A 71,844-nucleotide genomic window follows, 5' to 3' on the forward strand; every position below is an offset into this window, starting at 1 on the left:
GGCCGATCCAGTGATTGGTGATCGGAGGGTGATGAGGGTCAACTCCTCTGGCTGAGGCATCAGGCCTGGGCGGGGGGCTGAGCCAGGGATTGGGGGGATATGATGGTCCCCTTGCCCAGGCCTGAAGCCTGGGTCAGAGGCGTCAGGCTTGGGCGGGGGGTGGAGCAAGCGATCAGAGGGAGATGGGGGTCCCTTGCCCATCCATGATTCCTGGGCCAGAGGCCTCAGGCCTGGGCGGGGGCCAGAGCCAGTGATCAGGGGGAGATGGGGGTCCCCTGTCCAAGCCTGACACCTCTGGTGGAGGCGTCAGGCCTGGGCAAGGGGCCGATCAGGCGATCGGAGGGTGATGGGGGGCTACACCTCTGGCTGAGGCATCAGGCCTGGGCAAGGGGCAGAGCCAGCAATCGGAAGGGTCTGGGGGTCCCCTGCCCAGGCCTGACGCCTGGGCCAGAGGCATCAGGCCTGGGCTGGGGGCAGAACCAGTGATGGGGGGAAATGAGGTTCTCCTCCCCAGGCCTGACGCCTCTGTCAGAGGCGTCAGGCCTGGGCAAGGGGCCAATCCTGCGATTGGAGGGTGATGGGGGTCAACGCCTGAGGGCTCCCAGTATGTGAGAGGGGGCAGGCTGGGCTGAGGTACCCTCCCCCCCCCCCCACCCAGTGCACGAATTTCGTGCACCAGGCCCCTAGTATATATATAAAAGGCTAATATGCAAAGTGTCCCTTCAGGAATTCAACAAGGAGAACAGGAGTTTGATAGCTCGCTATAACATGTGCTGACCACCAGGGGTGGCGCAGAACACGGTGGGCAACCAGCAGTGGCAGCAGGGAGCTGAGGGAGCAAGGGAAGGAGGAGGTGGGGAAGCAGGGAGGCAGGGAGGCAGGAGGAACCGCGAGGTGGTGGTGCATGGGTGGCAAGGGAAGGAGGGGGGGGAGGGGGGTAACCACATGGTGGCGACACACAGGGAAGCGAGGGAACCTAATCAGCCCTGATCACTAGGCAGGCCTAGGGATCCTACCCATGCACGAATTTTGTGCACTGGGCCTCTAGTTTTGTTATATTGCCTTTCAATCTTATCCATATATATTTTTAATACAACTAAAATCATCCATATATAGATTATTCTGCAGTTTTCACTTAACATCTACACTAATAAAAGAGAAAAATGGTAATTGGCGTACGACGATACCCTTTTCATTGGCTAATCAGGGCTATATGCAGATTAACTGCCAACTAAGATTGGCAGTTAACTGCCAACAAGATGGCGGTTAATTTGCATATGTAGGCACAATGCAGGGAGGCGAAAGGGAAAGCAGGAAGAAGCCCCCTGCCACTGACAGTGATCGGAAACCCAGGGGGGAGCTAAGAGCTGGGGGGCAGGGCAAAGGAGGCCCTGGGGCCGCCTTTGCCCTGCCCCCCAGCCATGATCGGAGAATCAGGCGCCTTTGCCGCCCTGGCCAGTGATAGCAGGAAGTAGGGGTGGAGCCAGCGATCGGAGCTGGGCACGGTTGAAGCTGGCAGTCCCGGGAGCTAGGGGTCCCTTGCCTGGGCCTAAAGCGGAGCCCACGATCGCGGGGCCGCTGCAGCTGCGGGTCCCCGCTGCCCGAGCCGGACGCCTAGGCCAGAGGCGTTAGGCCTGGGCAGGGGCGGAGCCTGCAACCACGGGGAGCTGGGGGTCCCCTGCCCAGGCCTGACACCTCTGCCGGAGGCCTCAGGCCTGGTCAAGGGGCCGATCCGGTGATTGGTGATCGGAGGGTGATGAGGGTCAACTCCTCTGGCCGAGGCATCAGGCCTGGGTGGGGGGCAGAGCTGGGGATTGGGGGGATATGATGGTCCCCTTGCCCAGGCCTGAAGCCTGGGTCAGAGGCGTCAGGCTTGGGCGGGGGGTGGAGCAAGCGATCAGAGGGAGATGGGGGTCCCCTGCCCAGGCATGATTCCTGGGGGCCAGAGCCAGTGATCGGGGGGAGATGGGGGTCCCCTGTCCAAGCCTGACACCTCTGGCGGAGGCATCAGGCCCGGGCAAGGGGCCGATCCTGCGATTGGAGGGTGATGGGGGTCAACGCCTGAGGGCTCCCAGTATGTGAGAGGGGGCAGGCTGGGCTGAGGGACACTCCCCCCCCCCCCCCCCACACACACACCCAGTGCACGAATTTCGTGCACCGGGACCCTAGTAGTATCATAATTTTCTGTGTTGTTAAATATTGCTAAAATTATAAATTTTACAGTCCACACAATGAACAGTTGGTGAGATGTATAGCAATGTGTCAAACAGGTAATGTATTTATGGGTGTGTTTGCTATTTTCAATGTTCATGATTAAAAATAAAATTTTTGCACCTCTTCTACACATTTGAATCCAGTGACCTTTAAACCATTTTATTAGGTATCACTGCTTCTGTTTTAAGGTATAATAAATAATTCAACAAACATAAAGAGAGTCTAAAATTTTTTTTAATTGAAAATAATTAAATTTTTGGAAACATAATATGGATAAATGAAAAGACTGCTACAGTTAAAGACTAACTGCTTTAAAGGGGCACATATTTTTTAAACCATGCTTTTCTAATATTCTCTGAGAAGCTGATGCTACTCACAACAGTAATTTTAGTATTGAAGAAAATGCCTGAACTTGTATGGGTGGCTGCTGTGATTTTGCCTGATAAATGAGATCTCTGGCCGGTTGTTGTCTTTTTGCAATGGAGAAGCGTTGTCTAGAATAACTTGAGAGCTGACGGGTCTTGTTCACATTTGTAGCACCTCAGCAGGTGGAGTCATTTTGATTGTCAGAATCAACAGTTAGTGCTGTATAAAATAGACAGTTGTTACAACTATGTCATTAGATTACAATACAAAGATGGTTAGTTGAGAAATGCTCATCTGTACGTTAAGCTGTCTTTATAGCCCAAATACAGTAGAAAATAAGTAAAACACCTAGATCATTCAAATCAATGTACTTGATAAAGAGAGTAAAGAATACATCTTTTTGAAAATTGTCTTCCTTTGATTTTAAAAAGTATCAATACTTGATTCTATTTTAAACTCATATTAGAAAATTGATCAAAACTTCAGTTTTAATATCAGAATCTATGAACGCCATCATTATTTATTTTTATTCAGTTTAGTGGCTGGTCATCAGTGTTAGTATCAGCCATTGTCTAAAGACAAATACTTTTAAAAAACTAGTGGGACTAACATAGGTTAAGACAGCAACTAGATAACTGTGATCTGTTTCCTAAAGGTATTAATAAAAAAAATCATTTAGAACCTTGCCTCTGATTCCCAATCTATCCCTCCTAAACATTAATAAAAATTGACATATGACTTTTCAATCACACTTTAGTGATAGAATGAGAGAACGTGCTCATGATCTGACTTATGGTTAATTAACTAGAATAGGGAGCAATTGTCCCTCTCTATCCCATAATTATGCTTTATATCAAAGCCTACACCATCTTCAAGAAACAATTTTATCTTATTGGTTAAGAATTACTAGCTGCATTGTTTCATTCACTGCTAGTAAGAGATACCCTTATCACAAAAGGCTGTAACTTACCCACTAACAGACAGTTCTTTTCTTATTTCACTTGAAAGCACAGGTTCAGAATGAAAAAAGGATTTCAACCACCAGGTGGATTCTGCCATTTCAGGTAACCCTATCAAATAAAATACATATTATTTCCTTATCAACAAAATTTTTATATATATTTTTTATTGATTTTAGACAGAGAGGAAAGGAGAGGGAGAGAGATAGAAATATCAATAAGAGAGTCATTGATGGGCTGCCTCCTGCACACCCCCTACTGGGGATTGAGCCCACAACCCGGGTGTGTGCCCTTGTCAGGAATTGAACCCAGGACCCTTCAGTCCTCAGTCCAACGCTATATCCATTGAGCCAAACTGGCTAGGACCTTATCAAAATTTTGAGAGATTAAAAACAGAAAAATAATGAGAGTGATGCTGATAAGGAATAAACTAAGTACCTTGAAGGGGTTTGTCTTCATCTATGAAATTAACAGAGTCAGAGCTAACTGAAGAAATACTGGCCTCTACAAAAGAAACAATAATGAATGAACAAATACATAACAAGCAAACAAATACATATTTATCTCTAAACTCTCAAGTAGTATGGTTTGAAATTATTTACTTCTAGCTCATACATTTAAGAATTTAAAAATTAAGTAAATTATCAATCAATTACAAAGTCTTCCAGAATAATAAGGCTTATTACATTTTTTACTAATATGGTATATTCCTTTCAGTGTTGAACATTCTCTTTCCACAGATATAAATATAGAATTTAAAATGTTTTATAAGTGCTATAAAATTTAAAATTTTAGGAAATATAAAATCAAGAATGAATGTTATTTTATTGCATTAGAAATATTACATGTGTATATATTTAAATAGCATACAAAGGCTATCATATTTAGAAACAAAGGAGTTATTTTATAAAAAAATAAACAGTATTTGCATTTGAAACATATAAGTCTTTTAAAATATCAGAATATAAAAATAACTTCTGTGGCTGTAATAACAAAAAGTAAATGGGCATAGCTTAATCTTGTAAAAAGGATAAATCAATAGATGTTTCCAACACAGAGTTAAAAGCATCTTGAAATAAGAGTGTGTTTTTTTACATGTTGCTGGCATCTTTTCAATAAATGATGTTTTTTATTAAATATATTTTTATTGATTTCAGAGAGGAGGAGAGAGTGAGAGAGAGAGAGAGAGAAACATCAGTGATGAGAGAGAATCATTGATTGGCTGCCTCCTGCACGCCCCCTGCTGGGGATCGAACGCACAACCCAGGCATGTGCCCTTGACTGGAATCGAACCTGGGACCCCTCAGTCCACAGGCTGATGCTCTATCCATTGAGCCAAACCAGCCAGGGTGATACGTTGGTTTTAAAGTAATCATTTTATTTAAGGAAATTTCTGAATTTAAGAAGCTACAATTTTCTATTGAGCTATCAATACAGATGGATAAAAATAAAACTGCCATGATAGATGCTAACCTATTATCCATGGCAGCAAAGTAGAAATTAGAAAATCCACGAAGCATAGTTATGATATCCCTTCTTTTCTAAAAAATGAATATTTTAAAAAAATTATCGGTTTTTAAAGTATTGAAATTAAACATTATTTTGAAATATAAGCTGACCACTTATTTATGTGTTAGTGGCCTTATCGATACCATATAACATAGTTAAAGAAATGCGCCTTCCTTGATAATACTGATTTGGAGAAGTCTCCAATGAATTCTATTCCTATGTCCTTCACTGTCACATCAGTCTTCCTTCACCTTAAAATGACCAGGATACAAGACGTGGGTTACTAATGCCCTTCAGACATCAGTTCATACCATATTCTCTAGGGGTCCTCTAGTGATGATATTACTTACTTCGATAATACTGATTTTTGGCCAGAAGGCAACCAACTGAAGGTACCGATGCCATTGCTATCCCCGTGAGCAAGCGTCAGACACTATGTATGCGCAGCAGTCTGAGTAACAGAGACAGGGAAAGAGAGGTTGACATCAATAACATTCTTTTTTCTTTTTTCCACATGAATATTTTTTGCAAAACAACTTAATACCATGTGATAAATATCTGATTAAAAAAATGGAAAGTTCACACAAAATTATAATCAAATATACTGTAATAAAAAATGTAATCAGTGCAGGTATTTATTGGGAAAAGTAAGAGAAAAGTTTGCATCCAACTACAAACAATGCCCACAACTAATTTTGTCTGAAATAAACCTAACCTGAAGGTAAAAGAAAAAATACGAACACAGCCATGATATAGTCACTTACCTATTTCTTTTATCCAATTTATTCTTTTAAAATAGATGTGATTCTAAAGTTTTCTCAGAAAATGCATAATTTAAAACAATTTGTAGTGATCCATGATAGACTGTGTTGCCCCAGAAGGCTCTGGGGCATTGTGCAGTGTCTGGGACCCCTGAGCACACCTTATATTTAGAAGGGTGAAACCTGAGCTGTGGGTGAAGAGAGGCAAGGTGGGCACACAGCCAGCCAGAGGCAGCGTGGGGAAGCTCTCCTCCTGTTTGCTCTTGATCATGTCAATGTGCCAAGTGGGGCTGCCTGCAGCATGGACAGACTTGGCTCAGACATTGTTTTGCACTTGCCCTCTGTCAGGTCACAGCAATGATTGCTGCTTTCCATAGGGAAGGGGGTAGTAGCCACATATCCTCTCAGCGTTAGATACAATCACACATTCTGCTGGGCTCCATGTGGGGCACCCCAGGCAGGCTGCAGGCCAGCGGGGGGATTGGGCATGCCCACAAACACATGATGCAAGACAGAGCCACAGGATCACAGAAAATGGTGAAGAACATGAAACACGGAAGTCTTTGTGGGAAGGGACATGTACTGTAGAACTTGATGGACCATGAGTTAAGAATTCCAGTGGGGATGATACAAGAAACGGCCATCATGGGTATAGGGAAATTGCATGGCTTTATCACACATCAATGTTACTTATTGATACAAAAGCTAATGTTCCAATTTTACTAATTTCCTTATATAAACTATTCTGCCATTTTATAGACTTAGTTTACCTGTGGATCAAATATGGCTCCTCTTTACAATTGCTCTTTCAGTTTATTTGGTGGCTCAGTTTCACCAAGCTTAAATTAATACTGGTAATGCAGCATTACTATAAAATTACCCATGTCAGCTAGTTCAAATTTATTCAAAACATTTCTTTCAGTATGCCATTACACATCTACTCCACCTGGTATGGCTCCTTTATGTTGCCAGTGTTATTTACTTCTGCCTTTTATTTTCTTAATTAGTTTAGCAGGAGTTCCCCCCTCCCCACCCTCCCTATTAAATTCTTTTTAAGAACTAGTTAGTCCTTTCTTTTGTTTCTTGAGTGTATGTTTCATTATTTTCTGTCTTGATTTTATTCTTCCTTTTACTTACTTTAGAGTTATTCTTACCGTTATTTGTTTTAAAATAATCTGTAACTGCCATTATGACATCTCTTAAACATTTGTATTATTTAGGCATGCTTTTCTTTTTCAAAATGTATAAATGTTTGAACTATCTTTTCATTGATAATTAACAAATTAATTAATTGTTCTGTGTTGTTAAGAGAGAATATTTAATTTTGATTCATTCTTTGAAATAGTTTTTTTAAATGGATGTTAGTACACTTAAACCAGGGAAAAGCCCCTAGACTAAAAATCTACCTCTTTAAGAAAGAGACTGGTCACTCTAGTCTGGTAATTAATAGAGTTTATTAAGGAAAGCTTACATCTGAGGCATGTCTTGGGCAGCTACAAGATGAAATGGATCCCCACACCGCTTGGCAGGCACCAGAGAATTATACTGTGTAAAGGGTCATTGGGGTGGTAGTCATGGGTATGCGTACGTGAATGCTATCAGGTATGGAAAGTACTTTACGTGCTTGCCCAGGTCAGGACAATAACCTATTCCAGGAACCAGCACACAGCAGGAGGCAAAGAGTGGTTTTGATTTCTGTCAGGATGACCATCAAGGATGATCAGACAATCTCTAAGGGGTTTGCAGAAAGCAACCTCATTCTGTCCCGGGTTCAGCTCCTGGGACAGACAATGGTCACATCCTCCTCAATGGCTTTCTGTATATCTTCTACTATAATAAAAGCATAATATGCTCATTAGACTGGATGTCCTTCCAGACGTCCTTCCGAACGAAGCCGGGGCTGCGAGGGAAGCCCGGGTCCCAGGTGCCAGAGGGAAGCCGGTGCCGGCAGCCGGGGGAAGGAAGGCCTACTCTTCCACGAATTTTATGCATTGGGCCTCTAGTTTGAGAATAATAAATATTCTTTTATTTATTACATACAATCATTATGTGGGTCCATTAGATCTTATTACTTAATTTTGTTAAATAATGTTACTGCTTAATCCACCAGTTTCTAGTGTGATTGTATCATCTAATTCTATTAATTTTTATCTTATATTTGAAGCTATGTGTGTACAAATAATGATTGTAATACCTTCTCTGTACGTTTTTATCAGCATTAACACTTTTGCCCTAGATTCTAATAGATTTAATATTAATATTGGTGCACAAGTTTTTTTTTTAAAGCACTGACATGGTATACAATTTTGCATCTCTTTATTTATAATTCACTGTATTATTTCATTTTAGAAATTACTTATAAGTACCCTTATCTGTATTATATTTCCTAATGTTACTTGCAAACACACACTTTTTAAAAATATGGGTTTAATCCATTAGCATTTACTGGAATTAATCATATATTTGAATTTTTTCTATCATCTTATTTTGTGGTTTCAATGTAACCACATTTCTTTTTATGTAGACCTTTCTCCTCCCTTCTAGAAATAATATATTGTATTTTCTTCTTTTAGTTTTTTTATTCTTTGGGTATTTTTATTACCATAGATACTCAACTTTAAGTCTTTTAATAAATCTATTCTGCAGTTGTACTGGATTTGCCTAAGTATAGAATTTGCTTTATTAATCCTGTATTATACTCAGAATGTACATTTCACCCACAGGTTCATCTTCCTTTTCACTTTGGAGAATTCTCAGTTATTTTTCCTTCAAATGTTGCTCTTACACAGTATTAATTAGATCTTCCTACACTAATTCATTACAAACACACATTTATATCAGTTGGTACAAACAGTGAATGTGCTTACACATTGGCAGATTAGTTGAAGAGGTTAATGTTTACCTGATTGTTTTCTGATTTATGTTTTCTATTCAATATCTAACTGTTAGAATCGGTTACAACCACATCTTTAGTTTCTTTTGTCCTAGAATTGAGTTATGCTAACATTTCTGTTTGATTATAACAAGAAGAGAGTGAATGCTCAGCTGTGATGACATACTTCAAGCCATCATGGGAGATGGAGCTATCTATCATTCACGTGTCTCATCAGACAAGTTGCAAGATGCTCCCAAAGGACACCTCATTACCTGTATGCACGGAGCTTCAAGAGAGAACATTAGACTGAAGGCCTGAGTACTCAGTAAAACCAACTGCAACTTTTATGGCAGGTGATCTCTTTATCACAGATAAGATACTGTTACTCTTTTTAATTTTACCGACATTGAATGAAATAGTAAATACATATCAGGTTGCTGTTTTGTAGAGCATGGAAATTCATGGCAAGAAAAATGGTTAAGCTCGAGATAATTCATTATGACCTTGTATTGTCATAGACAATTTGCCGATGGAGCAGTATAAGAAGATGAATTTCTTACTGTCCTGGAAGGCTTAAACTGTCTAGATCTAATTTCAATCTATAGTTATAAATACAAGATGTCAGGTATTTGTTTTTTTTTTTTTTTGACATCCAGTTTAAGATTTATTAGTTTGTTTGGGCTGTTCTTTTTTTTTTTTTTTTTAATTAAATCTTTATTGTTCAGATTATTACATTTGTTCCTTTTTTTTTCCCCCCATAACTCCCCTCCTCCCAGTTCCCGCCCCACCCTCCGCCCTCACTCCCCACCCACTGTCCTCATCCATAGGTGCACGATTTTTGTCCAGTCTCTTCCCACATCTCCCACACCCCTTTCCCCCCCAAGAATAGTCAGTCCATTCCCTTTCTATGTCCCTGATTCTATTATAATCAACAGTTCATTCTGTTCATCAGATTATTTATTCACTTGATTCTTAGATTCACTTGTTGATAGATGCATATTTGTTGTTCATAATTTGTATCTTTACCTTTTTCTTCCTCTTCCTCTTCTTAAAGGATACCTTTCAGCATTTCATATAATCCTGGTTTGGTGGTGATGAACTCCTTTAGCTTTTCCTTATCTGTGAAGCTCTTTATCTGACCTTCAATTCTGAATGATAGCTTTGCTGGATAAAGTAATCTTGGTTGTAGGTTCTTGGTATTCATCACTTTGAATATTTCTTGCCACTCCCTTCTGGCCTGCAAAGTTTCTGTTGAGAAATCAGCTGACAGTCGTATGGGTATTCCCTTGTAGGTAACTGAGTTTCTTTCTCTTGCTGTTTTTAAGATTCTCTCTTTATCTTTTGCTCTTGGCATTTTAATTATGATGTGTCTTGGTGTGGTCCTCTTTGGATTCCTTTTGTTTGGGGTTCTCTGCGCTTCTTGGACCTGTAAGTCCATTTCTTTCACCAGGTGGGGGAAGTTTTCTGTCATTATTTCTTCAAATAGGTTTTCAATATCTTGCTCTCTCTCATCTTCTGGCACCCCTATAATTCTGATGTTGGTACGCTTGAAGCTGTCCCAGAGGCTCCTTACACTATCCTCGCATTTTTGGATTCTTTTTTCATTTTGCTTTTCCGGTTGGATGTTTTTTGCTTCCTCGCATTTCAGATCATTGACTTGATTCTTGCGCTCCTCTGGTCTGCTGTCGGGCGTCTGTATAATATTCGTTATTTCAGTCTGTGTGTGCTTAATTTCTAGTTGGTTCCCCAATATAAGATCGAGGGTCTTATTAGTTTTCGTGTAGATCTCATTAAGTTTATCAGCAGCTTCTAAACAGTTCTTGAGAGACCTTAAAAGTGTGGTTCTGAACTCTATTTCTTCCATTGACAATTTTGTCCTGTTTCTTTGTCTCCGCATTTTGTTATGCTTCCTTGGTGCACCCCCTAGTGGTCTTTGTTCGCAGTCTTATAGATAAATCTTGATTGTTGTAGCTAATTCCAGGGAGGGTTTGACCTCCAGGCCAAGTGGCTATGAGAATCAGCTGTGTCAGCAGTGAGAGAACTTCTGTCCTCTAGGGAGGTGCTAATCTAGCCTTTGCCTGAGGCTATCCAGCAAATGCCTTTGCCTGAGGCTATCCGGCAAATGCCTCTGTGCAGGGCTTGGGCAGGGCGGGTCCCACAGGATCAACAGGGTGGGCCGGAGAGAGCAGTTATGGCGGCTCTCAGTCCTGTCCCCAGGGGCTCTGCCTCTCTGAGTCCCAGCACCCGCTGCAAAGCTGGGAGAGAAAGCTGCACTCGCTCTGACCGAAGCCAGACAGTCCCACTTCTCCGGTTTGAGTCTGGGTCCCTAAAGACCCGCCCGGATCTGGTTCTCAGAGTCTGCGACTCCCTCCCGATTGAAAACGCCAACCGCGCCCTCCGCCGCCAGCCCGCTCCGCGCACTCCGCACCTCAGAATTTGACTTCAGCACTGCGCCTCCTCTGAGTGTCCGTATGCGTTTCTCTTTCCTCCTAGTTGTAGGACTTCCACTCAGCCAGCGTTCCTGTGGTTCTGGGTGAAGTCCCTTCCGTTTTTTGGTTTCACTTTTGAAGTAGTTTTTCAAAGCAGCAAACTCCGGCGTTAACCTATGCCGCCATCTTGGTTCTCCTCCAAGATGTCAGGTATTTGAAATATGTAGTAATATCCAGACCAGTAAAAGTATCATGTTAAGTATCGATTGGTCACCTGTAGTAACTAACACTGCAAATGAACATGTGTACCAGGTGCTTTTAAAGGCATGGCAGTCTGCATTAAACCACTTTCATTTAATAATTGTTTTAGGTAAAATTACCAATGAATATCTCTGTGCCTCTACATCCAATATATAACATGGGAATAATAATATCTTACTTTATTTGGGATCCAATCCAGTCCCAAAATATATAATTCAATTGCTTGTTTAAGTTTTAAATTTCTTTGGGTTACAAATACGCTATTAGTCAATTGTCGTGGTTGTATACAACAGAAACCAATTCCCTCTAGAAGGAGAGAGAAGAGTGGACAGACAATTCATAAAATCAGTAGGAAACATAGCTCGATCTGAAAAGCAAAATCATCCAATGAGACCCCAAGAGCCTATGTGCGGTTGTCTGTTCAGTCACTTGAGTGGTGATTGGGGGGAGGTGCAGTCAAACTGAGCTTCCCTGTGGCACAAGGAGCTGAAATTGCCACAACCTCACATTCCAGGAGCTGGGCTACTGGCTTCCCGGGACAATTCCTCTAAAAAGTGGGTACCCCAAATATAGTCTGCCTTTAAAAACAAACCAGCTTCTTATTGATTTTAGAGAGGTGGGGGGGGGGCAGGTGGTGGGGGGGAAAGAAACGTCTGTGCTGCTTCTTGCACACCCCCCACCGGGGATTAAGCCTGTAATCCAGGCATGTGCTCTGACCAGGAATTGAACCAGAGACCACTCGGTGCATGGGTGAGGCTCAACCAACTGAGCCACCCCAGCCAGGGCTACCTCGCCTTCTAACATGCAGTCTGTTTAGTCCTCCACTGCGAAAGTTGTATCTCCCTATCAGGAGGGAGAATCGTAAGAATGAAGTATTACAGCACATTTGCCAGAAAAGCCTGCCCTGTGTGCCTCCTGGGGGGATAATGGGAATCTGGGGTTTAGAGTGTCTTCTCTTGTTGAACTCTGGCTCATAAGCTTTCCCAATAAATCCTGTGTTTCAACAGATACTATGAAGTACTGTGCTTGCCATCCTGAAAGCTGCTGCACTTCTGGGGAGCTACCCAAAAGGAACCAGAGTTAGAATACGGCAGGAACCAAGTACACTCGAGCAGGTAGGCACCTACTCAGGACACACCCAGGGAGAATATGAGGAAGATGCTGCTGTCAGCTATGACCGATCCTCCAGTCCAGAGCTCCCAGTGAAACCGATCTCTTCGGCTAACCCTCGGTCAGCTTATATGTAGCCACATAGTTAGAGGGCACTTCCTTGTAGCAACTATTGCTAATTGTTCTTCAGGATCAATTCTTTCCTTTTCTTTTGAATTCGGTGAGCAGATTCCATTCAACCAGAGACTACATGTCTCAGCCTCCCTTCTAGCTAGGGATTGGTGAGGGCCAGTGAAATGTGTGAAGTATGTGGTTCATCTTTAAGGTCATGTATATTTAAAGACCAATCCACTTGCCTGAACTTCCTGCCAGAGGTAAGTGGTCAAAGCTCATGGGTGGGACAGCTGTTCTTACATAAGAATGAAATAAAGTTCTCTTTTGAGACATTGTGTTCTAGTCTGGTTACACAGCCTAGCCTGCACTCTGACCATGAAAATCACTCTGACTTCCATAATGAGGGGTGCAAATTGCGGGATCCCCCAAAGAAAATGGATCCCCAGATGCTGGATTGCTAGGAGCAAAAGCTGATGTCACCGTCATGTTCCAGTGTCCTGATTTCTGACATGTACCTTTTGCTTTAGTGAACAGCCTAGCCATTTTCTTCAACTTGTGTCCTTAGTCACTACCACCATGTGCCCTTACTGATATTGTTTACCTGACTTGCACATCTTTCTCTTCTGCTCTCTTTCTTGATCCCTTTGAAGCAAAGATCTAAGCTCAGTGCCTTCCTCATTTCTGTATTACTCTTGAATAAAAAAATAAATGAGACAGTTGCCCACTATGCAAATAGTCAAATATTATAAAAATCAGCCCCAGTTTTTATTTTCTCTCCTCTGACCCAAATCTTCCCTCGCCAGTTTCTCCAAACATTAATCACAATATAAAACATTGTTTGATCACTAGTAACAAGCACTGGTCTTGATTCTTGCGGTTTTACCCACAGGTCACCTCCACACCATCTGGAAAGCCATCATGAAGGGGAGTAACAACTTTGGTAGCCAAATCTATAAGAACAGTAACAATGCTAATTTATAGACTGGGGAGAAGACGGGTTCCCTCCCTGTGCAAAGACCATTTCTCAGAAGGTTCTCCTTTCAGGAGTCTCTCAGTTGCCATTTTTTAAGTTACTGTTAATGTTTTCCTACTTTTGGCAAAGCATCTATATTAGCATAGTAACTGGCGGAACTCCTCATGAAGTTGACATCCTACATTTTCTAGGTCCTGCAGGGCAGAGTCTGGAGAGCTTGTGAGGAACCCCCAACAATTATTTCACCAAATAAATTTTCTTCCTTAAATGCTGAGATATTTAGGTAAGCAAACACACTGAAAGTAATAAAGATGCTAGAGCCAAAATGATTTCACTACAAATTTCTCTTGGTTTTATGATTTTAGACATAGGTAAGTATTCATAATTATCAACGATAGTCTTTCTGGCCTGTTAATCTTACGCCTGCTGAGTTAGATACTTACTTTTGACAATGATCAGTGACCATTTGGAGACCTGTGAAAACGTTTGGAAACATGGATGCATTTTGTCCTTCATGTCTTCCATAGTACCTGTAAAAGCAAAGAAAAATTCATGGGATTATTTTCATTTTAAAAATTTCAGATTGCTTTTAAATGTCAGGTCAAACTCCCAAACATTTTTCTTTCCCTTAATCTAATCAGATCCATTTCCCCATAAATCCTCAGTCTAAATATGAAATGGTTGCTTATTTTGATATTCCTCAAGATCTTATTCTGAAATTCATAGTGTATCTGATCATCTGATTGCAGGTGTCTTGGCTCTCTGTTATCTAGGAAACAGATACATTTTCATAGTTGTTAGGTTTCTCTCTGGAGGTGGGGGGAGAAGGGCAAATAGAAAAAGAGTGAGGGAAGAATTGAGACAGATTGAACTGCGATGAGCTTGCCTCAGCGGATTATATAAAGAGCTCTGAAAATAAAATGGTCCTCTGAGTTGTCTGAAAGGAGGCAAGGGATCAGGCCATTGTCACTTAAATCAACTACTTCCCCTTCTGACAGATTTCTTAGACGTCAGCTACAACCTTTTAAGAGTGAACATTCCTCATAGTCAGGGATGAGCACCTTTGTTCATAGACGTCAGCTACAACCTTCTAAGAGTGAACATTCCTCATAGTCAGGGATGAGCACCTTTGTTCATAGACGTCAGCTACAACCTTTTAAGAGTCAACATTCCTCATAGTCAGGGATGAGCACCTTTGTTCATAGACGTCAGCTACAACCTTCTAAGAGTGAACATTCCTCATAGTCAGGGATGAGCACCTTTGTTCATAGACGTCAGCTACAACCTTTTAAGAGTCAACATTCCTCATAGTCAGGGATGAGCACCTTTGTTCTTAGACGTCAGCTACAACCTTTTAAGAGTCAACATTCCTCATAGTCAGGGATGAGCACCTTTGTTCATAGACGTCAGCTACAACCTTCTAAGAGTGAACATTCCTCATAGTCAGGGATGAGCACCTTTGTTCATAGACGTCAGCTACAACCTTTTAAAAGTGAACATTCCTCATAGTCAGGGATGAGCACCTTTGTCCAAAGGGGAATCTTGGCAGCACAGTCAGGTCCCCACAGCCCATCCCTTGCAATTACTAAAATCAAATGCTTTGAATAGTAAGTCCATCCTGTTTTGGGAAACTTCTGTGGAGACTCAAGTAAGTTTCTTTTCATGGAAAACTTACAAGAAGAAAGTGCGAGAGATGAAGTGTAATTCCTGCCACTGCAGCTGGACTTGTGTCACATCAGATAGCCACCCTCTCCACCCTTGGCTGTGCGTCTTCTCTTTCCCTTACCCTTGGCTCACACCACTGCTGGCCCAGTGCTTTATCGGAAGGACTGACCTGAATCTTCATCTTGATTATTTTTGAGCCTGTGATCATTATGCCCTTCTTACACTTGAGGGTGTTTGTGTGGGAAAGGCACATTCTCAGGAAGGCCTATGTTTATCTCTGCACCTTGGCTGGCTCCTGGGAACTGAGCTCCTGGAGTGTTCTGTCCCATCAGAGTGTTTTTGCATCCCAGAGTTCTGGAGTCGATCTGTCCCAGCTGTCTAGATGGTTTATCCTGACAATGTGCTTGATGGTGATCTGGAGCGGATCAGACGAGTGTTCTGGAGTAAGATGATTTGTGAGGTTAAGATTTCTTTAAGGCTCTCTGTTACAGAAATTAACCCATTGTCTTTTTTCTGGCCCCTTCTGTTATGAAGAGAGGAAAAAAACTTTCTAAGTTAGGTAATTTTTTTTTTATTTTTTTTTTAGATATCCCGTTGTAAACAATGTGCTAAGTGTAAAAAATGAAGCTAAGGGAGATAAAATTCTTCAATCTTTGTTTTTGGTATTCTGAATGCATTTAAGCAGTAATTAAAACACAGTTTTGTTTAAATGCACATTTAATATGCTCAGTAAGATTGATGAAATACCTTCAGAAGCTGATCTTTTACCTTTTGGTTTCCAAGATGACATAGGCATTGATTAACGTGGGAATCTTTCACTGTTCTCATCTCTCACATATTCCAGATGAGGATGCCGAGCAACCAAAGAATGTCTGAACACAGAATGTGAACAATAGATCATAGAATCGCAAATTTTAATATCTTATGTCATTTAATTATAAATTGTCAGTCTTTTTAATAAGACTGTTTATTTCACAGAATTAGAACTAGATGTAATCCAGATTTCTGAATTGAAAATTGGATATCAGAGGTCCCAAGTTATACATGAGTTTGAGTTAATCACACAAACCACTACAGATTTCTTTTTGTTCAATTTTTTAAACTATTTTTTATTTCAGAGAGGAAGGGAGAGGGAAAGAGAGAAACATCAATGATGAGAGAGAATCATTGATTGGCTGCCTCCTGCATGCCCCCTGCTGGGGATCAAGCCTGCAACCTAGGCATGTGCCCTTGACCAGAATCGAACTTAGGGCCCTTCAGTCCGCAGGCTGACGCTCTACCCACTGAACCAAACCAGCTAGGGCTACAGATTTCCTTGTATTTATTTTCCACATGCATACTTTTCACTTGCATCTGTCGGTAATAACATTCAGGGGCCATCCATTTAGGTCCGGATTTTGTCTAAATGTGCCAAGGTAAGTAAGATGTCATGTATCTCCTTGATGTCTTGATTTTATATTATGCAAACAGGGCCTTTAAAATGTAAGCACTCTCCAAAATATTATATATAGGAATCTTTACATTCTTGTGTGCACTTGAAAAACATGGCACATCATACCACTTGTTATCAATGTAATCCAATTAATGGTTTCTTTTTACTTTAAAATTAATCTCTTGTTGTACATTAGGCATCTGTGTAAGATCATGAACCATTTGCAGCCTTTTCAACAAATCCCCAGGGAATAAGTCTACTGGAGCTGGGTTACCGGAGTATATAATAATAGCAGAGGATGTGAAGGGCTTTCTCCAGCGAACTTCATTAAAACTAACTCCCCTTGCCCTAACCGGTCTGGCTCAGTGGATAGAGCGTCGGCCTGCGGACTGAAGGGTCCCAGGTTCGATTCCGGTCAAGGGCATGTGCCTTGGTTGCAGGCACATCCCCAGTGGGTGGTGTGCAGGAGGCAGCTGATTGATGTTTCTCTCTCATCGATGTTTCTAACTCTCTATCCTTCTCCCTTCCTCTCTGTAAAAAAATCAATAAAATATATTAAAAAAAAAAAACAAAAAAACTAACTCCCCTTGATCATTAAAATATAGTTCGCCTTTGTATCAGCTTTTTCTGGCGAATGTAGACCTTTTGTGAAGTGTCCTACACTATGATATATTTTATTTCAGATTTTATTTAGAATTGCTAACAAAATTAGCAGTGCTTATGCTATTAGCACATACTATGACTGTAAATTCACTGATATTATTTTATGAGATATAGCCTGTAGTGGGTTTAAAGTAAATATAACAGAATCCACTCTTTCATATCTAATGAGAATACTCTAAAGAGTTTGTTTTAACTTTTAGTTAATTAAATTTTCCATACAAGACATGAAGTGTTTATTTTATTTCAATGAATATTTATGAAAGTTTATTGTTCAAAATTCAAAAGCCTTCATTAAGATTCATGAAATATAAATATTTCATCAAAAACTGAGATCATAAAATGAAATACTTTATAATTCTTTCTAGCGCTACATACCGTAAAGAATGTCCATGAATTAAAACCACGCATAAATGTTGGTAAACATTAGTATTTTTTCCTTCAAAACATATATTACAAATGCTTACTTAGAATCAACAATACTTTAAATATCACCTGTCATTTTGGGGAGCCGTATTAATTTCCTGGTAATTTACACATATGAAAAAATCCTTCAAAAAGTTGAAGGCACTCTTGTTGGTTTGGCTCATTGGATAGAGCATTGGCCTGCGGACTGAAGGGTCCCAGGTTTGATTCTGGTCAAAGGCACATGCCCGCATTGCAGACTTGATCCCCAGGGGGGCATGCAGGAGGCAGCCGATCAATGAGTCTCTGTCATCATTTATGTTTTTATCTCTCTCTCTGAAATCAATAAAAATATATTTTTTAAAAAGTTGAGGGAAAAATACAAAGTTCTAATATCAAGTTTATAGTTAATCATTACCATATCCTGAAACAATATTGGGGAACTAATTTTATTATCTAAAAATCAAAGATCCATGCATCATCAGCTGACAGACTAAGTTAGATGAAAACAAATGTTTCAACATGTATTGACATAATAGTTATTTATAGAGTGGTGACTATGTTTCAGGTGCTATGCTGCTATTTTTATTACCAAGAATCATGTGGACTCTAATGAAGAATACTAAAGTTTCACTGAGTGTAATATCTCTATGTACATAGAATGGAAAGGTAAGGATTGAAATCATAAGTTCATTTTCAAATGTTGTTTATCATTCAAGAGTATTAGTTTTTTATAGATGTTGTTCTATAAGTATGGTGAAAACCAATATTCTATCTCTAAATTCTCAGTTCTATTGAATAGTTGGGTTGCTTACACACAGATAGTAGTGAACCTCAATCAATTCATTCATTCAAAGAGGGTTTTTTGAATGTGTACTATATACCCAGGCCTATATTATAGTGGACTCTAGTGAGCAAATACATTAATAATGTAATTTCCAGTAGGGAAACACGCTACAAATAGAATAAAGATAACTAAGAAGGAGGTTTAGGGCTGGGAATCTAAATTAGATATGGTCATAAAAACAGCTTCTCTGAGAAGGGTCCATTTGGGCAGTCTGGAATGAAGGAGCAAACTTAACATTATATCAGTGTGAGAAAAATTCCAGACAAGAGCAGCAAGTATGAATGCTCTGAGGTAGGCCAAAGCTTGACTACAGAGAAAAAAAAAAGCCATTTGTGGATTCTCTCAACCAGGTGAATGAGATGGAGAAAGGGAAGGGGTGATAGGAAGTACAGCCAGAGAAGTGAGTGGAGGTCAGTTTATATGTGCACTTGTAGGTCTTGTAAGAGCTTTGATGTTTTATTTTGAGCATAATGAGGACCTATTTATCGATATTTTATTTATAGATAGGCTATTTATACTTTCAATGGAAGCATGAAATATCTGATTTTCATGTTTGAAAAATGTTTGTAGCTGTTCAATACAATAAAGAGTAAAATTAGCAAAGTAGAAGCAAGTTGATAAGTTAGGAGGTAATTGCAAATCTCTTAGAGAAAGACAATAGGAGCTTGGAAAAGAAGGATAGTGAAAAATTTCATATTTAAAAGGAAGAACTGATAAAATATGCTTATTAGCATTGGGAGAAGATTTAAAAAACAAGAATGACTGCAAGGCTTTCCATCTGAGCAGCTGCTAACGTCATTGACTAAAATGGACCAGACTGACAACAAAATGAGTTTGGTATCTTGTGTGTTAGGAGTTCCTAGTTTGGAAAATTTTGAAATGTCTATCTAGATGTGTAGGTAGCCTTATGGGTAGGAGTTAGCAATGTTCCCTAAGGTGGAATACGTGTTCTCCAAAATCCAGATATATAACCCACCAAACATTGGCCTTCTGGCTTTGTCCTCTGGGCGTGTAATGACAGCAGCTCCGAGTGGCTCCTGCCCAGGTTCTTCCTAAGAACTTTCCTGTCTGGCAGGCCCTGGGATCTTCGCTGGATTTACTACCCAGGCCTAGGTGGTCGTGCGCATTACCTCTGCATTCCAACCAGTGCCAGCCTGCTTTTAGGCTTCCAGTGGCCTCATAGTGTCATCAGTGTCCACATTCCTTCGGACTAAATTAGGACAATAGGCCAGTGAGTTCAGATAACCTTTGGCCGAGCAGTAAATCTAAATGGGAATCCTTTCCATGTGAAGGAAAACTACGGTCAGCTCTTTTCTGAGATGGAGATAGAGAAGAAAGCATCGGCCAGGTCGGTCCCTGAGTGCCAGCCCCCTTTCGCCTGCTGTATTTTCTGTAGGATTGAGACCATTTCCAGAACTGCTGAGACTATGGGCAGCCTGTCTAAGAACTTTTGTTGTGTAGCTGTTATTGCTTTAACATCAAATTCTGCAATATTTCTTTCTTAATTCTTTATTGTTGAAAGTATTACATATGTCTCCTTTTTTCTCCCATTGATCTCTCCCAGCCCACTCTCACCCCCCCCCACCCCCACCCAGTACAGGCTCTTAACTCTCTACTGTCTGTGCCCGTTGGTTATGCTTATAAGCATGCATACAAGTCAAATTCTGCAATATTTTAATGAATTAAGGAGATGTTCTGGATTGTAGCCTCATTTGTACTTACTCCTAACCAGGGAAATAGAAACCTGCCCAACAAAATGGATTAATCCTAAGTCATGAAAGCCTCCTGGTAGGTACTTTCTACCTCAACAATGTAAACTCAGGGCAGCTGACCAATGAGGCGTTCCCTTGTGTTTGTGAACAGTTGGTGGCTCAGTTAGATAGCCTAGCCATCTAGGCATTTATAAATTCAAGGAAAATGGTAACCACCACAGACAAAGATAAATCCTATCTGACGCAAACCACTTCTGCTAAGGCGGCACTGTTAATGTTTTCATCTGCAGGGATTGCTGTATTTGCCCACTCAAGCAAGGGGCCTGTTAGATTTTCTCCTATCCTGAAATAAGTTGTTCTAAATTTTAGAGTTTACCCCCTTTAACAATGGCCTAGGACCGTGGTCGGCAAACTGCGGCTTGTGAGCCACATGTGGCTCTTTGGCCCCTTGAGTGTGGCTCTTCCACAAAATACCACGTGCGGGCGCACGTACAGTGCAATTGAAACTTCATGGCCTATGCGCAGAAGTCGTTTTCGGCCTGGGCGAGTCTATTTTGAAGAAGTACTGTTGATATTTGGCTCTGTTGACTAATGAGTTTGCCGACCACTGGCCTAGGAGATTTGGTTGGTGGTATTATATTTCCAGGCCAATCCAAGAGTAACAGAAATTTTTTGAAAAAGAGGATTCATGTTGAGTTCAAGTGTGAAGTCTTGACGTGGCGTCCCGGGAAGAAGCAGTCTGTCTTGGTGCTGGTGACTTTCTTCCTAGTCCATTTAATTTGAACAGAACCAGATGGCAGACGGAGCCTTTTTTCATCGTGAGATGTATATCCCAGGTTCAGGTTACTGGTTTGGCTGCCATCTGGGGACTGAGTAGGACCTGGAGAGTCCCTTCCAAGGAGATTCAAGGACATTCTTTGTTCCTAATGATTCCAAATCAGAAGAGTGGGAGAAAATTGGACACGTTCATTAGCAGAATTAAAGTCAGGTATTTGAGGAAACTAGCATTGAGGCTATAGTACACATTCAAATTCAATAAAACCTCGAAGAGAATGAACATGATTAGAATTTGTTATATTAAAAGGTGCAAACATGATTTTCCTCTCTATAATTACCCCACATTGTATCAAAGATAATCACAGTAAAACTAATGTGTTTGCATTAAACTTGGCCTGATTATTTACATAAGTGTAGCGAGAATAGTGTTTGACCCCGCAAACTATTTTTAAGACTGCTTTGCTGGAACTTTTTGTAAGGAATCTCAGATGGCACTCTTGGGTGTCTCTGGGGTCAGGAAACCAGGTGGTTTCCATCAGTCCCTTAAAGCTGTCTGAGTCTATGCGTCTCTCTCTCAAATATCACATTTCTGTCCGAACCATAGTAATAGCCAAGGTTTCCAAATGTGCCCTGTTACAAGGAGAACCATCATCTCCAAGTATTTGATCTCAGTAAACCTACAGGGTGTTCTGATCATAAATTTCTAACTGGGCAGGTCATGGTAGGTAGTCACCATCCGAGGCCTATAACTTTTTGGTAATAAAACCCAGGGTCCTTATAACTTTTGATTAAGTTTAGTTTTAAATTCTAGCTGATCCTGGCTGAGCTTGGTGAGTCGTGACTGGGCTCACTTATGCTTTTGTGGTCAGCTGAGTTAGGTGACAGCTCTGCTGATCTTGGGTGAGCTTCGGTATCACATGCTAGAGTGTGGACTGGTCCAAGAAGACTTTGGCTGTGACAACTCAGCTCTGCCCAATCTCTCAGCCTCCAGCAGGCTAAGTCAGGCTTGCTTCCATGGAGCTGGTAGGATTTCATGTTCAAGAAAACCCCATCATGCAAGATAAGTAGAGATACTCACGGGCTTTTTAAGCCTCTCCTTGTGGCATGTTTGCTAACATCCTAATGGCCAAAGCAAAATACACTCTTCGTCCAAAGTCAGAGGTGGGGAAGGGACTTCAAGTTACAGGATAAGGGCATGAAGAAGGAGAACCCATTAAGCGGGCCCATCAATGCAATACTGGCTTATCGTTTTCCAAACTCTCCTTCTGACTGTGTACACCCTACCTAATTTAATCACTGATGGAAATGACATCATTGTCAACGACAACACCAATGACTACAACAAATAGACTTCATGGACCACCAACCACTGTGCTTAGCCTATAAATAACTTCTTTTTTTTAAACAGTTCCTTATTGTTGAAAGTATTGCATATGTCTCATTTTTTCCCCATTAGCCTCTCCTCACCCACTCCTGTTCCCCAGCACAGACCCTCACCCACCCCGCTTTGTCTGTGACCATTGGTTATGCTTATATGCATGCATCCAGGTCCTTTGATCACTTACCCCCTCTCCCCACCCCTCCTTACCCCCCTCCCCTACCCTCCCTTGCTTTCCCTGTGAGGTTTGATGGTCCCGTCGATGCTTCTATGACTTTGGATCTATTTTTGTTCATCAGTTTATGTTGTTCATTATATTTCACAAATGAATGAGATCATGTGATATTTTTCTTTCTCCGACTGGCTTATTTCCTTTAGCACAATGCTCTCCAGATCCATCCATGCTGTTGCAAATGGTAAGAGTTCTTCCTTTTTACAGCAACATAGTATTCCACTGTGTAGATGTACCACAATTTTCTAATCCACTCATCTCCTGGTGGGCACTTAGGCTGTTTTTAAATCTTAGCTATGGTGAATTGTGCTGCTATAAACATAGGGGTGCATATATTCCTTCTGATTGATGTTTCTGACTTCTTGGGACACATTTCTAGAAGTGGGATTACTGTGTCAAATGGGAGTTCTGTTTTTAATTTTTTGAGGAAACTCCATACTGGTTTCCACAGTGACTGCACAGTCTGCATTCCCACCAGCAGTGTACGAGGGTTCCCTTTTCTCCACATCCTCACCAGCACTTGTTGTGTGTTGATTTGTTGATGATAGCCATTCTGACAGGTGTGAGATGGTACCTCATTGTCATTTTGATTTGCATCTCTCGGATAATTAGTAACTTTGAGCATTTTCATATGTCTCTTGTCCTTCTGTATGTCCACCCACAAAAAGTATATTTAGGTCTCTTGCCCATTTTTTGATTGGATTGTTTATCTTCTTTTTGTTAAATTGTATGAGTTCCCTATAAATTTTGGAGATTAAACCCTTATGGGATGTAACATTGGCAAATATGTTCTCCTATACAGTGGGCTCTCTTGTTGTTTTGTTGATGGTTTCTTTTGCTGTGCAGAAGCTTTTTATTTTGATGTAGTCCCATTTGTTTATTTTCTCCTTAGTTTCCATTGTCCTAGGAGATGTATCCGTAAACATATTGCTATGAGATATGTCTGATATTTCGCTGCCTATGGATTCTTCTAAGATTTTTATGATTTCCCATCTTACGTTTTAAGTCTTTCATCCATTTTGAGTTTATTTTTGTGTATAGTGTAAGTTGGTGGTCTAGTTTCATTTTTTTTTTTTTGCATATACCTGTCCAATTTTCCCAACACCATTTATTGAAGAGACTGTCTTGACTCCATTGTATGAGCATACAATGCCTCCTTTGTCAAATATTAATTGAGCATAATGGCTTGGGTCAATTTCTGGGTTAATAAATATTCTTATTTAATTCATGGAACAACCATATAAAGTAGATGCTATTATTATTTCAAGCCAGGTCTTTTAACTCCAAACCCTGTAAGCTTAAGCGTGAGGCCAGTCTTCCTGTAAAAGCAGGTTTGAATTTATGTCTCCGATAGGAACACCTATCATGATGATGGCCTTTTGTTGTACGTTGTTCTCGTCTCCCTGTAAAAACTTTTTGGTGAAAGTTTATGTACCACATCCCTCCTTATATTACAAATTATTTGAATGGCCAAAGAGTGTGTGAATATACAAGCATGTATAAAATTTAAAGGTGCAATGAAAAATATAACTCAAGGGTCATTTCTCAATAAGGCTCACAAATCATTTTGTGCCAAGAACTTAGGCCATTGGAATCTCTCTTGCTCCTCTCACATTATTGCTCAGAAACAGCAATAGTGCCATCGTGTGGACATTCTGAGAACAGCACCTTGGGAAGGGATTAGTCTCAAGAGTGCCCTCGTGTGGACACTAGGGTTCTGAGGACAGCACCCTAGTAAGGGATCATCAAATTAGTGTCTGTTTCCTTTGTGAAGACTACAGAGATGGCTAATTAATAAATAACATGTTTTTGTCCTGCCCGGATGGCTCAGTTGGTTGGAATGTAGTCCTACACCAAAAAGGTTACAGGTTCGATTCCTGGTCAGAGCACATACCCAGGTTGTGGGTTCAATCCTCAGTTGGGGCAACTGGTAGATGTCACTCTCTCTCTCTCTCCCTTCCTCTCTCTCTAAAAATCAGACACATACCCTTGGTGAGGATTAAAATAAGTAAATAAATAAATAAAAATGATTTTTAATATGTCGAAATTGAGGATGCATTCTGACGTATTTCCCACTGCTTTCAGAGGAAGTCTCCTGGAAAGAGACACACCTACTGGTAATTCAGGATAAAAATAACACAGCTACATTTCTGGGAAGGAGCATAAGAATTCAGAGGAAAAACTATTCAAAAAGAAAATTGGTTTTCTTTCTCTAGAGCCATCCCGGGCTTCCTGGATGCCGGTGTCAGCTCCTTTGCGATAAGGAAGGCTGAGGAAGATGCTGTTATGGTTTAACGTACGTCAAGGGCCAGAATTGGTTTATAAAGGGCAGAGTGGAAACACTTAAAGAGAAGATCATGGGCGAGCGTGAAGCTATCACCTAGCTTTGATGCTGTGCTTGTGGATGATTCAACTCTGGGTGATAGGGGTGAACAGCTCTGCACCTCCCAGGCCAGAACACTGGAAATGCTCATCCCTTAGCAATGTCCTTAGCATTGGAAAATCCAAGCAGCGAAGAAAGTGCTCCTCAACCGCGGGCCTGCAGCACCATTGTGAGGTGCAGGTTGTGCAAATGGGCAGGCAACCTGTGACACTGAGTCAGAGTTAGTTACAGAGAGCATACACGTGTGCATCCTTCATTATACACGAATGCATCATTCTCTAGTTACGCATGCAGTTCTGTTCTCAGACATATTACGAGCCATGAATGTGGTATAAAGTTTCCATTCATCCATCTGTTCACAGAAGATATTGAACCAGATAACGTGATAAACTCAAGATACAAACATGGAAAAGAATATGGTCCCTGTCTTCTAGGAATTTACAGGCAAAGGAGAAGAGACAGAGCAGGAAACTGGTTCTGACTATACTGAAAACCATCTTGAAGGAGGTTTGAAGCATGGCCTTTTGCTCTGTCTAGTTCTGAGTCAGCTGAGAGTCACAGGGGAGAAACACACAGCAACAGGTGGGTGCTATTTGTGATAAAAACTGTATTGAAGGGCCCAGCCGGCTTGGCTCAGTGGTTGAGTGTCAGCCTATGAACCAGGAGGTCACAGTTCAATTCCCAGTCAGGACACATGCCGGGTTGTGGGCTAGATCCCCCGTGTGGGGTGTGCAGGAGGCAGCTGATCAATGATTCTGTCTCATCATTGATGTTTCTATCTCTGAAATCAATAAAAATATATTTTAAAAAAACAACAAAAAACTGATTGAAGGATGTGGTACCAGATGTGTCACCCAGAGGTCTCACTAAGAGCTCTTCAGGCCAGAGCTGAACTTACCCACCCACATTGGCGAAGCTTCCCCCATAGAAAGAAGCTCTTACCCCCTGGTGGAGAACAGGCCAGAATGCAAGTATCCTGCCGACTGTCCAGCTTCCGGGGTAGAAGAACAGGGAGGGAGAGAACAAACGAGGACGTCATGACACATTTCCTCAGCCCCTCCTCCCAAACCCAGGAATCCGATACCTCACTCTTCCTTCCATGAGATGAAGTGAGTGAGGAACTGAGAGGGAGAAGCCAGCTGTCTTTCCTTCCCACTGGTGTCTTCATAGGAAGAACGGAGCCAGATACAGATGAAGGTTCTTCTCTAAAACTGTGGGCTAACCCACAAAGAAAGCCTAACCTAAACTGGACTGGAGGGTCAAAGAAAGTTTCTCCATTCCCACAGCTCGAGGAGGAGCTGTGTAGGTGAGAAAACGGGGTGTTACCGGGTTGCAGGAAAGACAGCCATTAAGAATGATTCACAAAGACATCGTGTCTGAAAGGAACTTTGGCGAAGGGATTAAGAAGTACTAATTGGTAGTTACAACATAGTCATGGGGATGTAAAATACAGCATAGGGAATATAGTCAATAATATTGTAATAACTGTGTATGGTGCAGGTGGAGATTGGAAATACCAAGGAGAACCCTTTGTATAGTATGACTGTCTAACCACTATGCTATACACCTGAAAACCAACACAAAATAATTGAAAGTAGCCTGGCTGGCGTGGCTCAGTGGTTGGGCATCAACCTATGAACCAGGAGGTCACAGTTCCAATCCGGATCAGGGCACATGCCCTGGTTGTGGGCTCGATCCCCAGTGTGGGGGCATGAAAGTGAACTGTAACTGAAAAAAGAAATGCAAAAAATAAAAAATAAAACGGACCTTGACAATTATAGGAAGTTGCAATAAGTCGAGTGACTTAGTAAGCTCATTCAAGACAGAATAAAAAGGTTAGCTGCCATACGGTGACAGGGAGGCCCATGTTCAAGGAGAATGAGCTGCCGGCGGCTTCAGCAGGTCTGTGGAGAATGTGTAGGAGTGCAGGGGATGGAAGAAGAGCTATGGGACCAAGTATGGAAGCATCTAGGATGCCAGGATATTAAGATGAGAGGTGAGCCCATATCCTTTTCCCGATGGCAGGACCCCAGAGAGGTAATGAGGGCCTGTCACTTGATGTCTGGGGAATAGTAGGTATTTAATAATTAGTATGAAAAATGAATGTTCCTTTCTACTCTTTAGCACATCCACATGGTAATCAGGGGTCTTTGCAAAAGAGTGAAAGGGCTGACATTTGGTTTGGGGTCATCGTCTCACTCCCATCTTCACTCCCATCTCTCAGAATCTTTTTCTGGGTCTTTTCCAACCAACTTTAAAATGGAAGGAAGGATCAGAATCTCATCTAGACTAATAGATGGCAGATAAAGATGTCCTGTCATGTCTCTTGTAGACATTGGTTCCTTAAATGATTCCAGGCCTTGGCCTGGGATGTCATTCCTGCAGTGGGTGGGCCCCCTGGGGACAGCTGAAAGACTTCAAATTGGACATCAGTGGCATGGGTTGATGTCCAGTGTCCTGCTTAGATGAGTGTCCCTGCTTCAGTAAGCATTGCCTGTATGCAGAAATTTTCATGGGGGACACAGACAATACTCTCTTAATTGCCAAAAAGGCAAAGAAAATCTAGTCTTAGGGTTTTAAATTTCCACCCTAAATGAGCTTTTTAAGTTTTATTTCCTTTAAGTCCGGTTCCATTGCTTCTTCCTTGTGAATGAAATATCACACAGGCACGGGTTCCTGAAGGTTATCTATAGCTTTGCCTAAAATGGTTATAATTAGAGAAATGAGATAGTGCTAACTGCAGAGCCTGAATAACATTATGCAAAATGAAGGCACTTTAGAAGAATAAAGAAACGATGACAATGCAAATCAGAGCCCGTGAAGGTCAGGCGTTTTGCATAAAGTGCCTTGCAATCTAATTCATGTGAACTTAGCCCGAGGAGAGAAAAGTGACTTATGAAAGCACAATGCTTTTTCAAAGAGCATTACTGCGGAGCCCTGGGCCTGCTTACAAGTCCCACTGGCAGCTGCAGGGATTGGGCCGGGCGAGGAGCTGGGGGGAGGCATAGCGAGGCTGAAATGACAGGACCTTTGTTGGGAAATAAAATATTTCCACCCCTGATTGCACTCAAGCTGGCTTTCTTAACCCTTAGATGGTTGAACTGAGTGGCTTTTGCTCAGGGAACAAACAGGACTAGGTGGTTGTTTACAGTTATTTGCAGGCTACCATGTTGATTATCTCGGCCATTTGAAGCAGATGGTTTTAATTTATTCTTCTTGTAATTGAGGGTATTGAGGCTCAGGTAGTTAAAGGCATTAGCTAATGGGCTCCTACGCACAATTGTGGGAGCTGACATGCCAACTCTGCTGGACTCTGAGGTCCAAAGTTAGCCCACTGTGTCACACTGCCTGGAAGGTCACTGTTGACTGTGCCCTGGGAACATGTCGTCCTTGCCTGTAGAGTGAGGTCTTACCCTTGGTAGGACGATCCTTTAACTTGACTTCATCACACTCGGAGTAGATGGGGGCCACATTTTCTAGGGGTAGGTGGCTGCTTGGCCCCTCCGGTCCAAGCTGCTATATGTGTGCCCTGTTGTGCACGGCTATTACTGCACAGGTGGCTTCTATCAAGTTTTAGGGAGTAAAGGGTATGAGTCATGCCAACATTGTGTATTTTTATAAAACCACCTTGTATTCGGTGTAACACGCTGCCCATTCTCGCTGAATAGTCAAAAGAGATGACACCTACTCATTGATCGTGAGCTCCTGTTTCATATAACTAAGGATATGCAATGAAAGGGAGGCAGCATGACCCCATGCAGCTCGCCTTGCCATGGCTGTCACCCGGAAGCCCTGGGAAGTCGTCAGGGCTCAGAGCTGATGGCGGCATTCTCTCCCCAGGTTGAGCCCTGCCATGTTGAGGAAGCAGTTTCCAGAATGTGGGCTATGGGGGAAAGTGTATACGACATTACACTCCTGGGAAAGACTACCTTTACCAACCTGGGTTGGGGTTTAAGGGTCCGTTTGCAAACTTTAGGTTCTGCTGGGTGATAAGCTGAACTGAGTATCAAGGTCATATTCTCCTCATGGGGAGAATAAGAGTGAACGTCTAGGTGTCTTTCCAAAAATAATATACCTGCAACCACCTTTCCAGCAATTCAGAAAGCTGCGTTCCTCTCATTCTACCCCTCCCCTCCACCCCTACTCTGCTTTTATTATTTTTTTACTAAGTGATTTGAGCATTGAGTTTGGCCCAAGAACACAAATCTATTCTCCCACTCACACTAAGCTGTTAATGACGGGGGAAGAATGGGGGCAGGAGCTATTGGGGGATTTGACAGGGAAAAGGCAGTCCACGGAGAGCGGTGTTCACTTGTTACTCCTCACATTTTTTGATAGTTGGAATTTCTTGCAATGAGTAAAAAGCATTTATGTATTAGTTACCTGTGTGCACTTTTTACATAAAAAAAAAAAAAAGTTCTTGTTTTCTTCATTATAGCGTCTATCCATATTGGTTGAGATTTGGCTGGTCAAACAGAGTATCAAGAGATGATGTTTCATAGTTCTTCCTCTAATTCTAACAGAATAACTTTATTTCCTTTTTAAAATGTTTAGTATGTAACTTTTACATACATGAAAGTAGACAGAATATTATAATGAATATTCATGTTTGCTGTATTTGTTTTATCCTTTACTTTTTTTTTTTTTGGCTTAGTATTTTAAGGTAGTTTATATTTTACAGGAAATTACAGATGTCTTGACATTTTACTACCAAATATTCCAGAATGCATCTCTAAAAAGCGAGACTATTATCTAACATAACAATAATAGAATTATCTTACCCACCCAAAATAATTGTAATTTTCTAGTGCCGTGTATGCCCAGTCCAAACTCAGATGTCCTCAACTGCCCCAGACATTCTTTCATAGCTAATTTGCTCAGACCATACACAGCAACACTGCACTGGCGTCTCTGTGGCTTTTTGAAAGGCATCTGAAGGGCATCGGACTCAGGAGGCTGCCTGACCCTCGGCCTTGCTTCCCTTGGGTGACGGCTGTGCCTGACAGAGGCCAAGGCCCTCTCAGCATTCTTGCTAAATGACCAAGACCAGAACAGAAACAATCCTGTGATTCCTCATTGACGTGAGTTTGGGGTAGGGGACCAGTATGGAAATCACATGCAAATCTAAGCAGACTTTACTTAACTTCCCACAAAGGCCTCAATGAGAAGTGACAAGCATGGGGATTAGGACATCTCTCAGAAAAGAGAATATGTTCTTAAATGTGTTGGATCGAGGCTTGGTGGCTTATCACAGTTTTAACTCTATTTTCCCTCTCCACAAAACGATTTTAGCCACTTACCCAAAGCTTTTTGCTTAAATGTTAAAACTGACATTATTTGTGTTGAGCAGCAAATCTCCTTAGCCAATCAGTGTGTATGCTGCCCCTCGATTGTCCCAGAAGTCCCAAGTTCAAATCCTAATTCTGCCAATAATTCCATGTGAGTGTTAAAAATAATCATAGCCTGGCCGGTGTTGCTCAGTGGTTGAGCGTCCACCTATGAACCAGAAGGTCACGGTTCAGTTCCCAGGCAGGACACATGCATGGATTTTGGGTTCAATCCACAGAGTGGTACGTGCAGCAGGCAGCTGATCAATGATTCTCTCTCATCATGGATGTTTATATCTCTCTTCCTCTCCCTTGCTCTCTGAAATCAATAAAAATGTATTGAAAAAAATAATCATACATACTTGCTGAAAAATGGCTGGGTTTGCCCAGATAGTCTTTGAAATGTTTTCTGGTTCTGAAGTCCAAGTAGCCATGAAAAAATCTGACATTGTTGATTCCAAATCTCTTTCTCTGGCATTTGGTAGGGATTGAGGTCATACATATTCCTTTAGTGCACACTGCTAGGTGAAAAAAATCCCATTAATTCGAGTAGCTGTCTTTTTATATTGTGATTTTATTGCTCATTTTCTTTTTTTGTATATAAGAGAGATTATCAGTAGGGCATTTTAATTACTTCATCCAAATTGGAGTTTTGCTTCCTCTAATGAATCTGAAACAAATTAACACATTCAAAAAGTGTCTTATGGATGCCCTGTGATTACTTGATATTGGTTAAGATATCAGAAAAACCAAATGCCTTCAAAGATGGAAGGGACCTGGGTGTTTGGATATTGGTTCTATTTTCCTACACAAATGCCAGCTTCTAACTTTGATCACTAGAAGGGGGAAGGGCCATGGGCCAGGCACCATGAATGCATAGCTTTATTTCATCTTCACAACTATAAGAAGTATTATTATTCCCATTTTCCAGATAAGAAAACGGAGGTTTAGAAAACAGGTTTAAAATGTCTTCTCAAGATCACACCACAAGGAGAAACCAGTAGGTCCATGGCCAGACTTGATGCGGAAACCCTCACTTTTCCTCCTCATTGCCAGCTCACCCGTCCTTCATCGTTAGCCCTAAAATGATAGGTGTTAAGAATGGCCAAGACTAAAAATTGGGAATGTGCCTATGACAGAAGTAGCAGCCCAGAGGTTTTATTTGTGAGCATATTTATTGGTTTGTTTATTTTTTTGCTGCAATCTTCTTCGGGAATCAAGCATGATTCTGTCACCTAGCATTAAGTTATCCAAGCTCTCAGTTCATTCCAGGTCTTCACTCCTATCCTTGCCCAGCTGCAAAGACTCTTCCTCTTCTTAACCTGGGATCTGATCACCTCCTTCTCGTCACCTCCTCACGGAGCCTTCTCTGCCTCCTCAGACCAGGTCAGGCTCCCTGGTATGCTCTGCTAGCTTTCTGGATAACTCCCCTTTGAACATGTACTTATATATTTAGTTGCTGCAATTGGTGAGGCAGGGTAGCGTGGAGTTTAAGTTAGTGGACTATAGAGCCAACCTGTCTGGGTTCATCACCTAGGTTCTCCTATTTATCAGCAGTATAGCTCTCGGCCAGGTTACTTAACCTCTGCATGCTTCAGTTTCCTCATCTGCAAAATGGACCTAGTATTCACTGGATAGCAGTAATGATTAAATCAGTGAATCCACGTAAAATCCTTAGAACAGAATGTAGCAAGCACTCAGTCATTGCTAGCGATCATTACCTTGTCTTTCTCAACGGACAGTAGTTCTATTGGAACAGACACTATATCTGTCTCATATACTCTTGTGTTCCCAGTGTCTACCCACCTTGTCGATACTCAAGAAGTGCTTGCTGGGTAGTGTAATTACTCCCTTTCTGAGTGACTCAGCTCTGGTTCTACAGAATACTTGCTGGGTGTGGGGAATTTTCATATGTATAATCTCGCCTGACTCTTGTAAGTTATTATTGGCATAACTTCTTTTTTTTTTTTTTTACCAATGTTTAAAATAAGGTTCAGAGGGGTGACCTGCTCTGCCTTGGTAAAGAGTTGAGGCAGTAATGGAACCCAGCTCTGGGGGGCCTCTGGACCCACTCCCCTTGCTCCTTTCTCTTCCCCAGGCTGCCTTGTTGTGGCACAAAAGAACAATGAACCTCATATAAACCGCATGGAAATAGGAGGTTCTGGTTTCATGAAGCCATGCCAAAGCAAAGTAAGCAGAAGTTAATAAAAGAGTCATAGTCATCTGATCTTTTTTTTTTTTTTTTTTTTTTTAAAGACATCTCCTCCTTTTTTCCTAGATACCCAGATTCATGTTGATTCCTGAGTGGAGATGGAAAATCATTAAGGCTTTTCCACGGAGGTCACAGATTTCTTTATAGAGGACTAAAGAACCACTTGCTAATGCTGATTTATAAGTGACCATTATGGTCCACTGGGGCCACTGCGACCTGCAATAATTTCCGGTGTGGGACTGCTAAGCTGGAAGACTGTTGGGGAACATGACTCTGTACTAAATTAAGGACTGTTTATGCTGGTGCTTCTCAGACATTAATACGCACGCACATAAATCACCTGCGGGGGTGGGGGGGGGATTCCTTATCACAAGGCAGATTCCAGTTGTGTAGATCTGGGGAGGGGCCTGAGCTTCTGCACTTCTAATGAGTTTCCAGTGGATCCCGCAGGATGGCCGGCCGCCCTTGGAGAAGCAAGGTTTCTGGGACTTCCATGGGCTGTGTTCTAGCCAAACACAGGGACTCCAGTGAAAGGATGGCTTTTGCAATCACAGGAAGAGCAGGCGTCTGCTTGGGGAGTCGCTTGTATTCAGCTCCAGCTCTGCCACTTAGTGGGAGCGGACCCGGGGGCCAAATTGGGGTGTCCTCACATGTAAATGGGTGTGCTGAGCCTGGGGAAGGAACAATGGGCTGATGCAAATGATCTCTAGGCCTCCTTTCAGTTCTAAGATTGCATGACTGCCTGACTCATTCCAATGCCCGCATTGAAGTTGACATTTTTTGTTTTTTAAAGAAGAGAGTTGGGGGAGGAGGGGTTTGAGGCTTGGAATCTTGCAAAAGAGACTTCTAAGCAGTAGCCTTGGGGCGCCGGTCAATGCCACAGGTCATTGCCACTGAGACCCCTGTCCATGATGCAACTTGTTTGCCCCTTTCTGCTCCTCTGTGGTCAGTGACCACACTCCAGCAGGTAGCCAAGAGCATTTCGTCACCATGATCCACTGGTATTTGGTCCTAAAATTTCCTGACCGTGAAGGCAACCTTGGAAAAATGGCAGTGACCTTTAGCAAGAGCGATATGGTCATGAACTTTCAGAGCTGGAATGAAGTTTGAATGCCATAGAGTCGAAAGTCCTTATTTCAGAGAGAGGAGGAGACTTATCCAAGGACAAACAGTCAGCTGGAAAGAGATTTGGGCCCAGAGTTGGCCTACTGCCAGCCCTGTGTTTTCCTGGCAGTGAAATTAATGCAACCTGCAGGTTTTTATAATATGCCCTGGTTGCCCTTAGGTGCCTGCCATAAAGTAAAATGATACTCCAGCGTGAGAAACACTATCTGCATAGTCCAGCTGCTCCTGAAGGTGTTAGTTTATTTGTTTATTCAGGCCATGCAGTTTAAAAATAAACTCCCTAATACCTATCGCAGGGTGGAATGTTGGCGTCAATGACGACCCTGGCTTGGAGAGCTGCCTTCCTTCTCCAATCATCTGGGGGGGAGAATTAGGCCTGGTTCCCAGGGACCGGGGCTGTCATTTACTCCAAGGACACTGAACACTGAGAAGGGCTAGCCAGCCAGGTGAGATCAAGGAGAGACAGAAAAGAAGACAAAAACACAGAAAGAGAGAGAGACTCTACCACGGCTCGTGGCATCACGGAGAACTCTAAAATACACTCATGATCATTCATGCTTCCCGTCTTCCTGGGTCCCACACTTTGCAGGGAGTTTGCATTCTCTGGCACATCCAGAGCTTTGAGAATATTATTATGAACCTTAAGAAAGAGAGAAGGGAGGAGGGAGGGAGGGGGAAGAGTCGGAGGAAGGAAGGAAGAAAAGCTTACTGTTTCTCTGTGTTTGTGAAAACGTTATGAACACATGCATTACCGTAGTCTATGATTGGCGTTGGACTTCCTCCCATGAAGTGGGGTATGAGGGTAATCTGAACAGAAAGGTGTGCCTTCTCTAGAGTCCACGACTCATGGTGACATGGTCACATTGACTACCGTCGTTGGCTTCTCTGGATGGACTGTGGGTCAGCATATACTCCTCAGAGCTGATTTGGTATCAGGGGGCATAGAGGTTGTCATAGGAGGTACACACGCACAGTGAACATGGAACCCTGGCCCCGAGCATGGTGAATTGTCTCCTATGAGAGCTGCCAGAACTGTAAACATCAGGCATCTCCTTGCCTCGTCATTGTGCAGCCAGGCATGTCCCCCTCCCACCCCTCCTGGCCCTCAGAACCCTCTCTCCTTACATTGGATCTCACCCTGCCTCTGCCCCTCCTAGCTCCTTACCCTGCTGTTGGCTTCATCCTGGCATTCGTCTTAGTGCCGAGGGCAACTGTTCAGGCTCTTCTCGTCTTTCTCCTTGACATGTCAGGTCACATTCTCCTTCTGGCTGCACGACTCCGGGTCATCTGAATAAACTACAAATCAACATTGTCCCCAGGAGCTCCCACGTTGTATAACCTGGTGGGCCAGTGTATCTATTTCTTATGGCCGCTAGAACCAATGACCAACTCAGTGGCTTCCAACACAAGTTAATCACCTTACGGTGTGGAGACCCGAAGTCCAAGTGGATCTCATTGGGCTCCAGTCAAGGTGTCAACAGGGCTGGGTTGCTTCGGAAGGCTTGAGGGAGATTCTGTTTTCTTGCCTTTTCCAGCTTCTAGAGGCTGGCTGTGCTCCTTGACTCGTGGCTCCCTTTTTCTTTTTAAAAAATATTTTTATTGATTTCAGAGAGGAAGGGAGAGGGAGAGCTTGAATTATCAATGATGAGAGAGAATCATTGATTGGCTGCCTCCTGCATGTCTCCCACTGGGGATTGAGCCTGCAACCCGGGCATGTGCTCTTGACTGGAATCGAACTTGGGACCCTTCAGTCTGCAGGGTGCGCTCTATCATTGATTTCAGAGAAGAAGGGGGAGGTAGACATTCAATCATCAATGATGAGAGAGGATCATAGATCGGCTGCCTCCTGCTGGGGTCAAGCCTGCAACCCAGGCATGTGCCCTGACCGGGAACCGAACCATGATCTCCTGGTTCCTAGGTTGACACTCAACCACTGAGCCATGCAGGCTGGGCCATTTCTCTGCTTCTGCCTCCCTCTTCCCCACTTAAGGACCCTGCGATTCCACTGGGCCGCCAGGTGTTCCAGGAGAACCGCCCTGTCATAAATACAGCTGGTTAGCAACCTTTATTTCACCTGCAACCTCAATTCCACACAATACACCCGACTCCCAGGATTGAATTTGTTCCCGGCCCTCGGAGAAGGTTCTTCCCAGAGACGGACAGGAGGTATCTTGGGCAGGTAATTGTTTAGAGAAGACACACAAGGCTTAAGACACATTCTTGCCATAAAACTGCGTGGTTTGCTTTCACCTACATCACAGTTTTGCCAAGAATCATCATATCTTGCTGTAAACATATTCATCACTGTGAGACTACAACCAAAATTTAATATGTAGCTAGTGCCATCGAAGAGACAGAACAAACATGCATTACAAATTTAAATTACAGCACAAGGAGGAACTATTAAATACAGCATGTCACCAGTGCAATAAATAATAATAAATGATGTTAAATATTTTGAAGACAACCGTGTCAAACAATAAGCCAAGTGCTGTCCTTGCAGACTCTCTTAATTTCCAAAACAGCTCTACGAGGTGGTGTTATTGCTATTCTCATTTCCAGTGGAAATAGGGGGCTTAAAGAGGCGTATGCATTGCAAAAGTGCACACAGAGAGTACATGGAGTGGAGGGATTTGAACCTGGGTTGGATGCCACTGCTCTAACTCAACCACCATGGAGTTCAGAGGAGGGGCCAATTTAGAGTGAGGCATGACCTAGCTAAGAGGTACTTCTCAGAGGGGATGATATGTGAACACACATTTAAAACGTTGCTCGATGAGAAGGTAAAGGGGGATGAAAGGTGACAGAAGGAGATGGGGTGGTGCACACACTATATACAGTATACAGATGATGGATGGTAGGATGGTACACCCGAAACCCATACACTTCTATTAACCAATGTCACCCCAATAAATTCAATGAAAAAAAGAGTTCAGCTTAAGCCCCACTTTCTATCATTAAAATAAACTTTCACATCAATCAATCAATCAAAGGTGCTCAATGGGAATCCCTTACAAATTCAGCTTTCAGAACATATTCGCCCCAGGGCTTGCCTGAGCCCCGCGCAGCAACGTGTGTTTGTGAACCTTATTCCTTTCATTCCAACTTCCCATTCCCACCTGGGCCAGGCAGTTAACGTCAAAAACACCCTTGTTTTCTTTCAGTGGTTCTCAACCTTGGCTGCCCATTGGAATCACCTGGGAATCTTTTTAAAATCCTGATTTCTGGGCCTCATCCTCCGGAAATTTTGTTTCTTTGTTACTAATGTCATGGCCCCACCCCATAACAGAGAAACAGAATTTCCGGAGAATGAGGCCCAGAAATCAGGATTTTAAAAAGATTCCCAGGTGATTCCAATGGGCAGCCTAGGTTGAGAACCACTGCTCTAGGTCTTAGATTGGCCTGGGAAGGATGGGGGTGCGAGACGTGGTTCCAGAGTCTGGACTCTGCTCCCTGTGGGCTCGCAAGGCCACTTTAGGGAGCAGGGGTCAGTGCAGGAGTCCACTTGTCCGTGGTTTCGCTTCTGGGGGTTTCAGTCGCCCGCCCTCCACCGAAGTGGAAACAGTAAAAGGGAAGTGTCAGAGATAAACAACTCATTAGTGTTACAATGAGCACGCCTTGCTGAGCCTGGTGATGCAGCCTCGGACTGTTCCACCTGCACCCACTGGAAGGTGAATTGGCCCTTAAACCTGCCCCTGCGTCTCCACACGGCCCACGCTCCTGCCCTCAGCCAGCAGCCAGCTCCTTTAGGACACGGACCGTCCTGTGTTCAAGGGACCCTGGTTTACTTACTAATGGCCCCAACGCGCAAGCGTAGTGATACTGGCAATTCGACACATCGAAGAGACGCCGGAGAGGATTCCCCTGAAGTGAAAAGTGAGTACAGTACCATTGGGTATTTTGAGAGAGGAGACCACATTCACACAACGTTTGTAGCAGTATCTTGTTATAATTGTTCTATTTTATCTTTATTGTTAATCTCTTACTGTGCCTAATTTATAAATTAAACATCACCATAGGTATGGATGTATCGGGAAAAACAGTGTATATGGGGTTGTGCACTATCTGTGGGTTCAGGCATCCACTGGGGGTCATGGACCGTATCCCCTTTGGATAAGGGGCGACAACTGGCTAAGAGGTGGAGATGACTTGTATCCCAGTAGGGACTTGGCCGACCACATAAGTCATTTATTTACTCATTCATTTGCTCCTTACCTAGCATTTGTGTGTGTGTGTGGGGGGGGAGGGGAGGGCAATGTGTACAGGGTGTCTCCCAAAAATGTATATACATGTTGAATGGCTATGAAGTCAGTGTTTATTAACTTATAGTTCATTTTCATAATTAAGTCAGTTATCAGCTGTTAAAGTGTGTATACATTTTTGGGGGGACACCCTGTATATAAAAAGTGAGCAAGTCATGGCCCCTTCTTTTAAAGATCTAAGAATCCAGAGGAGAAAATATATAAAAATCATTCCCTCTGAACGCACAAATTCAGACTCAGGTGCAGTCAATGAACATTAAGCACAGAGAGTCAGGAGTCTGTAGCCTATATAGCACTGTTTTCTAATGTATTTGTACGTATGTTGCACCTTCTCCTGAGATGAGAAGACAAGGACTGTTAGGACCACCTTTGCTTGGGAAGCCCCCCATTAATTCTTACCCCCAGTGGAGCCGAATAATGAGAGTGGGGGCAGGTGGGAGCCGCTGTAACCCACCAGGGAGACCCTGCGGGGGTGGCTGCGCGTATTTGTTTTGCTTTGCACGGGAGTCGTAATTCTGAGATGGGAAAAGTCGTAGAGTTGCTTGTTGGAGTGGTTTGTGAGGGAGCCTAGGATTTCAGGGGTAGCTTGGTTTCCAGCCATCACAGCTCCTGGGCATGGGGAGTAGGATAGACTAATGTTTGTTTATTTATTTTTAAATCTTTATTGTTGAAAGTATTACATATGTCCCCTTTCCTCCCCGACCCTATCTAGCCCACCCCACCCCCTACCCCCACCCTCACCACTCCACTGTCTGCAACCATGGGTTATGCAAATATGCATACAAGGTCCTTGGCTGGTTCCGCCCCTCCCCCTTCTTCCCAGACTAATGTTTAAGATCCTGAGCTTCAGAGGCAGGGAGCGGTCTGGCTCCTCAGTTGGCTTCGGCCACTTTTCCTTTCTGCGAGACCATGGTTCCCAGGTTAAAATACACCCATCACAGGAATGATGATGCTTATGATGGTAATGATGAGAGATTTACATTCCTTGAGTCCCCACTATGGCCAGATGCTCATTCTAGAACTTATAGGTGTCAGATCATTTCATTCTCACACCAGCTCTCAAAGTTATATATCCTCATGATCCTCATTGGTTAGATGGGAAAACGGAGGCACAGAGAGGTTAAGGCAGGTTCTCAAGGTCGCACAGCCAGCAAGTGATTCAAATCCGATGAGCTGGCTACCGAGCCTGTGCTTTATTGTTATTAAAGTTCCTACGATATTTGTGACTTCCTTGGGGGGCTTATATGAAGAATTGTCCTTTCAGTATAATTAGGATGGGAGTTGCTCACAGCTGAGTTTGGAACCCAGGATGGCTCTTCTTTTGTCTTCTACTGAAATTATGAGTCACTTCATCTGCTATTGAATTCTTTTTGATTCTTAAAAAAAATCCACTGAACAGGTGGCTGGTGTTGCTGGGAGTAGAATTCCTCATCACACCTTTCCATTCCTCTCTGTGCAGACACGTCTCCCTCTGTGTGTTGTGAGGCTGTGGTCAGAGAGGGATGAAGGTTCCTGCTGTGCATTCAAAGGACAGTAGCCACCAGAGTGGTTCTACACAGGTGGTTGGTTAGTGTGCAGAAGAGAAGACCAAGGCCTGGGGTTGGGCCCTCAACCACCTGACGGACGGATGTCCCATGAGGCCGCTGAGCACCATGGTTATGGTTCTGGTGCTGGTGTGCTGTGGAGTGAGGATGACCTGAGTCTCACACCCAGCTCCCTGCTTCTGAGCTGGTACCCCAAGGGAGGGACTTAGAAAACCCACCTCTCTTTATTTGCAAAGTGGAAATGGTAACACCCATCCAAAGCGCCTCATCTGCATTGCTAAAATCCAAATCTATCTGAAAAGGGAACCCATTTTCATGAGCCCGTGGCAAACTGGTTTGTCAGCTAAACCCAACCTGAGCTGGTGCAAGGCTGGCGATGGTCTCTTTACCCAGCTCTGGGTGAATGCGCATACGATTCGCTATGATTTGCTACAAAATAGTCATGTGTTTGATTAAGCCGCATGGTCCCAACCCTGCTGATGGTATCAGGTTAAGTACAGTACGCATACCATATTACCTTTCTAAAAGTAGAAAAATAGTTATGAATTTCAAAACGCATCTTGCCTCGAGAGTTTTGGGTAAGGGGTGGTGTAGCTGTGCTAACTACCTCATTAGGTTTCTCGGTGGATTAAGTGGAATAAAATATGGGAAGGGTTTAGCCAAGTTCCTAGCACATCGTAAATCAACAACGAATAGTTCATTTCCTAAATAATTACTGCACGCGTTGCATTAGGCACATTAGTTGTGCCATCCATTTTATTCTCTTTATAAGAACATAGTAATACAACCTTGTTCAGTAGCGCCCACTATTGTCTCCAGGGCTTTTTCCCCCTGAGATGCCTTCTGAACATTTTTATGCTGGTGTTTTTTGGATTTCCAGAAAGTTCTCACTGTTCAGACTTTTTAAGTCCTCAGGAGGAGTTATGTTTCTTATTCCTAAGGCACGTAAACGGTTGGGCGACTGACGTGTTGAGAGGTTGCCTTTGACACCACATCGCCGGGACAGCCACGCTCACACCTGCACAAGCAACAAGTCACCTCCACGGCAGGGCAAGCACAGTCATAAGATAACTCCAAGGGTGAAGGCCGACTCCAAGTTCAGAGAGAAAATGTTAATAAATAGGCATCTTAGGACTGAAGAATGGCGCTATTATCCCACGAAGAGAATTTATTTTATTTTTTAAAATATATTTTTATTGATTTCAGAGAGGGAGGGAGAGGGGGAGAGAGACACACACACATATCAATGATGAGAGATAATCATTAATTGGCTGCCTCCTACAAGCCCGACACTAGGGATCGAGCCCACAACCCAGGCATGTGCCCTGACCAGGAATCGAACTGTGACCTCCTTGTTCATAGGTCAACGCTCAACCATTGAGCCATGCTGGCCTGGCCCATAAAGAGAAGACTTTACATGGAGTTCTGGGAGGCCACTCTCAGGATGCTGTGAGAAAACCCCCCAAAAGAGAACTTCCCCACGAGTAGGTTTGTTAAAGATGGGGTAGGCTACCTTGGGTTTGAACCGACGTCAGTGCTCTGGCAGTGGGGAAGCCGAGCCTGAGTGAATGCTTCCTGGGGGCAGCGTAGCAGCATGTCAGAGTCTGCAGAGTGGTGTGCATGAAATGACGTTGGAGGGCCTTGCCTTCCTGACTCGGAGATTCTGTGAGACACCGAGGACAGAGGAGGCAATCGGGTGTCTGGCAGGGGAGCCCAGGAGATTCCCTGGCCCTTGTAGGTTGTGCTTGGCGCTCAGATTATTCTTCTCTTTGGAGGGACTGCTTCTGATGGCCGAGTTAAGTGCTCATCACTCAGACTTCCTGCTCTGCTTCCGTCCGAAGAAATTCCCAGGAAATTGTGGATCCGTGTGACATTTGTAGAAACCCTGAGGAGGCTGCTCTAGTCCTTGAATCGGCTCCTGCTAAGGCATATTGACCTGCTCTGATGGAGGGCGCTTGGCATGCCCCCTTGCCCTGACCACTCGGAATCAGAGGGAGACCCCGGGGGTTGAGGGAGGGAGAACGAAATGCCAGCTTCCTCACTAACAGAGGGAATCCTGGAGATAAAGGCGGCAGTGAGCTTTCTAAGAGTGTCCCCCAGAATTAGCTGCCTTTTATACTCGGCCACTGACTGGGCTAAAAAAAGAGACATTTTTCTTATTCTTCATGGCAGATGACAGGACAGCCTCTACGAGCAGTTGTGGGCTGGACAAGGGAAGCGGAAAGCAGTGCTGTTAGCCCCTGCTTTGTCCCAAACTCTCCCAGATGATGACTTTGAGGCTCTCTGTGGGGGGCAATAGCTGGAAGGACAGGAGAGTGTAGGGAAATTTGTCTTCAGGGAAAATTTTATTTGGGGGTGGTGAATATACACACACACACACACACACACACATATACATATACATATACATATACATATCTACACTAATAAAAGAGAAAAATGGTAATTGGCGTACGACGATACCCTTTTCATTGGCTAATCAGGGCTATATGCAAATTAACTGCCAACTATGATTGGCAGTTAACTGCCAACTAAGATTGGCAGTTAACTGCCAACAAGATGGCGGTTAATTTGCATATGTAGGCACAATGCAGGGAGGCGAAAGGGAAAGCAGGAAGAAGCCCCCTGCCACTGACAGTGATCAGAAACCCAGGGGGGAGCTAAGAGCTGGGGGGCAGGGCAAAGGCGGCCCCCCAGCCATGATCGGAGAATCAGGTGCCTTTGCCGCCCTGGCCAGTGATAGGAGGAAGTAGGGGTGGAGCCAGCGATGGGAGCTGGGCACGGTCGAAGCTGGCAGTCCCGGGAGCTAAGGGTCCCTTGCCTGGGCCTAAAGCGGAGCCCACGATCGCGGGGCCGCTGCAGCTGCTGGTCCCCGCTGCCCGAGCCGGACGCCTCAGCCAGAGGCGTTAGGCCTGGGCAGGGGCGGAGCCTGCAACCGCGGGGAGCTAGGGGTCCCCTGCCCAGGCCTGACACCTCTGCCGGAGGCCTCAGACCTGGCCAAGGGGCCGATCCGGTGATTGGTGATCGGAGGGTGATGAGGGTCAAGTCCTCTGGCCGAGGCCTCAGGCCTGGGCGGGGGCCAGAGCCAGTGATCGGGGGGAGATGGGGGTCCCCTGTCCAAGCCTGACACCTCTGGCGGAGGCGTCAGGCCTGGACAAGGGGCCGATCAGGTGATCAGAGGGTGATGGGGGTCTACGCCTCTGGCTGAGGCATCAGGCCTGGGCTGGGGGCAGAACCAGTGATGGGGGGAAATGAGGGTCCCCTGCCCAGGCCTGACGCCTCTGTCAGAGGCGTCAGGCCTGGGCAAGGAGCCGATCCTGTGATTGGAGGGTGATGGGGGTCAACGCTTGAGGGCTCCCAGTATGTGAGAGGGGGCAGGCTGGGCCGAGGGACACTCCCCCCCCCACACACACCCAGTGCACGAATTTCGTGCACCGGGCCCCTAGTATAATCTAATAAAAGAGAAACATGCAAATTGACCGCACCTCTGCTATGCCCAAGCCACACCCACCAGCCAATCAGAGTGACGATATGCAAATTAACCCAACCAAGATGGCAGCCAGCAGCCACGGAGCTGGAGCAAGCAGGAGGCTTGGTTGCCCCGACAATGGAGGAAGCCAAGCTTCCCGCCTGCCCTGGCCGTCTGTGGCTCCACTCAAGGCAACAAAGTTTCAATTATAGAAGATAAATAAATCCCAGATACCTGCTTCCAGCCAGCCTCCACTGGGAGCTCGGGTGGCTGAGGGCCATGGCCAGCCTGCGAACAGCCATCAGTCCCTCACCCAGGATGGCCACACCCTCATGGGGTGAGGGTCCCCTCTGGGGGGTTTGGCCAGCCTGCAAACAGCCATCAGCCCCCACCCAGGCTGGCCAGGCACCCCAGCGGGACCCCCACCCTGATTCAGGACACCCTTCAGGGCACACCAGCCAGCCCCCACCCATGCACCAGGCCTCTATCCTATATAATACAAGGGTAATATGCAAATTGACCCTAACAGCAGAATGACTGGGAATGACTGGTCACTATGACACACACTGACCACCAGGGGGCAGATGCTCAATGCAGGAGCTGCCCCCTGGTGGTCAGTGCACTCCCATGGGGGAGCTCTGCTCAGCCACAAGCCAGGCTGATGGCTGCCAGTACAGCGGTGGTGGTGGGAGCCTCTCCTGCTTCCTCAGCAGTGTTAAGGATGTCTGACTGCAGCTTAGGTCTGCTCCCCACTGGCAAGTGGACATGCCCCAAAGGCTCCCTGGCTGCCAGAGGGATGTCTGACTGCCAGCTTAGGCCCAATCCCCTGGGGAGCAGGCCTAAGCCAGCAGGTGGTCATCCCCCGAGGGGTCCTAGACTGCGAGAGGGCACAGGCCAGGCTGAGGGACCCCCCCCCCAAGTGCACAAATTTTTGTGCACTGGGCCTCTATATATTATAAATTCTTGCATGGAATCTTATATTTGCAAACTCTCACCTACAAAAAATGGTAAATAACCATGACCTTGATGTTTGCGTAGAAAAGAAGGGGTGGGTTCCATCCAAAGGAGATCTTGACTTAATTGCATAATGAGGTGATGAGGAAACATTCCTAGAAAAGTTTTCTTTAGCTACTTCTCTGCAGAGTGGATGAGCTGTGTAATGTGGCCCAGTCCTGTCACTTGTCTGGTCCCTCTCCCTCAGGGGTTAATGCGGTGGCCTGTTGGATGGCCGCCCACATCCCTTCCTTCCCTCACAGTCCCTCAGACTGCGCTCCCCTGTTTCCAAGAACAATAATTACCGCAGAAAAGTATCATCTTTCCCTAGATTGTGATCTTCATAACTTCGTCTATGCGAACAGACAAACATCACCAAACAGCTGAAGCATAACACAGGATCTACGGAGGTGGCGATGTCAGGGGCCCTTCCTTGGAACGTCCCGCTGAGATAGACTTTCAAACAAACAGCATTTGTGTGTCAGGAGGGAGGCGGCTGAAGGTGGTGCTGTATGAAGCAGAGTCTTTATTCAGGGCATAAGCTCCCGGTTCCGGGACAGGGAGAACTTTGTCTTCTTTGGAAAGCCTGCCTGAAGTGTTTGCCTGGGCTGTCGCTTGAGGACAGGGGAGAAGAATGGGATGGATGTGTCTGAGATGCTTCCTTCTGAAATCCTGCAGTCCCTCTTCTCAACCCAGGTCCGCAACCTCCTTGGCTTCTGGCCAGGCTCCAGGGCAGGGTGACCGTGAACTTACACACATGTGCATGCACATACACACACGCACACGCATTCATAAGAGTAATCACACATTTTTCTAGCAATGAGCTGAGGGAGGACAAAAATCCCCTGAGGATGAAGGGACAGTGTGATGCATCACCCTCACACAGTGTCCACTTGTCCCGACCACATCCTTGTCTCACTGGGGGACACATCTGCTCCTCCCTTAAAGCCATCACAGCACGATACACATGTGTCCATTACACCTTTTTGCCTAGTAGGACACTTATTTTTTCTTCACATATGTCTATCCTTTCTAGTTCATGAGCTCTTTGAAATTCAAGGCCTCTAACCAATTTATTTTTGATTTCCTAGTCCTAAACCCTGGCATATACACAGCAATCAGCTCAAGAATTGGGGCTAAGGAAGATGGTAAATGCCACAAGGGTATCTCCCATTTCCTGCAAACAACCCCTGCTCACTAATAGGGTGGACCCTGGCAACAGTGGGAGACCTGGACTCAGTTTGGGCCAATCAGATTCCCTCTAGCAGGTTATAGTGGGCAGCCTTCCTGGAGGCAGGAACTGAGAGGGGAGGTGGTGCTGTCCTCGAGGCGCCCTAAGAAACAATGTATGCTCAGGAGATGGGACAGAAATGAAGATTTTTTTTTATTCATAAAGTTATGTTTATTTACTGTAAAAAATTCAAACAATGTATACATACTTATATAGAATTTACTGTTTACGAATGGCTAAGAATATTTTATAAAGAAAAAATAGTAAGCTGTAAAGGCAAACCAAAGTTAGCATACTTGGTTACATTAAAAATCATTATTAATAATTAAAAAACCAACTCTAAATGTGAAACTCCATAAAGAAAGGAGGCCAATAGCTGAGGATGAGAAAGTATTTGCAACTAAAACAACACACAAAAGGATAATAACTCCAGGGTACAGGCAGCATCTGCAAATTAGGAATTGGAAGACAAACAATCGTCCAAAACAAAGGATAAGGGCATAGTCTTAAGGATTTTTTTAATACTAATTTTCCCTCAAAGCAGTAGGTAAGCAAAAGGGGAGGGGAGATGGAAGCAATGGCTGTGCCTGAGCTCCTTGCTTCCTAAATCCTTCTGTAGGAATCAGCTTTTCTTAAATACTAGTGACCCGGTGCATGGATTCGTGCACGTTGAAAGGAAATTAATTAAAAGGTGGCCGGTGGGGAGGGACTGGGTGAGATGGGCCGGACACGCTCTGGAGTCATCCTCCCACAGTCCCTCCCTGGTGTCTGCGGATGGAGCGGAGTCCCTTCAGCAGGTGGGGTCCCTCAGCTTGGCCAGCAGGGATCGGACCAAACCCGGCTCTCCAACATCCCTGAGTGGTTCTGGAGTATGAGAGGGCATTCTGCAAAGTTGCTGTCGTACAGGGTGTGGAACACAAATGTAAGTGTGCAGTAAACCAGATTTGGGGCCAACAGTGCCCCAGCAACATAAAACCCATGGCCGAAGGTGGAATTGTGTGGCCCCGTGAGGAATTGGGCTCCCTTCTCTCTGGTTTGGGGTGCATCACCCCGAGAACCACCACTGCCAAGTCACTGCAGCTCGGCAGCTCTTGAGTTGAGCATCTGCACCCTGGTGGTCAGTGCATGTCATAGAGACTGGTCGGACACTTAGCATATTAGCCTTTTGTATATATACTAGAGGCCAGGTGCACAAAATTTGTGCATGGGGAGGGTGCCCCCTCAGCCTAGCCTGCACCCTCTCCAATCCAGAACCCCTTGGGGGATGTCTGACTGCTGGTTTAGGCCCGATCCACAATCCTGGACAGCTGGCTCCTAATTGCTCACTTGCCTACCTGCCTGGTTGCCCCTAATTCCCCCTCACCCCCTGCTGGCCTGATCGCCCCCAACTGCCCCCCTCTGCTGGCCTGGTCACCCCTAACTGCCCCCCCTGCTGGCCTGGTTGCCCTCTGCAGCCTGCTTTTTCAGTCGTTTGGTCGTTCCTCACTAACCCCCCTGCCGGCCTGGTTGTAGGCAGCTGTCTTGTGAGGGCATGAGCGTTAATTTGCATATTACCTCTTTATTATATAGGACTAGAGGCCTGGTGCACGAAATTCTTGCACGGGTAGTGTCCCTAGGCCTGGCCGGCCGGCCTTTGTTCCACACCACACCCTGGTGGTCAGCGCACGTCATAGTGAGCGATCGAACTCCCGGTCTCCCGGTCGAACTCCTGAGGGGACAATTTGCATACTAGGCTTTTATATAGATAGATAGATAGGTAAGCTGCACAGTTTTGACATTGAAGTCACCTAACCTATATATTTTTTAACAGCAGTGTTATCAAGGATGTGTTGAATGACCACTCACATTCATTCCAGACTATTCGTCAGTCAGTAGCACCTTCTCCCACGGGTGGAGGTGAGAATTAGTGTGACAATTCTGTACAGGTAGAGCCCTAGGAGCCAGGAAGGGGGTGCAAACAGTGGAACTTAATTATTTGCACCCCGTGTTTCCTCTTCTCTTTCTCCAATGCCTTTTTGTACCCCAGTGTTTGTCACGGTGTAAGAAAGGAGGAAGGAACGGAGGGAATAAGGAAGGGAGAGGAGGAAGAAAGAAGGAGGGAGAGAAAGAGAGAAAGAAAAGGGGGAAGAAAAGACAAATCCGGCAGAATCCATTCCTGGTGCAGTACCGCCTGCGGCCACATGATGGCGGCATGAGCATTGCCGCGCTCAGGCGCTCGCCCGCCTGTCCCTTTAAATGCCCTTCCTTTGAAGCCCGGGGCGCCTGGGTGTGTTGTGTTTTGTGCCTGTGAGTCAAAGCTTTGCCCGGCGTCAGCTCTGTCAGCTGAGTTGTAATGCAGGCGAGCACGGGAACCTTCAAGGGTTTCACGATTTTTTCTTTCTAGAAAAAAAAAAAAATCCCAACGGGAGTTTGATCGTCCAAAGGACTTGGTAGTCATTTTCAGGTGGGGAGGATTTCCTGGGACACACCGCCTCGGCTCGGCCGGGTCTGCAGTCGTGGGCAGGCACTGCAGGTGACGAGCCACCAGCTGGCTGCTCCCAGGGCCAGGCTGCAGCAGTCAGCTGGCGGGGTGCTGGGAACGAGCAGCGAAGGGCAATGGGCGGCTGTGCAGCAACATGCCCCGATGGAAAGTGTGATTTGTGACACAGCAGCTTGGGAAGAATAATGAAAACATAATTGCTCCGGGCGGATCGCTCTCTGCCTTTCAATTGCAAAGCCGCTTCACGTCCTCGGAGAGGACCTTGTGTGTGTTTCTGAGCCTTTGTTTCTCCAGGACAAGCAGAGGCACACCCAGCCACTGTCCTCCTGCCCCCAGTTACTGAGAGGTTTCTTTGAACCCCAGAGAGCGGCTGTCCCCACACCAGGAAGAACCCCGCGGCAGCCTGTCTGTTCACGCAGCAGAGCCGCCCTGGTCACGGAAGGGGCTTTGAAACCTGTTCTTCCCATCGCCGCTGCTGGGATGGGCGGCTCTGCTTTGTTCTCGTTGCCTTTTGAAAAACCCAAACCCATTCCTTGCCTCTGCGCTTTTCTGGACAGTTTATAGGCAGTTTTCATCTTGGCTTCATCACAGCTCGATGAGGAGGCAGCGGCTAGTGAGGGATGTGACACACGGGGACACCGGGAATCAGAGAGAGGCACGGACGTGTCAGGACCCCCGTTCCCAGCCCAGCGGTGAGGAGCAGGGGCTCCGAGGGGGGACACCCGGGTTGGATGTCCCTTCCGCCGTGTCATCACCCGAGGTGTCTGAGGTCCAGTCTCCTCACCTGAAAAATGCAGAGAAAGGTGCCGGCCTCTGGGTGGGAGAGGACCCGATGAGGTGATGCCAGGGACACCTGCTGCGTTGGGAGCCCGTGGGGAGCTGTGGATCAAGCACCTTTTCACCCGTGTCTGCCCCTCCCCGCCCCAAGCCCCTGCAGAGGGCTCCAGGCAGCTTCTCCAGCGTTTGTGCAGGGCTGGTCTCCATGTCCGGGCGCCTCTTCACGCTGTAGAAACTCCCTCAGCTTTTGGGGGTGGGTTATCTGGGGGGTTCATGCTGGAGGGGCACTCCTGCCCCAAAGGGGACGGGGGCTGCTGGGTAAATGCTGCCCCTTTTGCTCCCCCATGGGAACGGTTCTGAGACATGTTACACGTACGGGGGAGAGTGAGCCACAACCACTTGTGACCGAATGGAGAGCATAGTTTCACGTTCTTGTTCTTCCTCCTGTTTCGCTCAAGGTCCCTGGGATCGCCTCCCCAATAGGCTACTCTGGCACAAGCTCTGACTCAGGGGTTTCATTGGGAGCCCAGGCTGGGACAAGATGGGAGAGAAGCCGGAATGCCGGCTGGAGGTCAGGAGTGCTTCGGTTAATAGACACACACACGCATGCACACACACATGCACGCACATGCATGCATGCACACGTGCATGCTTTGGTCCATGTCCATGTCCAAGCATGGGGAGCTCTGGAGTGGTTGCAGAGCATCTCCTAAATTGTTGGGGTGGGGTGGGCCCCTAAGAGCAGAAAGTGTGTGTCCTCCCAGGCCTCTAACGGACATGGGGACATGGACACGGGCTGCTGGGCTCGATGGGCACTAAGCAGTCGGCCGGGCGCCCTGACAGCAGCCACCACCGCAGACCTGGGCCGGCATCAGGCGGAGCCAGCGGCTGTCTCCGCGCTGTGATTTAAGGGCGCCATTAGGCCCTGCAATGCAAATGCATGACATGGGCGGGTGACACGCTAGCCTCGGGCTGTCTGCCACGCCAGGGTAAGTCGGAGCTTGCTGCGAGGAGGCAGTCCTCCGAGAGCGCCCCGGCCCACTCCCCCTGGAAGCTGCCGCTTACTGATGATCAGTGATGAGTCATCGTCACGCAAACACTGCGATGCCCGTCAGCCTCGTCCTAACCCGGAAGCCCCGGGAGCAACGTGGACGATGCCAGCGCTAGTCCCCACTCTGCATTCCTTTTCCTGGGTCGCAGGGCGGGGCTTGGGCATCTAGAAAGTTCCTCGGTCAGCTTTCCTGTGCAGTCAGATTTGAGAGCCATGGATGCTAATTGTCTCTCTCCACTTTCACCCTGACCCTCCCAGGAAGACATTCGCCCCCTCCCCCTCGTCAGCCACTTTGTTGAATGGGAAGCAGTGAGTGCCTTGGAGCTCTGAGGACACAGCTGGTTAGCAATGGACCAAAGAGGCGAATGCAGGTCTCCCGCCTCTGAAACGTCAGGCTCCAACACAGAGTTCTGGCAGAATTCCTCCGGAACACCCAGCACAGAGGAGGCAGGCGTGCTCTCGGGGCAGGGGTGGGGGGGGGGGGTGGGGGGTGGGGGGGGCGGTGGGAGGCTGTTAGGGGACCAACAGCGCAGGGGAATTTTCTTCGCAACCCCATGGTTCCTCCTCAGAATGCCTTCTTTGTGTTTATTATAACATGATCAGGTTTTACATAATTTTCTATAAAACAGATACTTCAGGAAGACAAAATGGGGTTGTTCACACCCCACCTGGTTGCAGGGGGGTTGCAGTCTGGTTTGAGCCACTCCGCCCTGGACTACACTCCACCTCCCTAAATGGACCACGGAGACCTGGGGGTCACTGTGAGGGGAGTGCCATGGGTGGAAAGGGAGGGTGGGGGGCGGAGGAGGGATGGGAGTCGAGGCCCCTTCAAGGTCAGTTCTGTTAGGATCTCATCTCCCACCAGATGGGAAGGGGAGGTTCTTAGCTCTGGAAGATGCAGGCAGGAAAGACTGGCGCGGCGACAGGAGCTCCCTTACCTTCGCTTTCGGGGCCAACAGTTTCTGTAAAGGCTCAGAAGGTAAACGTTTCAGGCTTCTGGCCCATCTGGTGTTTGTCACAACGACCCAGCTCCGTGGGTGCAGCCTAAACGCAGTCACAAGACACCCCAGAAACGCTCGGGCGTGTCTGCCATCCAATAGCCGTCCTTTAGAGAGGCAGGCAGGCGGGCCGGATGGGGCCCGTGGGTAGTGGTTTGCAGAATTCGGCTCTGTTGTGCTTACTTACAAGCATGACGGAGGCCATTAGCTAAACTCCTTCTTTATCCTCATTGAATTCATCTGTAAAATCTCAAAGTCAGGGCTGGCCCAGGGCAGCTACCATATTTTGGCTCTCTGAACACACACACGCACATACACACGCATGCACACACATGCGCACACGCTGCTAATCTTCCCAACCTGGGTTTGGTTTCTGGGTGAGCACGGTGCATCTCCGGACAATTTGATCTCACGCCTCCTGTGTCACAAGTAGGTGGGATTTTGCACCCGGGCCTTCTAGTAATTAAAGCCCAGATGCGTTTCTAGGCGGTACCTGTGCTTCTAAGCAATTGTTTGAAAATACTTCGAGCCCCCACAGCCATGGGACTATGATTCCCTTTACTTTTTCCACGTGGCTTTTTGCCCAACATGTAGACAGTGCAAACATGTACCAGCCAGGCCATTTTTTTTTAAAGAAAGGTAATGTACTTGAGATTGAAATATATTCAGCGGAGCATGTTGACTTGGCATCCTGTAGTCAAATGCCAGGAGACCAATTTCTATCGGACCCCGCCTCCGGCATCAAGGAAATATTTGGAAATGCCTCGGAAGCGCCTCCTTATCCTCGACTTCCCAGCCGTGTTGTTATTAGCACAGGGCCCGCGGAGCACTCAGAGAATCCAGTCCCAGTGGCCACTCTGCGAAATGCAGCGTGTGCACCCTCTGTGTGTCATTGCTGTCACTGGCCTCCCTGGAAATATCCCTCTGCTCCACATGTTGCTCACCCCGTTACTCACTTCTCTTGCGCTTAAAGCAGCCTAACGTGTAGTCTGGTGTCCAGTGATTCTAGGTTTTAAATGAAGAGTCAGAATGTGGTCTGTGCACTTGCCCTCTAGGGGTTGCGGTGTCAGGGCCTTTGTTTGATGCTTAAACTTGTTACATATGTTTGCCATTTAATTCCCCCAACAGCCTTACAGGGTAGAGATGATGATCTCCATTTCACATGGAAGAAGATGTGTGCCCTTGGAGGGTCAAATCCCAACCCTCATGGCTGTGAGGCTGTCAGTGATACAGCTTCCTGCTTACTCTGTGGTCCACTCCACAATATTTGTGAATGGACGAGTAGGAAAGGGACAAGCCTTGAGTCAGATAGATTTATAGACTAGTGACTCTTACTCTTTGGGGTCCCAAATCCTTTTGGGTGCTGGATTACAGTTTAGCATCCTCTCCCCACAAAATGTAAAATTATCCACAGTTTGTAAAGCAAGTCAGAGGATTCATGAACAAGAGCAAGTACCTGCTAAGTGTAGGTTACTATGCTAGCCGCTGAGCTGTTGCTGGCATAGAGTATAGATGGAGCAAATGCTTCTGGACGCTGCCCTCCCTGTACCAGGCCACATCCCATTGCCCTCACCACTGCCATGCAGACCAGCCCCACTGCCCACGATAGTTCCTGCCTTTCTGCACCTCAGCCTTTCTCTTAGAGCTGGACTCAACCCCCTCGAGGCAGCCTGAAGAGCCAGGAAATGCAGGCCCCCTGGGAACAGCCCTTGATCAAAGACTGACAGGGGTGTAGCTACCCCAGCTCCCTTCCCTCTGGTGGGGCCAATCCAAGGCATGTGCTCTAGATCCTCTCGCAGTTCACTCACTGGGATTCAGCTCAGTTGCCCACGCTGGTGGCTACCTTCTTTTCTGACTCCTCACCAGTATTCTTGTCTTTGTCAAATCAATCAGTTGGCGCTGGAATCCTTGTTTCCGAGACTGCTTCTGGGGGACTCAAACTTAATGTTTTGAGGTGTAAGTGATCATCTATTCCTTATGATGCTAATGTGGGTCTAACCTTCATGGATATTCATTTCACAGATGGGGAAATCTGACATATAAGCAGGCTTAGTGACAAGCTCAAAGGTCCCTAGCCAGGGTTGATCTAAGCTCAACCTGGACCAAAGTCTCTTTGCCCCCCCCCCCTTTTTTCCTCATTTACTTAGGCAATAAAACTGCTATGTGCCAGGCATTGGGTGAGACACCGGGGGCACACAGGACAGCAAGTCAGGTAAGGTTTCTCAATATATGGAGCTGGTATTCTAGGAAGAGGAGAGAGACAACAAGCACATATAACTAGAAAATAATTGCAGGCTGTTCGGAGGACTATAAAAGAACTACAGAGCATGGTATCATAAAAAATAATACAATTGGAGGGAAGGTCAACCTTAGACAGGCTTTGGGAGAGTCCTCAAACTCCTGGGATCTCCATCTTGGTTCCTTACGCTCCATTATTTGCCTCCCACAAATATAGAATGTGTACGATGGACCAGCAAAGACAGTGGACACAGTCACTGCTGTTAAGGACAGTGATGGCGAACCTCTGACATGCGAACTCATTTTTTTGGTTGATTTTTCTTTGTTAATGGCATTTAAATATATAAAATAATATCAGAAATATAAGTCTTTGTTTTACTATGGTTGCAAATATCAAAAATTTTCTGTGTGTGACACGGCACTAGAGTTAAGTTAGGGTGTTTCAAAATGCTGACACGCCGAGCTCAAAAGGTTCACCATCACTGGTCAAGGAGAAGAGATAGGAAATAAATAAATAAATGAGGAAAAAACGCCAGCATGTAATAAGCACTTTTAGAAGAGTAACAGGTGATGAAAGATCATGTTTTGCCTTTTCAATAGGGGTTCCCTAGAGAATTAAGCCCAACAGTCCCAAGGCATATCATTGGATAGAATAACTCGCTTCTCTTCTATGCATTTAACATCATACTAATCCTAAGGAAAAGTGAGTGGATGGGGGGAGGTACGGAGATGGTTTGCTGTTTCTGTGGTTCAGATGAGGAAGTCCAGTTCAGAAAGGCTCTCTCGGGAGGTATCGTGTAATCAGGCCTCTGGATGTCAAGAGGAAGCTCATCAGCAAGGATCAGCTCGCAAGGTAGGAAGAAGGGTGCTGCAAAGCCCAGAGAAGGCCGGCGAGACTAGAGCAGGGCAAGGGAGAGGCAGGGCGAGGAGAGGAGAGAGCACAGGGCCAACACAGGGAGAATCTGTACATCCAAGTTAGGAGCATGTATTTTATTCCAAGAGTGGGGAATTGTTTCTAGAAAGCCAATAATGAATAAGAAGGAAGACCAGTTAAGATGGAGCGCAGTGTCCAGCGGTGAGATCGTGGTGACTTTATCCAAGATGGTAGCTGAGTCAGTGGGACTTGCTGCCGAATTGGATATGAGGAAAAAGGAAAGAGAAACCAAAGATAATGCCTTGTTTTTATGAATGACGGAGCTGTTTACTAGAATGGGGAAGATGAAAAAGCTGTATAAGACTAAACTCAAGAATTCTGTGTTGCCTGTTATAATTGAGGGGCCTGTTTGAAGCCAAGTAGAAATGACAAGTTGACCAGTGAGTATGTGAGACAGAGTCTTTGGAGAGATGAAAGCATCGTTGCCCTGTAGAGGTTGTGGTCGCCTAGAAACATTTCTGTCGTCCTGGAGTTCTTATTGCCTGGCTTTCATCTTAAGTCTCTCAAGATGGTCCTGTTTCAGATGATCAATTTTATCAGCACCTTCCATAGAGAGAAACGAAATGGAAAAGTAAAGAGAGTTTAAGAAAGGCCCCAGGATGACTCAACATTTATAGTTTGAGGGAAAGGAGAGGAGTCAACCTAAGCAACCGAGAAAGAATAATCACTGAGGCAGGAAATAGTGGTGTCATGAAAACATGTTTGCTGAAAGTGAGATGGTCAGTCATGAGCAATGTTGCTAGAAGGTCAAGCGCGCAAAAAACATCCATGAGATCCTCATAGGTTACCTGCTGGAAGTCATTGTTCCGGTGGATGAGACAATTCTCTCTAGGACACAAAGCCACCTGCTCCTGGGGAAATCCAGTCTAGGCTTACAAAATGGCCTAAGAACCATTGGCAGTGTACTTGGAAAGACCCCAGCAAGCTCAGAACAACTTGGACAAATTGAAATTTGAGGTGAAAGAACGATGTCTTGCCTATGACATTGACTGATACTCAGCTCAGAAAACATGGACGTTTAGTTCAGAAAATAGGGGGTCTCCAAGGGCTCTGCCGTACTCATGGCCGTTCTGCTACTGTTATTAATACGGTCTGTTGCCCCCACCACACAGTTTCTAACGCACCATCGCTTCCAACTCCCAGGCCAGCGCTGTTTGCTAGCAGATCATGCTGTCTCAGCAAAGCTTCCTGGCTGGTTATATAAAAAGCAATGTGGGAAAGAGTTAATTGGCAAACGGAGTGACTACATTTGCAACCCAAGAAGGCCTGCTGTGACTTGTTATCTGCAGAGCTAAGCAGCTTGCTGTACAAGTGATATTCGAAGCTCATTGCTCTTAATGCCAACGGGGGCACTTAACACCTATGTAAATGGTCTCAAGATTAATATCTCGCCATTTATTTTATGTTATTTCCCCCCCATTTGGAGGGCAAGCCTTTTCTCATCTTTTGCCTGCAGGAGCCAGAGCTGAGAGAAGGTCAGATCTGGCAGAAACCTGGGATCAGATGCTAACTTGACATTGCCTCCCATACTTCTCCCTGTGTAGCATGAATCATAAAGTTGGAGAATTACTCAGCAGAATGGAAAGATCATGGGTTTGGGGATCAAAAACCTGCATTCAAAACTAAATGAAAGAACTACTTAGCTCACATAGCATTTTTTTTTTTTTTGCATTTGTTAAAAAAAATAATAATGAAACCTAGATCACAGATTTATTACGAAAAATCTTCTTCTAATCTGGCTTCGGTCTGCTCCCCGGACTGAAGCCAGTCTGGAGTGCTATCATTTCAATAGTATATTCATCACAATTGGCCACCTTCCTCCCTGAAACGTACTCTGTGACCTCATCCATTTTGGGTTTTCTTTCTACCACGGGCTGCACCTGCTCAGTCTTCTGTGCTGGCTTTTCCTCCTCTATCTGATATCAGAACTTGAAAATAGGTCCCCTTCTCTCTTCTCTTTACAATCTCTTTCTAGATCATCGCATTATCATCTAATTAAACAGCACGTGCATGCTGACAACTCTTGAATTTATCTCTCCTACTTAGCTGTGTCTTTGGAGATACTGTCTCGCCCACCCACCTGCCCAGCTGACATTGCCACTGGGCGCTTCTCGGATAGCTTACACTTTACAGGCCTATTAACTTTGAGCTTCTCCTTAAAAATCCATTCTACCCCAAGTCTACCACATATTAGTAAACAGCATTATAATCAACCCCATTGCTCCACATAGAAGCCTAAGATGCATGGTTAGCGCCTCCTTCTCCTCTACTCTCTGTATGCACCTATCTGCACTTCATGGAAATTCTATATCAAGGATATTTTGAACTCTTTATTTACCTTTTATCTCCACTGTCACTTGGGTGGCATATTTTCCATTTTCCCTTCCGGATCTACCCCCTAGCCATGGTCTGTTCTGTCCTGCTCCATTCCTCAGCAGGCTGACCTGAGGAAGCTGCCTCAATAGCTTCCTCGCTGGTGAGCTCCTTCCTGGTGGGACTAGGTAGTGGGGAGGATGAGCAGGGAGCTGGATGAAGGAGAAGGGTGAGGGTGGGTGTGAGTTCCGTGGGCTCCCTCCTTCCGGGATTGCCACAGACGTGCTGGGGTCCCCCTCTCATTTCATGTCAGGAGGAAGCCTTTTGTCTCCGTGTTCCAGTTACCTCAAAAGTCTGACATTCTTTCTTATTTTTCGAGGCCAAAGGGTGGCGCCCACCTCTGATGGCTGCTAGGGGCAGTCATCTGTCACCTCCTGCTTCTGTGTGGCGCCACCTACAGGATCATAAAAAGAATTTATCCCAAGGGCCTTACTCAGTAAAGGTGCCAAGAAGAAGGAAGTAGAAGGGAATGGGGCTTTTCTCTGCCATCTTTATAATTACTTTTTTATAGGCGATGTTACAGCAATGTATAATTACAGGCAAATAGTAGTAGCTCTTGTTCTCAGGCCCCGAATTCAGGCTAGAGGTTTTGCATAACCAGAATCCATCGTTCAGTGCTGTGAGGTACGGGGGAGCGAGCGCCGGTCAGGGAGGGCACAGATTCGGCTCAAAAGCACGGCTTCCTCGCCTGCTAGTTTTGTGCCCTTGGAGAAAATACTTAACATCCTTGATCCTCACTTCTCCATATCTCAAAGAAGGATACTAACATGTACCTCAATAAGCTTCTGGAGGTTTAATTGGTGAAATATATAGGAAGTGTTCACTATACCACCTGAAGTCAAACAGAAACTTTAAAAACACCAGTCTCCTTCCCCTTCTCTACCTGACAGTGAATGGAATAGCCGTCACCATAACCCCTGGCCATGGCCGTGCACACGAGTCCCTGAGCGCAGGTGCACAGGTAGGGGGTCGCTAAGGGCGGCGATGAAGTCAGTTCACCCAGGGAACCGCTGGCCAAGGAAGGGACATGTGAGCTGAGATTTACAGGATGAGGAAGAGGCAGGAGGAGAAAGAAGAACGTTTGGGACAAATGCCTTGGGTGCCGGCCAGGGATTGTGGATTCCATTTGAACGGCAAAGAGAGGCCTGTGCAGGCTTCGGTAGGCATTGTGCATTGTGATTCTCACCCCTTTATGAGCTGGATACAGCTGAGTAGACTGAGGCCTAAGGAGATTAACTTGTTTAAGGATCCATGGGTAGCAATGGCCTTGGCGGGATGTACCCTGAGGCTAGCCTGCTCCAAGGTCTTGACCGTAACCATGGCATGGTCCTGGTCCGGGTCCACCACCCACTCTGTGTGATAAATCTCTCATCTGTCATGAGTCACACAACCCCCTGGCTCTCTGTGCTCCCCCGCCTTTGACTTCCCTAGGTGTGTCCAGTTCTAATCGTTCCTAAGGGTGCCAACTCCCCTGTGTGCGTGGCATCTCCACTTGGATGCTTATTGGATCTCGAATTTACCACGTGAAAAAGGGAACCTTTGATATCTTCCTCCTATAGCCTTTCACAACCTGGTAAATGGGACCTTCATTCTGCCATTGTCCAGGTTATAATGTTGATACTCGTCCCTCACTGTTCTCTCCCATCCCTCAAATCCAATCTGTCCTCACCCCCTCCTTCTCTGTTCTAGCCGCATTGTCCTCCATGCAATTTCAGGAACTTTCCAAGCACATCTCCACCTCAGGGAATTTTGCTTGCCATTCCCGTTGCCCAGCTCACCCTTCACTCCCCTGTCCCTATGCAGAGCTCCCTGCCTGCCTTTTGGGTCTCTGTCCAAATAGCATCTGATTTAAAAAGTCTTCCCATGCCCAGCCAGTGTGGCTCAGTGGTTGAGCATCGACATATGAACCAGGAGGTCATAGTTCAATTCCTAGTCAGGGCACATGCCTGGGTTGTGGGCTCGATCCCCATTGTGGGGCGTGCAGGAGGCAGCAGGTCAATGATTCTCTCTCATCATTGATGTGTCTCTCTCTCCCTCTCCCTTCCTCTCTGAAATCAATAAAAATATATTTAAAAAAATAAGTCTCCCCAGCTTGCCTTAGACAAACGAGCACCCTCCCCATCACCCTCTCCCCCTCTGACTTTGCTCTTCTACCTTTCCTCTTGCCCCACATCTACACTTGCTGTGTGTACTACTTTGTATATTCTCTGTCCCCCCATTAGAATGTATGCACCATTATTTTAGTCGTTATTTTATCAATGATTTTTTGAATGAATCGGAAAATACCTAGAATGTAGCAGACAATTCCAGAATAAGTCCTAGCATGTCCCTCCGTTGCCCGCCGCGTGCCAGGCACGGGCTGAGCACTTTCGCAGACCCTGATCTCGTGGGCACCCTTCCCACCACCTCGGGAGGAAGAGGCCCTGTACTCTCCTAAGCTTCCCCTGAAGAGAGAAGGATGTCCCTGAGACAATGCGCAGGGAGGGGCCCTGTCTCCAGTGTGCTCACCAGCGACCATTCCTGCGGCCTGAGCCACTGCTTCCCTCCAGGTGGCAGCTGAGGAAAGCGCTGTCTCTTTAAAATAACTCACACTGAGAGGCTAAGAATAAACCAGAGTTAATGCGATTTCTCCTAAAAAGATTAAAGCCAGGTATCCTTCCCCAGCAATCCAGTTCCCGCCACAATGGGCATCCTGTTTACTGTGCCCTTGAGAAGAGAGTCCTAGTTGGGAGGTGTCAGAAGGGAGTGAAAGGCCAAAGTACACAGCGTGTAGCACTTTGCGTCTTTCTTCGCTGTTAAATACATCCCAAACCACTGCCTGGCATCAGTGCTTTTTTATTGTGATAAAATATATATAACACGGCCTGGCCAGCGTGGCTCAGTGGCTGAGCATTGACCTATGAACCAGGAGGTCACAGTTCGATTCCCAGTCAGGGCACACGCCCAGGTTGCAGGCTCGATCCCCAGTGTGGGGTGTGCAGGAGGCAGCAGATCAATGATTCTCTCTCATCATTGATGTTTCTCTCTCTCTCTCTCTCTCTCTCTCTCTCTCTCTCTCTCTCTCTCTCTCTCTCTTTTCCTTCATCTCTGAAATCAATAAAAATATATTAAAAATATATACACAACATAAAATTTACCATTTTAACCATTTTAAATAGTTTTGTTGTAGCATCTTGTAGAGTTCAGTGGCAGTAAGTACATTCCCGATGTCATGTCACCATCACTACCATCCATCTCCAGGTCTTTGTCACTTTCCCCACGTGAAACTCTGTCCCATGAAACACAAACAATCGCCCCGCCCTTCCTGCCGGGCCCCTGGCGACCACCATGCATTCTCCTTCCTGCCTCTGAATTGGACTCCTATAGAGAGCTCTCCCATAAGTGAAATCATAAAGGATGCGTTCTCTTGTGTTGGCTTATTTCACTTGATATAATGCCTTCAAGGTTTATCCGTGCTGTCGCATGTGTCAGAGCGTCTCTTCTTTCCCAGGCTGAATAGTACTGTATAGTATGTATAGAACACAGCTGACTTTAGCATTCATGGGCTGCTTTCACCTTTTGGCCATTATGAAGAGTGTTATTATGATTAGGGATGTGCTAATATCTGTTCAAGACCCCGCTTTTAATTCTTTTGGGTATATATCCAGGAGTGGAATTTCTGAGTGGTAATTATATGTTTAATTTTTTGAGGAACTGCCGTACCGTTTCCCAGTCAATCTTTCATTAAAATTCGTTTAAGTTAACATTTTAAAATCTTGTTTAAAAGACTGGTTTCCAGAAATGTTATGAAGTAATAAAAAGCGCTGGTCTTCTTTTTATTATCAAGTCTCACCACTTAGTCACTGCCTTCTTAGGCTGCCCTAAAGACCACTTTATCATTATAATAAGGTGCAGGCGGGCGTTCTGTATTTTTTTCCTGTGTTTTGTTCCCCAAATGAGTCAGCTGAGGAAGCTACGAGGCTAAGGGAACAATGCTAAGCTTTTTGCATTTCCTCCTTCCCTGCTCCCCTAAGTCCACCAACTCAATATCACTCGACCTGAGCGGGTGAGCCCAGCATCCGGGCTATTTCCTTACAACCCATCTGTGACCTCATGAACTTCCAAAGGGGTATTAGCAGACCCTGCCAGAACCACACATTAACGTTAACAGCACCGGGTGGGAGGAGCAAGCTGTGAATGCCCGCAGTTTGGGGTCTGAGCACAGCCCTGGAACCAGGAGCCAGAGGTGGGGCTGGTTTCCGGTCTCTGCTCTGCTCCCATCCCATGTAGCAGGATCTTGTCCAAACCTAAGTCACCCTGGGAGTGAAATAGTCCTCGCCATCCCATTTTTAAATCAATAGGTTCCCCAAAATCAAATCAAATATTGCACAGAATCTTAGTATATGAGACAATTAATAATCAAGGTGCTAAAGGAAATTTCTTTTTCTTTCTTTCTTTCTTTTTTTTTTTTTTTACTCACAATACTTCTGACACCCAATATGCGGGATTTTTCCTCACACCAGCAACTAATTTTCCATCTCCGGACATCAGCTGGGTGTCCCACGGCTTATTCAATTTGACACTATCTACCTGGAGTTAGTGCAGGCTCCACAGGTTAAAGGCTCAGTCCCCCAGCACTGCCCTCACTTGACCTGCCAATCACAAGTCTACATTGTCACCTGAAATCTGACCCACTGGCTATAAAAGGGGGGTTCCCACAACCCCCTCCTCAGGTTCGATAATTTTCTAAAATAACCCAGAGACCCCAGGAGGGAAGCCCCTCTAATTATGAACCGAATTTCTAAATGCATTTCACAAATACAGTTGTTCATCACAAAGCTGAGAATACAGTAGTACATCAGCAGCGGTCCCTGCCATCTATGGGCGGTGAGCAGAGCTGATGCGTTTTTTTACTCTCATTGCTTTGTTTGTATTTATGAAAGTTTGTCAGATTTTGAGGTGGAAAAATGGAGGCTTAGGAAGCCCACGCGACTTTCTCAATGCCACAGGGCTCGTGGGCAGAGGAGCCACAATCTGAACCCAGGGAATTTGGCTCTCAGGGTCTGTACTTCAGAAACATTCTGCATTGAGCCACTTTTAAAGCCATAAATGGATATGCAGAGATGCTTCTGTATACAGCAAGTGTGAGAGGCAAGAGCTGCATCCTTTGGACTGCCCACACCTGTTGTTCTAATACCACTGTGGGAGGTGCCTGTCCCTGACCAAGGTCCCCAGCCTCCTTCCCTTCAGAGACCCCAGTCCCCTGGGCCAGCCCTGTGCCCATACAAAATGCCTATAGAGCACTCTAGCAAGTTCCAGCAATTAAAGTGACTCAGTTCAAGGTTCAGAGCTACAAAACAATTCATTTGGTCCAAGATTGGGTCTTTGGGATTGAATTTTCCATCAATTTCTTTGTCTCTTTTGCTTTCTTTTCACCTTGTAGGAGTGGGGGTGGGGGTGGGGGACACTTGTCCTTTTTAATTATGCAGGTGCTCCCTCTTAGTTCTAATTTTCTTCCTCAGGGCTCCCTGCAGAGACTTTGCTGTAGTTGATTGCTAAGAAGATTATTGATCCCAAGGGCAGAGTTCAGAAATATTCTGATAAATGGATCATGTTGTTAATAAAGGGTTGCCCCCAAAAGGGCTTAGGGGTAGAGATGTTGCTGAAATCAGAGCTCTCGGCAATGGTAGCAAGGGAGAGAAAATGCCCTGATGACCCATAGTCAAGAAGGGAGATTAAGAGAGGAGAGGGATCAAAATGACCATTTATCAATACCTCTGGGGGGCTAGAATCCTGGCTCTGCAGAGACTAGCCCTGTGACCTTGGACAAGCTTCTTAGCGTCTCAAATCTCAGCTTCCTCAACTGTAAAGTGATAGAAATAACGTCTTCAGAGGGTTGTCAGGACTCCATGAAATAACGCCTGTAAAGTGCTTTGCATAGATGCTGCCACATCATAGGGAACAGACATAGTGCTTGTCGTAGCTATTATTACTGTTATTATTTGCGCTTTTGTTAAGCCCTCGGCAGCCCCTCAAAGTGATAGGTATGAGCTGGAATCCCGGGTTTCAAAATCATAAAGCGAAGATGTTACACAGCTCATGCTGTTTGGGTGACGGGCTAGCGCCTCTGTCCATGACGTACATGTGAAAATCAGACAAACTGTTGGCTGCCGGGCAAGCGGACGATGCAGAGGAATGAAGCCAACTGACGGGCAGAACTTGTAGATTTTGCAACTGTCCTCGGTTTAATGTTTGACATTCAGGCCTCATTACGAAGTGTGTACGGCTTCGGCTCCGCAGTAAGTTGGGAGTTGGCTGTGAGGGACAATGGAGGTTGATACAAAGCCAAATTGAACAAATGGTGAATAAGTGGTTTAGCCGACCTGACAAGTCCCACTTGTAAATAACATAACATGTTTTACTCTGGCAGTGATTCAGTTTTCTGGGCATCTTGACTCCTTCTAGCATTTCATTGTAAAGACCCAGTGCTTTCTGACTTTCCCATACAGCAAAGAAGTTTAGATCCTGAGCTGTTCTCATGCCATTCTGGCATAATCTGTAGGAAATATGGCTCATATTAGGTAAACTCTCAAGAACATAAGGATATTTTTTTTTAGTCCTTTGATGTAGGAATATATTTTGTTTGGCCTTTACTCAGCAAAACTTGAGATGTATTTGGTTGGATTCAAGAATGACACTGTTTACCTATCTCTGGAATCAAGTAAAAATAAAGTAAAATAAGTGAAATGAAATAAATATAAAATAAGCAATGTTGCAAATCCCCTTGCCAGTATCTGGGTACAGTACCTGACATTCTTGAATACAGCAAAGGAAGCATCTATTTCCAAGCACGGTATTCCAGGGAATGGGGCAGATGAATATGTATGTGTTTTCCTTGGACATCCTCTCCCCAAGGACTGCAGAAATTACTGATGGCTTATTAAACAAGATACAGAAGCAAATGAAGACATTTTAGAACCCATCTTTGTAGCACTCTGCGATCATGGATCACTGGGATTGAAAGTCTCCTTGAGAGATAGATCATCCTGGCTAAACCCTTGATTATAGATTCAGTTTCATTCAATAAACATGTAATGAGCTCCTAGAATGTGACAGGCATTAGGCTGGGCTTATTGGTGGGAGCACATGTGCTTGGAGGGGGGTGGGGGGGGGAAGCGCAGTGTCTGCCATCAAGGGGTTAAAGTGCTGGTTAATGAGCTGTTTGGATACACATGGACTGAGACAGGCGCCATGCAGGTGAGGTGAAGGAAGTACTTCAGGAGAGCTTGGGAGAAGTCTAATGAATGTGGTTAGCCTGGCCAACAGATGACCATTCTTAAATATGAGCTCCTCTTCATTTCACTCCTTCATCAAAAACCTATTGACCATCTATTGACCAAACCCCTGAGCGGGGACCTTGGGGATGCTGGGTACAGTAATCAGGATGCCTTCATGAGCCTGAAGTCTAACAGAAATGGCTGGAGATTGGACAGGAAACTGCTGTGCTGTGAATATCCTTTTTTAAATGATATTTTTATTGATTTCAGAGAGGAAGGGAGAGGGAGAGAGAGATAGAAACATCAATGATGAGAGAGAACCATTGATCGGTTGCCTCCTGCACACCCCACACTGGGGATTAAGCCTGCAACCCAGGCATGTGCCCTGACCAGGAATCGAACCGCAACCTCCTGAGTCATAGGTCCATGCTCAACCACTGAGCCATGCTGGCCGGGAGCTGCTGTGAATATTCTTAAATGTCATTGGTTCCCCTGCTTCAGCTAGTCCTACACGTAGCTATCCCGGAATGCCTGTGGGAAGAGGTGACCCCAGCACAGGGGAGAGAACTACCCAGTTTTTGTTCCCTTTGTCTCAAGTTGGAGAGATGAGGTATATGAACGAGAGGATAACTAGTTTCTCTTTATTAAAAAAGAGACTCAAATAAACGTGAGTTGTGCTCATTTTGTGAGGTGAACTACATAACCACTGGGCTGAAGGTTTCTCGCTATGATGTTATGAGGTTCTAAGTTCAACTCTCAGCTCTGCCATGAAGTTGGGTGTGTGTCTGTAATTGGGTTTCTGTGAGGGGTGCAGGAAGGTGGCTCAATTATATTGCTCCTCAGTTTTCTTTGATGTGAAGTGAGGAAGTCGTGTCAGCTAAACTCAAGGTCTGATTGTTCTTCCTGGACAGTTGGTGTCCAGTGCTGTTGACTGACCGCTGAAAGTCACTTATGACATCACTCATGGCATCTGAAGGCTCTTAGGCTCAATGGTACAATTAAGCTGACATGCATTTCAAAGCTGACAATACAAGCCATTTGGACACAGGCCCAGTTGTATTGCCTACAAGTGCCACATCACTGAGCTTCTGTTCAGATTTATGATACAGCAATTCCCAATTTTTGGTGTGTGTGTGCGCATGTATGTGTGTATGTATATGTGTGTATCTATGTAAGACAAAGGCTTCCAACATATCATATATCACATCTTGGAGTTATTTTTAATGACCAATGAGAAAATGATTGTGGCAACGGGCACAGGCTCTGTGCATGGGTTTGCCGTTTGGGGCTGTGTAACATTGGAGGATTTACATAACCTCTCTCTGCATCTTAGTTTTCTCCTCCTAAAAATGGGGCTAATAACTATTTCTGCCTCATTGGGCTAATTTGCATAGATAAGCCATGTAGCATGGCCATTGTACTGTCCAATTACGTTTCAGTTATGATTAGACATTAGCATCTCAGAATACATTTGAGAAACATTATTAAGGGCAATACTTTTGCATTTTCATCTTTTATGAAGCAATCATTTTCTGTACAAAAATATCTGCTAATTCATGTGTGCCAGAGGTCTCTGATTTCTTGCCTGTGTCAAAGCTAACCAGCTTTTTTTTTTAATTTAGAGGAACAGGATATTTTGAAGTTTGATGATAACAACATATTCATAATGATAGCTGTTATTTGTTGAGCACATATCTGTGCCAAGCATTTTGTGTCCTGTGTTTCTATTTTATGATACCCTTGCAAAATAGACATAATTCTGTTCATTTGACCGATTTAGAAATGGGGGTTCAGGGAAGTGGAATATCCACCCATACTCCCTAAGTGTCAGAACCTAGATTGCAACCAAAATGAACCCATCTCCGAAGCTCAGAAAATTTCACTTCCACCCCGTCAGAAGGATCTGATGGTTACGGGAGAAACAGGTAGGGAAAACCTCGCTGTCACAGAATGGAAATGTGTGTGTCCGCGTGTGCAGAGAGTTCTATTTTCGACTTAATTCATTGTGTACACTCTGAAGACCTTACTACTTACATGGATCACATAATGATCCTTTTTTTTTTTTCAAAACAAAAAAAAAATATGTTTGTCCAGAAAATAACTGCCCCATAACATTGGTGTGGAGATCTTCATTCTGCTCTACCAGGCGTTGTTAAATGAGCCAGGCAAACAGTGGTGCTTTTCCTCGTGACGTTTATAAAGGTGGCTTTTCGGATTTCACCCCCAACGCTGTGCTTCTCTCAATGAGAAAGTGGAGGCCTGGGAACCTTGGACAACTGGCCAGAAGCCACTGGGCATGTCTGGGTCGGAGCCAGGACCACTCCCGTCTCCCAGGTCCCAGGTCAGAATTCTTTGGCCGCGTTCACAAATAGAAGAGCCCTTTCAAGCAGCAGGAGAGATTTGTCTCTGTCAGAGTGCCACCGTGAGGGGATGTAAGAGACAAAAACAGAAACCAGACAAGCGGCGAGCTGAACAGAAGCGGCATTTCTGACCTGGGACGGGTGCGGGAAGGTGGGTCACCGAGCCCCTGCAATGTGTGGGGGCCCTGCCCGGGGGTCTCCCCGCTCCTGATAGTTCAAAGGCTGGTGAATGGAGACAGCCGGTGGTGGGGCCCGTTGCATTCATCTCTCACGCATGTGCAAGACATTTAGGGGCTGGATGATTTTCAGTCCCCCTGGGTGGGGGAATGAAAGGTAAATACGGCGCGGAACATGCTCTGGCCTGGCTGTAAGGCCTTTGTGCAGTGCCTCCCTGTGTGTGTGTGTGTGGGGGGGGGGGGGGGGGGGTTGGGGGTCACTAAAAGGTTGCTTCCTGCTAATGCCCTTGATTGGCGGTGGGTGCGCAGCGCCCTGTGAAGTGACAATCAGGCGAGTGACCACTGCCCTTTGGCTGCCGTGATCAATGGTCTGGCCAGTTCCCTCCATTTTCATCCATTTGGTGTCTGAATAGCTCTTTTCTTTGTTTTAGACAAGAGAGGCAAGTGTTGGTTCGGGATGCCTCCCTTCTCCCGGCAGCCCCTGTGTTCCGCAGGGAGCCCTCCGAGGCCTGGTCCGCTGTTCCATGGGCCAGAAGGCTCAGTCCACGGAAGCAGGAGCCCTTCTGGCCAGGCCTCGCATGGTCAGCATGGAGACCGCGGGGCTGCAGCGCATCGGGGCAGGCTGAAACCACTGGGGCTGGCGGCCTGTATTAGGGTTGCCAGGTAGAACTCAGGACTGGTTGCATGGGCATTGCAGATAACCAGCTAGCTCTCATGGCACATACTTCTCCTAATCTGTTTTCATCGTGTATATGAAACTTCATTTAACCGGGCGTCCTGCTATGTCTTGGCTATATCTAAATGCATGAAGGTAGGAAAGGGGGAGATCTACTTTCAGGAAAGCAAGAAGGTCATGGGTGAGGGAGGAAGACTCGCAGTGGTGATGGAGCACGTCCATTCATTCGCCAGCACTTTCGCATATTTGGAGATTTATCGACTTAGAAGCGTGGTACTGAATCCTGCTCTGCAGCCAGCATTATGATGGGGATATTAAGACGAATGCAGCAGATTAGTGTGATTCGAGGCAGATATGATACGTCTACTTCTAGTTTTCTCTAGACGAGCGGCCCTAAGGCCTCTTATTAAAATTTATTTTTAAACTGCGGCAGACCCTTTGCTTGCCATTTTATTTTCTGTGAGGGATTGTAACACCTTCCTCATGTGTTCCACGCTGTCAGTGCTGCGCGCGCACACACATGTCACATGCACAAATACCCCTTATTAAAGCAGAGTCAGAATTAATGAGACGCTGGAACCAATCTGGTGAGAAATCAGTACAATCGGATTTTGAAGGTGTTCCTGCAGGACCTCTTAGCTGCCATTGGCGGGGGGGGGGGGGGGGGGGGGCGGCGCAGACATGTCCAAGAGAGCTTATCTCGAAAGAGGAATTCGGAGATGATGGAGATGAGATGGCTCAGTGGGTAGCTGGCTTCAGATCCTGCCAGGCCGGCCGCCTCTGTGAGAATTCCCAAGCTAACACAGCCCCTCACATCCAGTCTCACTAGTGCCAAGGGCAGGCCCAGCACCCTGGCCAAGGTTGATTTTCCTGGAGTAGACACTTAACTCAAAGACAGTCGGCCAGCGGACTCCAGGCTGCTGGGAAGGGCTAGCCTGTGGGTGCAATGGTGACCACCCTGACAATCAGTGGAGAAGGAAACTCAGGACACGGAAGGTGGAAGAGTCAGAATGAAGGGCGCTCAGGCCCAGAGGCGCCCAGCCAACCCCGTTTCAGGAGCAGCACAGGTGCCAGGGGCCAGGCGTGGCTGCCCAGGTGTGTGTGTCTGGGTGAATGTGCTTGCTGGGGCCCCGGTGACTTTCCTGTCCCTGAAGGTGTTTCCACCTTTCAGAGCCTAGATGTGCGACTGTCTCTGTTCTTCCGGGAAGCCAGATCGCGGGGTTGCTTCTGGTTCCGGAGAAACCTGGCTGAGATCCCCGTGTTTCTGACAGTCGTGCATTTCCTTACAACTTTCTATTACCTGAGGTATTTCAAAGGCGGCCCATGCTCCTGCAAGCAGAAGCTCAAGGCCCCGCAGGAGCACTGTGTTGAGAGTAGGGAGAAAAGGTTGGAAATAGCGGAGGGGGCTGCTTTCTGCTGGACAGTTGAACAAAGCTTCATCAAAGACTCGGCACCCGGCCCTGGCCTGCTAGCTCAGGTGGTTAGAATGTTGTCCTGATATGCCAAGGTGGCAGGTTCAATCCCTGGTCAGGGCACATACAAGAATCAACCAATAAATGCATACATCAGTGGAACAACAAATGTTTCTCTCTCCTTTCCTCTTCCTCTCTGAAAAATACATTAAAAAAAGAAAAGGAAAGACTCACCATCTAAAACAGGCTCAGGAGTTTTCTAACCTAGCCTGGTACCCTAAGGACTGAAAGAAAGCATGTGGTTGTTAAAAAAATAAAAAAAAGCATTTTTTCTCCTACTGAGTAGAAATCAGGTTCCATATTGCAACTCACCCATGTACACACACATGGCCTTTACCTGTCTTACTGTCTCCATGATGAGGCATTTAGTGTCTGTCCATTTGCTCCTTACAGAGGAAAATTATGAATGAGAAAGAAATGTAGAAAAAAAGTGAACAGTCGTTGAGCTAATACCCCGCCTCCTTCCAAAGGTGGACACCACCTTATTGGAAACTCACAAGAATTGGCTGATACGGCGCTCACTTTTTATAGGTGACTTCTCAGAATTAGAATGGGTAAGTGGTTGGCCCAAGACCATACAAACAGTAAGGATACAGGTTTCTTTTTGTTCAGTTAAAAATATGTAGAAACTCAGGGAGTCTATGGGATCTGTTCTCAAACAGATCAGGGCCTTGACCAAGGTCTTGCCAGTACTTCCCAAGCCAAGTCTCAGGACTCACCCCAGCCACACGTCACACAGGCCGAGGTTCCCTCCCGGGGCCCAGGACCTATGATAAACTTTCACTCTTCAGAACTCTTCTTACAGCTTACCTGTCCCATGCCTCTTTCCCTCAGTTTGTTTTTTTTTGCTAAAGAGCTAGTTGTAAAATAAGCAAATCAAACACTGAGGCATTAATGGATGATAAAGGAGAAATACAGTCTTCTAGTAAGACTGTGTTTGCATTTTATCCTGGAGAAACTGCGTAAAACCAGAGTATCCCTGGGGTGGAATTCATTCTTGGCAGCTCAGGAGGTGTTTTTTATTTTTATTTTATTATTTATTTATTTTTAAAATATATTTTTATTGATTTCAGAGAGGAAGGGAGAGGGAGAGAGAGATAGGAACATCAATGATGAGAGAGAATTATTGATTGGCTGCATCCTGCATGCCCCCTACTGAGGATCAAGCCCACAACCTGGGCATATGCCCTTGACTGGAATCGAACCTGGGACCCTTCAGTCCCCAGGCCGACGCTCAATTCACTGAGCCAAACCAGCTGGGGCCAGAAGGTGTTTTAAAAACAGATCATTACAGCCTGCAGAGGGGCCCTGCCCTGACTCTTCCTCAGAAAGCACTATGATTTGTCTCCAGCGTTTCCTTAGAAGTCCTGGGACCCCCAGATACCAGACCCAACGAGGAAAACAAACAGATACAGGCTTAAAGCTCATCTCATATCTCAGCTTCCAGTACAACATCCTTTTTAAAAAAATGATGGAAATTAATATTTGTGGACTTGATTTGAATTGTCTATGTTTTGAACCTACTAACTCATGGGCTGACTGACCAGTGTTTACTTTCTCGACAACTGTGGCCTTTTGTGGCCGATCCTGGGTTTGCAGGTGCTGTTCTGCACCAGCTTGAAGAATTGCTAAATTTTTAGAAAGTTTGTGAGCCAGTTGACCTCACATTTAAAGTTTGTAACTGGCATGGTGGGAATATTTGTACCATGGAGATTGGCAAATACTATAAATCCAGGATTGGTTGGTTGATTTTTTTTTTTTAACCACAGAGCTAGTTTTTAAATATTAAGCATTGAGCAGCATACCATGGCCTGTCTTCCCTTCCTTCCTTCCTTCCTTCCTTCCTTCCTTCCATCTCCCTCCCTCTATTATCACTTTATTTTCTGTTTTCTATTTCTAATATGTATTGGATATTTTGACACGCCCATTACAAAAATATCTCATTTCATCATCATCACAACTCTATACTATGTTATCTCAATTTTAAAAAATAAACAGAGGCTCAGAGAACTTGTGGAAGGCCCAAAGGGGACACTACAATAAGTCAGTAAATAGTAGGAGTAGAATTGCAACACAAATCTATCTTGTTTGAAACCCCAATTCATTCCTCAAACCTATTATAACACACACACCAAAAACAAAAACAGAAACAAACAAAAAACTGAGTCGGTAAAAAATCAACTTGCTCTGTTCTAGATCTTGCCTTGAAAGATCTGTTACTGGGTGACAACCATGTCAACATCGGCACCAGACTTCTGCCCCCAAAGTCATGGATCCAGCCACGTCAGTCACGAGGGTAGGAGGCGGCAGCCGGCCCTGGCACTATCTGAGGGGGAAAGATTCAGGTAGGTTTCACTACCCACGGGAGAACATGTGGTTTCTTAGTGGGAAGAGACCTCGGAGGCTTGCCTGTCCCGGCAGAGAAAACGAAGGGCAGAGGTTGCAGATACCTCCACCACCCCTACCGCCTCCTGTCAAAATTCCAACTAGAGATACAATTTAGAAATGCTTACGCTCCCCCCCCCCTTTAATCCTTTATCTCTGGGGGTTGCTTGTTTCATTCTCTGGACCCCGGTTTACTAACGGAAAAACGACAACCCAGCTCTTACAACACCCAATTCTGGGGAGTCCAGGGCGGGTGACTCAGAAACATCTGGATTCAATTTCCTTGTTAACAGGCATGGGATTAGAAATTAAGGGAAAAGGTTATTGGCAAATAGTAGCTGGGGAGATTGTCAAGCCCCAAACTGAACACACAACCTAAAATAGAAAGGGATGAATTCATTGACTCCTTCCTTCAACACCCATTTCTTCAGCAGGCGCCCCCTGTGGGGCTGGCAGGGCTCTACGCCATGAAACGCAGCCATGAGCTCCGCAGGGCTGGACAGAAAGGGCATTTGTCAACCTGGAGATAAACAAGACACTTTTCCACACTCATTATGGAATTTTAAAACATATATTTTAATTGATTTTAGAGAAAAGAAGGGAGAGGGATAGAGAGATACATGGTTGAGAGAGAAACATCAATTGGCTGCCTCCTGCATACCTCCTACTGGGATTGAGCCTGCAACCTGGGCATGTGCCCAGACTAGGAATTGAACCATGACCTCCTGGTTCATGGGCTGATGCTCAATCACTGAGCAACACCTGCCAGGCTCTTATGGTATTCAATTTTGCAAAAATACATTTGGCTAATATTCATCACAATATTTTGCATGTGAGAGAAATAATAGATACTATATAAGAAATAAAGTAAGTTTCCCCAAATCGTTAAGCTGACAGCTGGAGGACCCAGGATTCTAACTCACATCTCTCTAACTTGGAAGAGTGTGTGAGTTACCCAGGCCCGCCTTTCACGCTGGAAGCGAGAGACTGGGCACCACAGATCAGTTCTGAAAATAGGCTGACTTCCCTCCTGTGGCCCCTGCTGAAACAGATCCTGTGTCTGAACTTGGAAAAGTCCGAAGAAGACTGGCCTTCTAGGGGAGCCGGGCATTGTCTCTTAGCATCCCATAACTATTTCTAACCTGCCCATATCCTGGCACTCCAGCTTCCTTCCCCGGCCGATAACCGGGCAGACGGGAAGCTGCAGGCCTACGCATCGCTGGCCTCTTCACCCCATGGATACCGCGGCCCTTGATAGGAGAGATTTATGGCACGCCTGCACTTCCGAGGCAGCACGCTCCAGATGGAGAGTGAGGGGTATTGCTCTGTAAAAAACAGAAACAGAAAACCCCATAAATAAATAGAGAGGGCCGCTGACGAGCTTGCGCCCCCCCCCCAGCCCCCCCCAGCAGACACTTAATGTTCTCCTGCCCCCTGGAAGGGA

General features: G+C 45.4%; 1 protein-coding gene and 1 long non-coding RNA gene across 6 annotated transcripts; one reads left to right on the plus strand and one right to left on the minus strand.

Annotated features, from left to right (window-relative positions):
- Positions 1-2,430: 2,430 nt before the first annotated feature.
- Positions 2,431-5,962, minus strand: PPDPFL (pancreatic progenitor cell differentiation and proliferation factor like). The gene is made up of 5 exons (XM_059672282.1): positions 5,813-5,962; positions 5,399-5,499; positions 3,978-4,043; positions 3,551-3,650; positions 2,431-2,799 (listed from the first exon to the last, which is right to left on the minus strand). Exons 2-5 carry the CDS (start codon positions 5,451-5,453, stop codon positions 2,787-2,789), a joined length of 234 nt encoding a protein of 77 aa, XP_059528265.1. The 5' UTR covers positions 5,454-5,499; positions 5,813-5,962; the 3' UTR covers positions 2,431-2,786.
- A 131-nt stretch (positions 5,963-6,093) lies between these two features.
- On the plus strand, positions 6,094-29,481 carry LOC132219746 (uncharacterized). 5 transcript variants are annotated; one of them, XR_009449590.1, is made up of 4 exons: positions 6,094-7,733; positions 8,837-9,037; positions 12,382-12,489; positions 24,896-29,481. It is a non-coding gene; the product is annotated as an uncharacterized LOC132219746 (long non-coding RNA). The 5 variants fall into 5 exon arrangements; XR_009449591.1 differs by having other exon boundaries at positions 8,840-9,037; XR_009449589.1 differs by lacking the exons at positions 6,094-7,733; positions 8,837-9,037; positions 12,382-12,489 and adding exons at positions 13,764-13,854; positions 18,302-18,402.
- Positions 29,482-71,844: the final 42,363 nt, after the last annotated feature.

Source organism: Myotis daubentonii, chromosome 17, assembly GCF_963259705.1.
Source record: "Myotis daubentonii chromosome 17, mMyoDau2.1, whole genome shotgun sequence".
NCBI lineage: Eukaryota > Metazoa > Chordata > Mammalia > Chiroptera > Vespertilionidae > Myotis > Myotis daubentonii.

Bases quoted from the DNA above. Each gene is read 5' to 3' on its own strand.
- PPDPFL (XM_059672282.1), bottom strand. From the start codon at position 5,453: ATGGCATCGGTACCTTCAGTTGGTTGCCTTCTGGCCAAAAATCAGTAT. The intron at 4,044-5,398 runs GTAAGTAATATC...TTTCTTTTGTAG, and splicing joins CAAAAATCAGTATTATCGAA to AGGCCAGTATTTCTTCAGTT. The intron at 3,651-3,977 runs GTACTTAGTTTA...TTTATTTGATAG, and splicing joins TGAAGACAAACCCCTTCAAG to GGTTACCTGAAATGGCAGAA.